Genomic DNA, 71,270 nt, shown 5'->3' on the forward strand with positions numbered 1-71,270 from the left:
AACTCAAGCCAGAAATTAATGTTACATTCAATAGGAATGGAAGCATTGTGTTTTTTTTTCTACATGCCAGTTCAGGAGCAAGTAAAGAATCGGTCATACATGATGTAATAAGTGTATTGCTTGTGAGAAGCTGAGTTTTGTCCATCACGATTTCTAAAAAGCAAAGGATGTGAGTATGCTTAAACAGTCGAGTAAAAAAATTGCTTTTCAGGCTCTGATTTGTGCATCTGTTTATGAGAAAATATATCTCTAAGCCCTGAAATTGCATAATGGGTGCAAATTCAATGCTGGTATGAAAGTTATCTTTGGTGTTAGCAAATAGGATAACTGGTGAGTTTCTTAAAAAACCATTATGGTGGGATACTGAAAATGAAGCAATATTCTATGAGACTGTGCCTACACAGTACCAAAATAATTGGTCAAAAATGTAACATGGGCCAGGTGCAGTGGCTCATGCCTGTAATCCCAGCACTTTGGGAGGCCGAGGTGGGTGGATTACCAGAGGTCAGGAGTTCAAGACCAGCCTGGCCAACATGGTGAAACCCTGTCTCTACTAAAAATACAAAAATTAGCTGGGCGTGGTGGCGCCTGTAATCGCAACTACTTGGGAGGCTGAGGCAGGAGAATCACTTGAACCTGGGAGGTAGAGGTTGCAGTGAGCTCAGATCGCACCACTGCACTCCAGCCTGGGTGACGGAGTGAAACTCTGTCTCAAAAAAAAAAAAAAGGTAACATGCATGTTGGATTGATTTTGGGGTTAATATATAGTAACAACAAATAAAAAACATGGTTGTCTGAATTCTGCTTTTCTTTTCTTGGAGTATTGAATTTGGTAAGATTGTGTGTAGACACAGCTTGAATTTCCCTGCATTTAGAATTATCACGTTTTAGATAAATAAGGCTTTCCTCCCTCCTAAATTATAAATACATTATGTAGCTGTATCCCCGGCTCCCTCCATTCCTGGAGAGAGAGAAAATGTTAATCAGTTTTTTCCGTTTTGTTTATGTCATTGACAAGATTCTATTTTTTAATAAATCTGAAGGGTGGCCATTTAAATGGTCTCTTTCAATAGCTGAACTATAATTGTGCCATATTTAGAAGGGAAATTTTTAAGCTGGAATTGTGGGTGAAATTTTTTTAAAAAGACAAAACATGTCAAGGCAAATGCAGTATTTCATCAAAAGAGAAGTCTATGTTGGTTTCCTCTTCTCATTCAGCAGCAGACATGAAGGAGACACAGATAGACGGCTTGTTCAGTTTGCTTCACCTCTCTAGTTGCCTGCCTGTTACAGACCTAGACAAGGTGCTGAGATTTGATGCTAAGGAGTTATGCTTTGTGTCAAGATGGTTCAGTTTTATTCTTTGGCATTTTTAATGAATCTCAATAAAACAACTTATCATTAGGATAACATTTAATTTTATAGTTCTAAGTAGGGGTGGTAATTAACTAAGAGTATCCAATTCTTTACCTAATGGCATAATAGGCATCCACTTACATAAGTTACAGTCCAACTGAATTCAGAGAGAATTTTTCTGGAAATCTAATGATTCACTGGGGTACCACTAATACAACTTCTTTTTTTTTTTTTTTTTTTGGCTTTGATTTCTACAGCTCTGGTTAAGTGATTTGGAAAAATAGATTTAAAATTTTGTATTTGTAAGCTCAGGTCTAGTTTTTAATCTGTCCCTGTTAGAGAGCAAAATCTATATTATAAAATTTCCAGCTTAATGCAGTAGCAAGAAAGAATGCAGAATGCTTTGGAGGGTATTCTTAGTTCAATAAATTGATTAATACCAATAGATCAAAAGTCTTGTCATCCACGAGAACACTGGCTTTTTCTTTGCAGTTCCACCAATTCCACCATTTCTGCTGTTTTATTGATGTCCAAGTGATAAAATTTCTGGGATTGGCAATAAGTTAGTTTGATTACTTTTTAGGATACTTATAAGTACTGAATAGTTCATTTGAATAATTTTTTTTTTTACTTTATTTGTATTTGTAAAGTATTTAAAAGAGGTTTTTGGTGCCAAATGCATAAAGCAAATATAAGTCAATTAATCTAAGGATAGTTCTTCATTTAGTGACCTTTTATAAAAAGCATTACTTTGGACGAATTTTCTACTTTAGTTACCTTCCCTGTTAAACTTAGTTTTCTAGTGTAAAAATGGGGTCCTACTTTGGAAAGATCCTCAGGTTTTCTCAGCTAGGAACAGATTATGGAATTATGTCTATCTCTCTACTTTAGTGACATTTATGGGTCCTGAAAAGGAGTGTGCCATCTGGATGTACACGTGTACTGCATCGACCTCTCTGCTATGATATTAATTGCTTCCCTGAAGCTACATTCTTTCTTGCCAGTTCTGAAAACTCATATTTCAAATGCTTCAAGAGTCATAAATAATAGTCATGATTCTATGTGGCATGTGTATTACAGCTAGATCAGTTCATACGTATAACTTTACATAGTATCTTGTGTAAAAATAGCTTTGGTTATTAAAATCATTGCAATAAAATACCTGCACTATAATATTAAGTGTGTTCTTTGGTACCTAGGTGATTTTTTAAATGGATGGACTCTTGTTTCATTTCTTAAAAAATATCTGAACATTCCTTAACAAACAAAGAGAATGCACTGGTTTAGGTGTCATTCAAATTTTCTTTGCTGGGTTTGAATCTGCATTTAGGTTGCGGGCCTGGCAGGTTCAAACGCTAGGCTAGATGAGCAAAATCACTAATCCAATGAACTCAGACAACCCCATACCATGTTGGTTGCACTCCTATAGCACAACCATTTCTGAAGACCAGCTCTGCCTAAGTCTCTAACCACTGGTGGTGGTGGTTGTGTGTGTGCGTGCATGTGTGTGTACATGCACGCACACACACATGCACACACACCCACACACAGTACTGAGACATCATACACCTTCGTGGCATGGTAGAACAGATGAGAAAGTTCGATCTTAAAAGATGTCCGCTCAATGGCTCAAAATCACTATGCTCCAAACCACTAAACAGCCAAGCACAGCGAGGATGGTCATGGATTGAAGGTGTGAGATCCAGTGGTGTTTTCCTGCTCATCATTTGTCTTGCCAAGTCGCCGCCCCGCTGAAGTGTGTGTCTCCAAACAAAGTCAGAATGCAGGTGAGCTAAGTCTTTGGTTTCTTTGGACTATAAATAACACTTTTTTTTCTTCAAATATTTCTAAGTATAAACCTGCTATCTTGAGGTCCTGGTCTTTTAAAAATTTTTTTTTAATTTAAAGCTTTTCCACCGAGGTTTTAGTTTGTGGTTCTTCATGCTTTGGTACAAGTGCTTGATGAAGAAGATGAGTTGCCTGAATTGGAGCTGCCCTCATCCTGCCACTTGTCCAGACTCCTCCTCCTTGCGTTCATGAAGAAGTTGCTGACAGTGCTCAACTCCAGCCCCAGCTGCTGGGAAATGGTGATTTGCAATTCTTTGGATGGACGCTTATTTTCCTTGAATATTGCATGTAGAGTTCGACGCTGGACATCTGTGAAGACCAACCTGGGCTTTTTGGGTGTGTTGCCTCTATCTTTCCCATGTTCTTGTTCTTTCCTTTTACATGCTGTGAAGAAACACAGAAGATGTTAGAACAAATGATCTAGGGGAGAATCAAGAGTAAGAAAGAGCTCATAAAAATTTGTTAGCCACTCCTCATGGCCTGCTTTCTGTTTGCTGACCTCTGCTTTAAGCACCATGGGGGGCTGGGAGGAAAGAGTAATAAGAGAATGGAGAATTGGGATATAGGTGAAGTTCTGTGAGGCCTGGGTGTGGGTTGTGGCTTTGATGAGTATTTGCTCTTTGTCCTGGGTAAGTCAGTTAACTCCATCTGGGCCTCAGATTCCTCACCTGTAGAATGTAAGTTTCTGGCTAAATGAACTTATCACTTTGAACTTTTGTTTCTTCATCTGCAAAATGCATATAAGAATACCTACCTTGCTGTGTTGTGGTATGAAATAGTGTATGTAAAAGTTTATGCTAACTTTACAAATGCAATGCCTTGTTAGTAAGAAGCAGTTGTAGCCCTCAAAGGGTTTATAGTCTGCTGCCAGTAGAATATTAAGAGCCTAATCAGAGTCTGAAAACATAGTAGAAAGGAATTGCATTTGTTTCCCTTCTGATCTTTTTTATTTTCCAGGAAAATCTGTATATAAGAAAGTTCAGTATATAGTTTTTTATCATGGCCATCAGTCTTCTACCGATTTTCTAGTGGAACCAGGAACTGTGGAGGTGTGAACCACTCTTCCTCGACATTGAGACTAAACCTGCCAAGTTAGCCATGTTCATCTTTGGGGTCTCTCTGTGCCTCCTTTTTGCAAGCCATGCTCTTGGAGTCCCCCTCATCCCTTACCTGGTCTCCCACTGAGGGGCCCATTCCCTACCCATGCATGTTTGGTCCTGTATTACGAAGCTGCTTTTTGGCTGCTGGAGCTATTCTAACATATCATCCCAATGCAGCCCTCAGGCCCCAGGGTTTGGCACCAGATCAGGGTCTCTCCTGATTTTAGATGCCATAATTCTCTTTCCATCCTAATGTGGCTCACTAGTTTCCACCTGCTAAAGGACTCTCAGGGCTGCACTGGTAACAATGCACACCGCCCCTCCACCCAATCTCCACCATCAATCAATCCCCACAACCATCCACAAATAACCATATAACCCAGGTGCTCTGATATGCGAATGCAGCCTTAAGACAAGGCTCCTATGCCCTCACTGCAATCAGATTGCTGCCTCTTAGCCCCGTATGTAGGTGTTCTAGAGCTGCCACTGCCACCTTTATATCTGGCTGACTGTACCTCTCATCCCCACCATAGTAGAAGATGGATGGCGCATGCTTCGTGGTGGAGGGAGGGATTGCCACTCTTCCATATCGCATCCCTCCCATTGCTGTCCTGCCTGTTGCTGCCTTCTGCTTCACCACATGCATCTGTGTATTCCAGGTTCTCAATTCCTTACCTGATGGTTCACCAACTCTGGCTAAATTCAGCCTCTGTGCTCTCCTCAGCCTCCCCCTCCCTTTCATTCGCAGCTGGGTAGATCCTAGACTTCAGAGTTCCTGTAAAACTTTAGGTGCCCATTGGTAGAAATTAGCTCAGCAACAGATCAGCTGCATAGCTCATAGGTGAAAGCTGGAGAGGGCTCAAGGCTTTACAGTCCAATCCAGAGGGCTCCAATTTTTTAAAACAATGTGCTACTTAGTAAAAAAAAGTTCTGAGTGTATATTCCCTTATATTATTTATTTATAAATCATATACATGTGTTAGTATACTACTGTATTGTGCACATTATAAAACATACGCAATACAAAAACATTTTTTTTTGAGACAGGATCTCACCCTGTTGCCCGGGCTGGAGTGCAGTGGTGCAATCTCAGTGCACTGCAACCTCTGCCTCCCTGGGCTCAAGCGATCCTCTCACCTCAGCCTCTGGAGTAGATGGCACTACAGGTGCGTGCTGCCATACCCAGCTATTTTTTTTGTATTTTTTATAGAGCTGGGGTTTCACCATGTTGCCCAGGCTGATCTTAAGCTCCTGGGCTCAAGCAATCTGCCCACCTCGGCCTCCCATTAGAGGTGTGAGCCACTGCCCACAGCCCACAATACTAAAATTTTTAAAGGGATAAAATAAAAATAGACATGAAATTCTCTTCTAGAGATGCATCTGCTTGCCCAGGCCCTGGGGTGTATTCACCCCACTTACGGGGCCACTGATCCAACTATTAGTAAATATAGGAGTGAGAATTTCAGAATGAACATGAAGGGAGGGCTCAGTCATGAAAGAGAGATTTGTAGGCAAGGCAGGCCTTATAGCCTTTTGTAACATGTCTTGTAGGTCACTTGCTATGCTTCTTGCCCACCATGGGGGGCGGCATCAACCTAATGGGCAGTGTTACTAACTGCCCAACTCCCTCAGAGCCTCGAGTTATATACATCCTGAGCCAGGTGAGAGTCTCCAAATAGAGTTCCTCCTCCCAGGGGCCTACAGCCCTCACTGGGCACCTAGATTAAGTCCCAGAAAAAAATGACTAAAGTCAACTCCAGTTAGTTTGAGTCAGCCCATGTAGACACAGCCTTATACAATACTGATGCAGATGGCTGATTCATTGACTTAAAAATGAATACAAGGCCAGGCGCGGTGGCTCACGCCTGTAATCCCAGCACTTTGGGAGGCCGAGGTGGGCGGATCACGAGGTCAGGAGATCGAGACCATCCTGGCTAACATGGTGAAACTCCGTCTCTACTAAAAATACAAAAAATTAGCCGGGTGTGGTGGCGGGTGCCTGTAGTCCCAGCTACTTCGGAGGCTGAGGCAGGAGAATGGTGTGAACCTGGGAGGTGGAGCTTGCAGTGAGCTGAGATCGCACCACTGTACTTCAGCCTGGGCGACAGAGCGAGACTCGTCTGAAAATAAATAAATAAATAAATAAAAATAAAATAAATAAATAAATAAACAAAAAGAATACAACGCAGGTTTTGCTCTTAAGGATGCCAGATTTAAGCAAATAACTGCATATAAGCAATTAACTACAAGAGTATAAAAAGAGTGTACAGAGTCTACTGCTTGAAGATATTCAGGAAGGCATTATAGAGAACGGGCTTCAGATGGGCCCTAAAGGATAAATGGAGGCTTGCTAGTGAGAGGAGTGGGAAGAGTGGGAAAGCTCGTTCCCTGCAGAGGGAGCAGCACTGTGAAGGATTGATAAGTATTAGTAGATTGGTATTTGTGAGGCAAGAGGGCACACAAGAAGGAAAGGCTGTGGGAGATGGCTTCGTGCTTAGACAGAGATCAGATATGAATCATCTCGTAAGTAAGGAGGAGGTATGGAGAGGTATAATAAGTAAGGGTGTAGTGTGATTACATTTGGGCTTAGAAAAACCCCTCTGGTGGTGTTGTGGAGGGAGAACTGGAAAGCAGCAAGATTAGGAACAAGAATGCTACAGTCGGTGCTGTGATCCGAGTGCCTCAGATCCCCCTTCAGGACTGAGGCACTCGTTCCTCCAGCTGCTGGAAGGGTTGGTGACAGGTGGCTCTCAGGTGAGGTCCATTCTTGGAATCGCCCTTGGCCAAAGGTTATGCCACCCTGGGGTGGGGTTGGGGTTTGCCCATATCTAGTAGAGGTGGGTGGGGGGGTGTAGGAGATGGGGTTATGGAAGGTGGTGGTCTAGGAGAGTGGAAATGAGTTGGTTTAAGGACCTTCAACCTAACCCCTTGCATCAAGTGAGACAACTCTAAAGAGTCATCTGGTTCAAGAGCACTCCATATAATTGGTTGAGGGTATTTTTGCACCTACATTGCTGTTCAACTCCTCCTTCTGCCCAATCTTACTTCCTTCACCACCCCCAGGGGAGTTATTCTCCTTAACATGCTCCAAAAACCTTTCTGCTTGCGCATCTCAGAAACTCAGAGTCTGTTTTGCAGAGAAACAGACCTAAAATAGAAGTCAGAAAACCACCGTAGGGCCAGGCACAGTTGCTCACGCCTGTAATCCCAGCACTTTGGGAGGCCGAGGCAGGCAGATTACTTGAGGTCAGGAGTTCGAGACCAACCTGGCCAACATGGTGAAACCTTGTCTCTACTAAAAATACAAAAATTAGCATGTCGTGGTCGTGGGCGCCTGTAATCCCAGCTACTCAGGAGGCTGAGGCAGGAGAATTGCTTGAACCTGGGAGGCGGAGGTTGCAGTCAGCTGATATTGCACCACTGCACCCCAGCCTGGGTGATAGAGCGAGACTCCATCTCCAAAAAAGAAAAGAAAATCACTGTAATGAGGACCCATAATTAGACAATGGCAGTTGAGAATGGAGAAGAACTTCTTGGGAGGTCAAATCAAGAAGACTTACTGAGTACTTGGCTAAGAAGGTGTAGTCTGGAACATCTGCCAGGTTTCTGGTTGGATGATAGCAATGGGGCCATTAGGAAATACAGATGGAGAATGAGTTTTATGAGGGTAGTAACCACTTCTATATGGAACAAATACTATTGGATGTGTTTGCTGGACATTCTGTTAAAGATCTCCAATAGGTGGTTGTCCAGCAGGCAGCAGGATGTATGGGATCTGGAGTTCAGGGAAGAGGTCTGGGCTAGAAATATAGACTTGGAAGTCATTAGGTCTCTAGATGGTAAATTACACAGAACACACACCCATGGAAAAGTAAATAACAGAGCACTGGGTGCAGACTTGACTTATTTATCATTCAAAAGGCAGAGCTAAGGGAAATCAGAAAGAGTTATTCATCTTCCATCTAGCCAGATTGTATGTTTGAATGACTTCAGTCTGGTCCTTGGCATTTGGCAGGACTGTCTGCTGAAGCTACCCCTGAGCCAGCATTTCCCAAATGGCATCAGGAGAATGATACTCTCTCAAACAGGGGTTCCTTGAAAAGATGGTTTGCAGATCAAGGACATTTTAAAAAATCTATTATATATTGCCTCTTCCTCAAGATTCACAATATATGTAAGCACACCTAATTCTGTTTCTCAAATTTGTTTGACCCCAGAACCCTTTTTGGTGGAGACTGTCGATTAATGTCTTATACAATATTAATGTTGGGGAAATGCAGTTTGGAAGTTCCTGCCCCAGGACCTCAAGCACCGTAGACGTTATAACACAAGAACCTGGGGAGTGAGATTCTCTTGGAGCAGGGACCCTGGCTGACTCACTCTGTATCTCCAGGACACTCTGGCCTAGGGCCTGGTTGTAAGGGCAGATCAGTATCCATGTGGGTGTGGGACAGAGGTATATCTGTGAATAAGTTGATGTGATTAGATCTGGAGGAAATGCTGCCAAAGTTGGAGGTGCTGAAAAAGAAAGCAGAGATATCAGTAAAATGGAGAGTAGACTAAAGCTTATTGAGAGTCACTGAATGACCAGAGGAGGCTAGGAGGAGCAACCTATAGAAACAAGCCATACTTCTAGAAGCTTTCACCAGACCATAGCTGTGAGAGCTGAAATTTCCACAGAGTTGATTTCAGAGTAGAGATTACCCATCATAATTCCTACCTTACCATTGTAAGGTAGGAAACTCCAAATTGGAGGTTATGAGAGTCCACGTGAGTGTGCAGGATCTTTCTCTCTCTCTATCTATATATATACAGAGAGAGAGAGAGAGAGAGAGAGAGAGAGAGAGAGAGAGAGAGAGAGAAAGATGCCCTTGGGGGTGGGCAAGCAGACAGATCTATAGGATGCACTGGCAAAGGGCAGCAGGGGCTCATATCAGACTTTGATGTTTATGGGTGAGGTCACCAGAAGTGAGTACTATGGAGGAGGTAGAAGTAGGCATGAAAGATGGTAAAAGTCAGAGCATGACTTTGTGTGCCACAGGAATAAAAGATTATAAAAAAAAAAAAAACAAAAAACAAACAAAACAACAGAGCATAAGGGTGTGGGCAAAGGACAGAGGCTTCTATTTCAGGCATGCCTGGGGACTGCTTTGACCATAGTAGGCAAGGCAGAGCCAAGTTAGTTTCAAGAAATGTAACTTTGCAGGAGGTTGAAAGGTATTTTGTGAACAATGAGTTGTGAGGTCAAGTTAGTTTGGGAAATGCTGAATTAATTAATGATTAACCAAACTTCTTTAATGCAGGACTTTTCAGAGCTTTAATATGTTACTGAGCATCAACACTTTCTAGCTTATAGGGTCTCCCAAACTTATTTGATCAAAGAACTCTTTATTCTTTTTTTTTTTTTTGAGACGGAGTCTTGCTCTGTCCCCCCGGCCAGAGTGCAGTGGTGCCATCTCAGCTCACTGCAAGCTCCACCTCCCGGGTGCACACCATTCTCCTGCCTCAGCCTCTCAAGTAGCTGGGACTACAGGCGCCCGCCACCTCACCCGGCTAATTTTTTTGTATTTTTCGTAGAGAAGGGGTTTCACGGTGTTAGCCAGGATGGTCTCGATCTTCTGACCTCATGATCCACCCGCCTTGGCCTCCCAAAGTGCTGGGATTATAGGCGTGAGCCACCGTGCCCGGCCAAGAACTCTTTATTCAGGGAATTTCTCTCAGGAATGGTGTTCCTTAGAACAGTTTCTCAGAGTGTGGCTGGCAGACCTGTGCTGGTCTGTGAACCATTAATGACCTGCAACAAGGTCAGTACAACAAATTGAGACTAAGCAATTACAAACGTTTATGGCAGTTTGACATTGCTGCAACATTCAAATGTGTGATTATTTCTCTAGTAATATATTTTTTATTGTATTATCAAAATTATTCATTCAGGACAGATGGAAGTTAGAAACAAACCAACAAACTAGTCCTTCACTACCTAGAGTTTAAGAAGCCCTGTCTTAGAACACACTTTATAAAACATAGTATATAGTAACATCTTAGGATCAGTTGTCACTCAAGCATTTGTATACCAACTTATATCCATTTTCCTGACTTAATGATACAAAGGACTTTACAACGTATAAAGTGCTGATTGAATTATGCAAAAGTCTGCCAAGAATTTGTCTGGGAATATGTGGGCACAGACATTTTGGCCTGGGAGGCATTAATAAAGCCAGATGAACTTATGATACAACTTCTTAAATGAGCCTGGACTCAGAAGATGCAAGCTCTGGCCCAGCTCCGTGGATATGCACCTGCAAATACCACCAACTTCATGAATTTGGGGATTATGTTTCCAACACAGGAAATTTGGGGGACACATTCAAACCATAAAAGATATTATCTTACTAATTCTTAGTACCATTTTGTGAGGTGAGAGAAGCCATCATATTCCATTTTGCAGCTGGGGACACTAAGCTCAAAGAAGGTGAGGGACTTGGTCAAGATCACACAACTATCAGTGGCCACAGAGCTGGGCTTGAGCTGTGTGCCGGCAGCTTATCCACTCAAACGTGGCTTGCTCTCTGTGAGTCCTTGGACTCTAGCCAAGTATTTTCTCCCTCGAAATAGCTGCCCTAGAGGATGTTGTCCTAACATCATCGCAGAGAAAGTGGGCTAGAAAGCAGTAAAGGGGAAGGGCTGAGATGTCCAGGACACCATTAAACTGCCTTGACATCTAAAGACAACTTGGCCTTTTCATAAGGGCCTGCTGGAGATGCAGCATCTTCACCCTAAAGGCTGATGTAGATGCTGAAAACTGCAAACCCTCAGCAGCCTGCAGGGCCAAGTGTTCTTGCACAGGTAAGCCTGTGATGTCTCAGTCACGCAAGGGGGCTCTGGCCTGGATTTAGAAGAGAAACGTCCAGGGGCCCTCAGCCCCTTTGCTGCTCCAGTGCCTCTGGGTCAGAAGGGGGTGCACTGGTAAGGCAAGACACATCCTGAAGTTCTCAAGAGCCAGCCCAGGGCTGCTACCCAGATTCCTGATGGGCTTGGCCATGACATCCCTGCAAACCCTGCTCAGGAGAGCTTGGGGCTTCAGGGGTAGGGAACAAAAATATCCAAAAGCATGTGGGCCAGAATGTGAAAATTCACAGGGAAAGAAAGCAGGCTGGTGGTTGCTTATGGCTGAAGGGGTGGTGGTGGGAAATGGGAGTGACTAATAGGTAAGGTGCTTCTTTTTTGGGGGCTGATGAAAATGTTCTAAAATTGACTGTGGTTGAAAAGTTCTGTGACTAACTGGATAATTTTAAATGGGTGAATTCTACGGTATGTGAGTTACATCTCTATTAAGTTGTAAGAGCAGCGACAGCCAGGCATGCACACGGGGTGAGCCCTCTGCTCTCACCCCTACCTGCCACTGAGAGAGACCGTTTTCTGGGCTGTGGCAAAGGACAAGAGGTAGTTCATGTGCATTCAGCCCCGAAGACCCTCTCTTGTCAGATGAAGCTGTTTTTCAAAGTAAACTCTTAGAGACAATGTATGTGGACAAGTGAGCACACAAATAAACAGATTTCAGTAAAATGCAATGGGGGTAGGGAGAGACACATGAAGGGGGAGCTATGCAAGTAAACGTGGCAGGACTGTTCCTGAGCCTGTATTCCAGGCCAGTACCTACACTGTGGAGATTAAAGAGCCATTGGATTGACCGAAACAGTCAGGATTAGAGCTCAGACTCCAGGAGTCCTATGTCAGAATGTTATCTGCCTTGCCTTGAGTGATCTTACTGTGCTGTGCATATTTTTATAAGCTGTGTCCCCAGTTGTTTGGGGGATAAAGGAGCTCTTAAGTGGCAAATTCAGAGGGCACAGCCCAATGTGCCATTTGCAAAGCAACACCAGTGAGCTATAACTGATATGGGCAAGGACAGCCTTTGCATGGGAAGCAAAGTCCCGCACAGATTGTCTGGAAACTGACGGCCAGCAGAGGGAAGTGGAGCCCAAACAACCCGCTGGACATGAGCTGTGTTTGCTGTCTCTGTGGGTAGCCAGAGCAACTATGGAAACTCTTTTGGTCACACACATGGAAGGCCTAATAAGAACATGCAAAGGGCAGACATTCCCAGTGGGGAATAATCACCGTAACTCACCCTTGTGTCTTGCTTTACAGTGGTTAAAACACCTCCATAAAACCTTACCATGTGATCCCCACAAAACTCAGGTTAGGTAGAAATGGGTATTCTTTCTTTTTTTGTAGGTGAAACCCTGTCAGAGAGGTTAGGCAAGTTACCTGTGGGCTGGTTAGTAGGGGACTTGGGCCTCCAGCTTCACTGGACCCTGGAAGCAGAGGGCAGCAACAGTGAACACATCATGGAAACTTTCCCCAGGATGGTGAAACGGGGGCCGAAGCTGAAGCAGCGGGTGAAGTGGAGCTCAGAGGACTTGCACCCAAGGTGAACAGAACAGCAGCAGTTGGTCAGCCAAGCAGTTGTCAGTTGTCAGCCAGACCTGTGTTGATGTGGCTGAAAGGACTGCAGTTTGGCCTTCCAGGAAAGTGGGCTGGATGGAAGTTGAGACAAAGGGAGTTCTGGCAGCATAGCAGACAGCACACCCATGCTGGCCTGGGAGAGGGACTGGAGTAGTCTCATGTCAGGGAGGGTGCAGGGGAGCATGGGATGGCTGTCTTCTTGTGTGTATCAGCTTTGAGAAGAAGCTGAAGGAAGCAGCTCACCCAGTGGAAAAGGAAAGAGCAGGAGCAGAGGGCCTTGGCAAAAGCCAGGTCAGGGAAGTGACTGTAGCCTCTCCCTGCCCCTGATCTGCTTCCCTAGCAGAGGTGTCCAGGACAGAATCCTGTCATCCCATAGTCTGCTGCCTGGAGTCCTTCCTGAGTCAGTGAATAAAATGTGGTGATGGACCTGTCTTCTCCAGGTGAAGCTCCACAGCTGCATCCCAGGAGAGATGGGAACCCTGGACAAGGTTGCCTGGGCCTGGGAGGGGTGGACAGCAACTCCTGAGCTAAGCCCCATTCATGAATCACCTTACCAGACCTCACAATAAGGGCACGAGGGAGATACTGTTATTCTCGCTAGTCGACGAATGAGCAGCCTGAAGCTCGGCGAGGTTAAGGGACTGGCCCACGTCACCCCAACAGCAAAATGGTACAGCTGGGATTTCAGCCAGCGCAGGGCCCCATGACAGCACTGGAGGACATCGGGAGGTGCGCCCCCGCTCCTCCTCAGGAACAGACTGCGGGGAAACAGAACCATACCAGCTTTCGCTTTCTCTGACCCTGCAAACAGCTATTTTGGTGTGATTCTAGACTATCTCAGTTCTTCTCTCCACAAGCTTTGTCTTCCATCCCTTGTTCTGTTTTCCCTGTGATAGAGGCTAAACCTGAATTAGAATAGTAGCTGAGAATTCTTGTCGAAAGAATGCATTTAGTACCCAATGACACTGGCATCGTCCTCTTGCTGGCCATCCACGCTCACGTGCACACATTTTCCTAAGCACAGGCTCATCAGTTTTCATACTCACAGGAAGAGACACCCATCAACCTGACCCTTCCCTCCATGAAGCTCTCCCCCTGTACTGCAGCTTCAAAGGAACTGGTGGGGAGTGAGAAGCTGCAGCCTTGCACCTGCTAGTTTGGTCAGTAGCAAAGGGCAATATGGCTCTTTTCTGCAAGTTTGGCTCAAGAATTTTGATTTCTATCCATATATTGAAGGGATATCTGCACTGCCATGTTTATTGCAGCACTATTCACAATAGGCAAGATGTGGCATCAATCTAAGTGTCCATCAACAGGTGAATGGATAAAGAAAATGTGGTACATATACATATATACATATAATTCAGCCATAAAAAGAATGAAATCTTGTCATTTGCAGCAACACGGATGGAACTGGAGGGTATTACGTTCAGTGAAATAAGCCAGGCACAGAAAGGTAAATATTGCATGTTCTCACTCACAGGTAGGAGCTAAAAAAAAAAAACTGAACTCATGGAGATGGAGAGTAGAATGAGGCTGGGAAGGGTAGTGGGGAGGGGGGACAAAGAGGGGACGCTTAATGGGTTCAAATATACAGTTAGATAGAATGCATAAGATCTAGTGTTAGGTGGCGCTATAGGGCAACTACAGTTAATTATAATTTATTGTGTATTTCAAAATCGCTAAAAGAGTTGAATTGGAATGTTCTGAACATGAAAAAATGATAAATGCTTGAAGTGATGGATAACCTAGTTACCCTGATTTTATCATTACAGATTGTATGCTTGTATCAAAATATCACATGTACCCCATAAATATATACAACTATTATGTATCCATAATTAAAAATTAAAACTAAAAAAGGATTTTTCTAAATTCTTTAAGAATTCTAAATTCCTAAAGTTCTGGTAATGGCTGATCAGTTGGAGTTTTATTACATCAGTATCCCTCACTTAAAAAAGACTCTCAATAGTTTGCCTCCAATAATTGGAAATCTGTGATATGGATGCTCTAGTTATAATGGTAATTCCACAAAACAGTCAAAACAAAAAGCATACCTGATGAATTACCTGCTTATTTTTACCTCATCTATGCCTATTGTGAATTGTAAGTCTTAGCTTATCGACCTAATTTTTCTAATTAATAGATGTATATGTTATAGTATTTACAGTAATTGAGAGTTATAAAACAGAATTTCTTTTAAAAACCTACAATCTTGAGTTTTCACTAAGTCATCAGACATTTTCTCTAATTAATTTCCAATTAGTGAAGTTTTCCTAGTTTGCTTTTCTGGAAAGTTGTCCGTAGAATCAAACTGTAAATGCTATTCTTCCCATGACACGCATTTTGTACAATTCGTTTCACAGGGATCTCCCAAAAGCCCAAGATGAAAGCCCTTGGCGGCTGCTCTCCCACGATATTCAAGGACCTTGACACTCTGACCTCAACCACGTTTCCCATGTCACCTCCTACTACTGCCCACTCAATATCAATCGCTCCTGCCACACTGCTCAGAAGTCATTCCTAGGTATGAACCTCCACACCACCACTGCTTTGCCCAAGATGTTTCCTGCACCCAGAATGTCCTTCCTTTTCTCTTTTTCATACAAAAACTCCCTATGCAATGAAGGCCAACCTCAAGCATCTTCTTTTCTGCTAAGCCTTCTCCCTCCCCTCTCCCTTCCAGGGAGAGTTGTTGTCTTTTGTGCCCACAGAGCACCCTCCCACAATATAATTAGTTACCTACCCATCTCTCTCACACAGTCGGTAACACTAGACCATGTATTATTTCCTCAGCATACTCAGCACCCTTGTTGGAAAAGCAAGTTGGATGCGGCTCCATAGAAAATAGAGATGCAAAAGACACAAGTCTTTTAAGTTTTGAAAATGTGTACATAGAATGAAGTTCCATGAGATAGCCTTAATACCTTTACTGGATAGTGATATTTGCAGTAGTTTAATGGCACCATGGGGATATTTCTGAAATGTTATATCAGAAATATATGGGGATATATATGGGGAATATATGGGGATATATCTGATATGTCACTGACTGGGAAGTCAGTGAAGGTTGGCTGAGTCCTTGGTATTGCCACCACTCCTATGACTGGGTCTGAAGGGAGCTCAGGGACAGGTAAGGAGCAGGCTGGAGCAACAGAGCTGGAGGAGCAGAAGGCGCAGAGGAAATTAATTTGGAGTGGGACATTGAAATTAGTTAGGAGTAGGTAATCAGCCCCTCTTGCTCAAGGTTAGGTGCTCAGGTGGGGCCACTGAGTACCAGAGGGCAGAGGTGTACTGTCTGTGTCCGTCTTTGCTAAGTTTGGGTGGTGACTGGTCCATATCTGCCTTAAATAGAGAGGAGATAAGGATCAGATTTATGGATAATGTCAGCAAATATCCAGAGAGTCTGTGTGGTAGAAACCTTAACAATAAATTTATGAGATGACTCCAGCAGAATAGTCTTGAAGAAATTCAAATTCAAGGGATGAAAGACTCAAAGAATGCTTTGTAAATAAGGTGAAATGCTATCCCATTTTGTTTCTTTTTCTTCTGGCAAGCCGCTGGGCTTTGTGAGTAGGACCTCTGGCCATTATAGAGCCCTGGATCCATGGGTTAGGGCATCATTTCTTTCTCCTGGGCTTCAGGGCTGGCCTGCATTCTGCAATGGGAGAGACTGGAAGGACCCTCAGAAGTTTTTAGTCTTCTCTGTAAATGGGAACCACTGAGAAACTTTAAAAGCACTTGTGCCTGGGATCCTTCTCCAGAGATACTGATTTATTCAGTCTCGCAGAGGCCTAAGCCTGGGATTTTTGAAAGCTCCCTAGGTGATTCTAATACTTAGCCAAGGCTGAGAACCACTCCTCTAAATCGGTCTTCTCAAACTTAAATCACCTGGACATCTTGTTAAGACGAAGATTCTGATTCGGCAGGCCAGGGTAGGCCCTGAGATTCTGACCATCTAACAAGCTCCCAGGTGATGTCTAGCTGCTGGTCCAGGACCACACTCTGAGTAACAAGGGCTGAGAGTCCCGAGCGTGAACTCCATTAAAGGTGTGGCCCAAATATATCACCATCGCCTGGGAGCACAAAGGGGCGGCTTGTTCACAATGCACATTTTGGAACCTCATCCTATACCTACTGTCTCTGAGAGTGAGGTTTGCAAGCAGATATTTTGTTTTCTAATTAATTTTTTTAACGTGGAAAAAAATGAACTTTAATGTGGCTTAAAATACCACAAACCAAATCCAAAGACAAAATTGAGAAGCAGTTGTAAAATACACAATAATTTCTTTATGCAAATCACTCAGAAATAAAAACATCCACGGCAAAGGATATGAACTCTCTGTCAGTTTATGAGAGAGAGAGAACATTTATTTTGATTTTTTGTCTATCAGATTGGCAAAGATTTAAAACCTTACTAATCCTCAGTGCTGACAAGAATAAGGAGCAATAGGCACTTTTGATGGGAACATTAGTTGGAACAACTGTTCTGAAAGATGATCTACATTTACATCAATATTAAAATATATTTACTTTTGATCAAGTAATTAACAATTCTAGGAATTTATTCTAAGGCTATCTTCAGGCAAGTGCTCAAAAATATACGTACACATTCATCATAGATCCTTTTATAGTAGTGAAAACTATAGGGAGTTAATTAAGGAATTATGGTAAATTTGTGTTTGCAAAGACTTGCTTACCTATGACTACATCCCCAGAATCTAGCTCAGTGCTTGGTCTATATATGAACGTTTATTGAATAAATGAACAAATAAATATAGTAGAAAATTCTATAGCCATTAAGAATAATGATGTAGATATATATTTATTGCAGTGGAAAACTATTCATCCTGTCTTACAAAAAGGACAAGCAGACGACAAAACTGCATACATAGAATCATCTCATTTTGCATAAAAGCAAGTGTGTGTGTGTGTGTGTGTGTGTATCTATGGAAAAAAGTTGAGAAGAATGTACACCAAAATATAAATTGTGATTCTTCCTAAATGGTGAGATTATAGATGTTGTTTGCATTCTTATTTATGTTGTTAAGTAATGTCTGGATTTTTTTTACACTGAGCATGTATTAATAGATGTAATTTTGATAATCACAATTTTTTTTTTTCATTTTTGTTCCATAGGTTATTGAGGTACAGGTGGTGTTTGGTTACATGAGTAAGTTCTTTAGTGGTGATTTGTGAGATTTTGGTGCATCCATCACAAGCAGATATTTTAAACAAGCTTCCCAGTAATTTGAATGCCCAATAAACTGGAGAGCCACTTGCTCCTAGGACAGTATTTTAGACCTTTCCAAGATCAAAAGAATTACTCCATACTTTGGCAAAAACACAGGCTGACTACATCAGAATTTTAGGAGTGGCCTGGGAATCTGTGCTTTGAGAAGTATACCAGGTAATTCCTGTGATTTTGGGTCCAGGAAAGCTTGCTTTGTGGGGTCTTTCTGTGGGACTGGGCAAGGCCCAGGTAACCATCCTCTCCCTGCAGTGAAATTGTACTTGTCAAACCCAGCTGCATTGATTGTCATAGACAGTCTGGCAGAGGAAAAAAAAAGCGAGATGTGTGTGAAGTGTCCACGGAGTTCATTGCTGGAGGCAGAGGGTTTTGTTCTGTGATTATGATGAAAGAGGAAGTTGGGTGAGAATGGAGGAAAAGATCACAGTAATGACTGTGAGTTTTTAGCACTAATTGACAGGGCCTCCTTCATCTTGACTTGTCCAAATTTACTGCCAAGTGCCTAACATGGGAGGGAGGGAGCTGTGGGACTGAAGGGCATCCCTGTGGGCAAGTAAGGGTATCTCATGCCCAGAAAGAGGAAGAACAAGGTTTCTGTGCCACCCCTTATTATCCACCGGGCTGGCACCAAGAGATGAACTAAAGAACTGGAGGGTTTTTGTTGTTTTTGTTGTATTTCTGCACCTCCACACCCATGCTGTGACAGGACCCCTATTAGTTTGTACTGGGCTTGTTTTAGAGTTGTTACATTTAGAGCATGCTTAAAGTGTTATTTTACATAATAACACGTGGCATGAGTGCACACACACATACACATAACACAAACCCAAACTGCATATTTTGGGGTGTGCTTATCAAACTGTAACATGCATTAGAATCACTTCCAGGGCTTGTTAAAATGTAACAAACCAGAGTTTCCAGCCAGTTTCTGATTCCATAGGATTTCTAACAAGCTCCCAAGTGATGCTGGGGTGTGGATATGGTGGATGGGGTGGGGAGAGAGAACTGCAAAAGAATCTTAACCAAAGCATTCTTAAACAGGTTTGTTTATTTTATGGGTATGGGCAAAGCAATTTTGAAATGATTTTAGATGTATTACAGGATTGCGCAAATGAGTAAATGTGTGTGAGAGAGAGACAGAGAGAAAGAAAGAGAGAGGGAGAGAGGTAGGTTACTGGGTACCAGAGTTCTCACTGTGCAGGAAAAGACATGTAAATAGGGAATGGGGGAAGGCAGGAAAACATCCTCTGAGGATATATTGCAATTGGAGGTGGAGGTACTAGTATGAACTAATGAGTTTAGAAGTACGTACATGAGCATGTATATAAGCATGTTTATGTGTACATGGATATTATGTATGTATGAATGTGTATATGAGTATTTGTATGTGTGTGTAAATAAATGTATATGTATCTGTTTCCTGGCTTTGTCTGAGAGGGCAGAAAACCAAAGTCATGGTTTTCACCCTAATAGCCATGAGCACACTTAGTGCCCAGGCCATCTTGGACTCTAACATTGTTCCCTACCAGGATGAACCAGGGCTCATCAAAGAAGTGGCACATTCTAGGATTGGGGCAGAATATGTACCAAATGAGCTTGGAACATCTTATGATGCCAGAAAGTTAAAAAAAAAATGTGAGCATGTCACAGGGACACAGGAGTCAGAATGAAAGGACTCTCATCAGTCAAATCTGGGACAATTTAGCACCAAAAGAATTAAGTACAGTAATGAATTGTAAGCCACTGGAAAAAAAAGGAACGCCTGAGTCCACTCCAATAATAAATGGATAGTGAGAGAGAAGGAAGGCTGTTGTTTACTGTAGAAAGCTAAAGGCTGACCGTTAAACATGGCAGGAGTGCTAGAGAGGGAAAATCATTTTAAAACCATGATGACAAAGATTAGATCAGGCAAGAATCAATAGAAGCTAAATCTATGGGGGAATTTTGATGAAGGGTAGGATATTTGCATGATCTTAACGCATTTCCCCATAGCCTGCTTATAAGTTGTAAGGAAGGAAATAAAACAGTGATTATACAGTAGAGAAATCAGACAACACCTTGATCACCTTGACTGAGCGATCAAAATTAACTCACCTATTAAGTGAGGGACAGACAGACACTGTGCGCTTTCAGATGTGATCCCTTGAAAAAACGACACTGTCACCTATGCAGCTTTCTGGGTAAGAAAGCTCAACCTCGAACTAATCATGAGGAAACATCAGGTAAACATGAAAGGAGAATAATCTTATTTTAAAAGAGAGCATGTCAATATTGTAAAAGGCAAAGATTGTGGAAATGTTTCATATTAAAAGCAGCAAAAGAGATGTGACTACTAACCTCAAGACTGAATCCTGCATTGGAGGAAAACAATGCTAGAAGGGACATGACTGGGTTAATTCACAAAACTGAACTGTGGCTATCTAAGAGAATATCCCTATTCTTAAGAAATACATTCAAGTATTTAGGGGTAAGGGGCCATGACATATGCAACTTACCCTCAAATGTCTCAGTGAAGAAAGGCTGTGCATGAGAGAATGAAGGCAAGAGCACACATGCCAATGATAAAGCAAATGGGATAAAATGTTAATTGGCCAATTGCTCAATGTTAATGGGGTAAAGAGTATACCGATGTTTTCTGTAGGATTTTAATTTTGCAACTATTTATAAATTTGAAATAATTTCCAAATAAAAATGTTAAATATCATGTTTTTGAACATTTAATGACATTGAGTTAGATTTAACTGTAAATTCAGTTTTTTCAATTTTGTGAAAATAAAAGTTTTAGATGTATTTTGTATGTGTACTTTTAAAAAACTAGAAGGAAACAAACCAATATATAAGTAGCTATTATCTCTGGGTTGTGGGATTATGGGTGTTTTGATTCTGTTTTATTGTTTATAATGTTTCATATTTTCCAAAGCTTCTACATGGAGAATGTATTCCTTAAATAATGTGAGAAATAATTTCTCAAATAATAGCTTAAGAAAAATTATTTTTGAAAGAAGAAAAAAACTATTCGATAGAGTTTCATGTATACTTTTGCTGACTGCTGTGCCATTAGTTAATAATGGCAAAAACAAAACAAAATGAAAAACCCTGGAAAACACCTGAAATATCCAATGATAGGAAAGGTTGTTGGAAAGACTATGTAAATGAAGATATTTCTAAAATATTATGAAATCAAAAAAATTTGATTCCCAACCAATTTATGGACCAAGTTAAGTGCCTAAAAATAGGGGAATGGTTAAATAAATTATAGCATAGCATAGCTCTGAAATAGAAGATTTGTAGAATATTTTCTAATATAGAGTGCTCCAGGAACAAAGGGATAGCTTTTGCCTCTTCCTCTGCTACCTTGCAAATATCCTCTCACTATACCTATATGTTGAATAAATGAATGCTATTCATGATGTATTTGGGAAAGGACAGGGATGATGGAATTACCAGAGTTTTTTTTATTGCCTCCATTATTCTTTTATGTATTTTCAAATACTCCACCATAAATTTAATAACAGGATTTTTTAATTTAAAAAGTTGCAAAATAGTAGTATATACCATCCCATAGGGAAAAGATTGGAAGGACACACACACACACACACACACACACACACACACACACGGTTATCTGTATGGGGTGCTGTGGGTGATTCTTGTATTTTTTCTTCTTTATTAGTATTTTACCCTGCAGCTCCAGCTCAAAGGATGTATATAATACTAATACTTTTACAACAAGAAATGAAGTTACTTATTTTATTTTTTTATTTTTTTGAGACAGAGTTTCGCTCTTGTTGCCCAGGCTGGAATGCAATGGCACGATCTTGGCTCATTGCAACCTCCCCCTCCAGGGTTCAAATGATTCTCCTGCCTCAGCCTCCCAAATAGCTTGGACTATAGGCAAGCGCCACCATGCCCAGCTAATTTTGTATTTTTAGTAGGGATGGGGTTTCACCATGTTGCTCAGGCTGGTCTTGAAATCCTGACCTCAGGTGATCCACCCACCTGGGCCTCCCAAAGTGCTGGGATTACAGGCGTGAGCCACCCGCACCTGGCCAGAAGTTACTTTTTAAAAAAGCATTGGAATTAAAAAATAAATTAAGAAATAAGATACAAGGTGCTTGAACATGGTAAGTATCAAACAAATGTTAAAAAAATTTACTAAGGCTATGTCATGACAAAAGCAGACTTCAAAGAAATATATATAAATGGTACAATAATTAACTTTTTGGAAAAAATCTCCACCCTTGTGTTGAAGGTAGTGCTCTAAAATGATATTGTAGTTGTGTCTGAGTGTAGTTATTACTTTAAAAGAGGAAACTGTATGGTAGATTGAATGTTTTATAAGCTTGCATTTTGAACATCTTTCACACATTGAATTGTCTTTCGTAAAAGAGCTAGAATAAGAGGTTGAGGTGGGCAGATCACCTGAGGTCAGGAGTTCCAGACCAGGCTGGCCAACATGGCGAAACCCTGTCTCTACTAAAAATACAAAACATGGCCGGGTGCACTGGTATGCACCTGTAATTCCCAGTTACTCTGGAGACTGAGGCAGGAGAATCACTTGAACACAGGAGGCGGAGGTTGTAGTGAGCCGGGATTGCGCCACTGTACTCCAGCCTGGGTGACAGAGTGAGACTGTCTCAAAAAGAAAAATAGAGCTAGAATAAGGGGACCACCATTGAAGCACTTGGGAGCATTTTCAACCTACCTAGAGGGGTAGTCACCCTGTGCTACTTCTCTTTTAATTTCATTACTCAGATAATTGCACTGGGCAACATATTCTAGGGAGGCAATTTTCTGGCAAAATAATTAAAAGAAGTAAGAGCCATTTAGTACTTTCCCTAGAAAGTTATCTTTTGGGAGATGGGAGAGGCCCTTGATTATTTTTAAAGAGGAACACACACACACAAACACATACACACACTTAAAAAGCCATAGACTATCTCTTAAGAATATATAAGAAACTAGTAACAGGGGTTTCTTCTAAGGGAGGGGGACTTGGGGACCTAGGGAATACGGTTGGGAGGAAAACTTGTTTTTTTCCGTATACATTTTCATGCTGTCCAACTTAAAAAAAGTGATATGCATATAGTATATGTTCAAAATATTTATTAATTAAAAACAATTCTTTTAAAAAATCTGTTGCTCATGGAACAGCTGTGAAAATAACTAGATTGGAGGAAAGCAAAATGTGTTTTCATATGAAAATATGCTTGCCTTTAAACTGATTAGTTTCCATCACAGTCTGATTTGTAAGTGACTCAAACCAGGACTTTCCAACATTTGTCTGCCCCACCCACATGTCTATGCTTCTGTCTACTCTGCTTTGTTCTTTGTTTATAGATAGACAGCTCTTGTGTTACCATTACTGGGGAGTTACTTTTGTTTCTCTAACAGCAGGGATGGATTTGGGCTAACTCCTTCCACTGGTTCTTCAGGGCTCCTTGTACCCAGGGAGGTGGCTGGCTGGAATGTGAATAACTACCATTGCCCTCCTACAGCAGGAAGTGAAAACTGGACCCAAAAGACCCACAGTCTTCACCTCATTAGCATCATGCTCACGTCGTGTCTCTCCCAGTAAGTAACAAGTTCCGGTGAGACAGAAACAATCTAACTGGATACCTCAAATCTGTACAGAAGCCAGACAGCCCACCTGTTGTAGGAATGTGTTTGAGAGGGTGGGCTATTCTGAAACATTCCATCTTTATATTGACATCCACATAGCCACTCTGCAGTTAAAGGTATATCCAAGCACCCAGCTTCCCATGCCAGAAGCAAGGAGCCTGTTCCATTTCCATTTTCACTCTCCACCATGTCTACTTGACTTTAGAAATAGCTGTCAAATTTTGCCACCCAGTTTCTCCACCTTTGCTGACAATGACATATAATCAGACCCTCAGAATCTATTGCCACTTCTAGTTAGTCCCCTGCGACTTTTCTTCCCATTATCTCCATCTCCAGCATGCTTTCAAAAGCACAAATCTGATCATTTCACTCCACGACAGGTCACAACTTCCTTTGGGCTGCACAAACACACCAGGTCCTTTGTCATCTCCTTTCAGTCTTCTTTCCAGTTTTCCTGCCTGCTCCCATAGAACTTTATTCCTACCCAGATCAGAGACGTTGTCAGTATTTATTTTCCTGCGTGCTTCCTCCCTGTGAGCTCCTCCAGGATACAATAGACACCTCATTCCTCTTTTGTGCCCCTGTACTCAGCCTAGTGCCTGGCACATAGGAGGCACCTGATCAGTGTTTGGGCGAATGAAGGAAAACAGACCTTTTGAGTGACGTAACATGGCCATGAGTGGTGCTTCTCAGACTTTAATGGACACAAGAATTTCCTGGGGGTCTTGTTGAAATACAGATTCAGGTTCAGTAGGTCTAGGGTGGAACCTGAGGGTCTACAGTTCTTACAAGTTCCCAGGTGAGGTCGATGCTGCTGTTCAGGGAGCCACACTTTGAGTAGTGAGGACCTATAGAACATTAATAACTTTTTTAGATGGAGGAGCAGGTTGAATCAATTATTCCTCTAAGGATCTTGAGGTTTGAGTGAACTTTTGATTTCAAAAAGATCAAAAGAAGTAAAAGATTTTATAAACACACACAAACACACAGTTATACACAGAGTAAGCTACGAAGCTATAGGTTATTCCAGAAATAAATAAGGGAGTAAGAGTCGTCTGCCCTTAAATTCTCAATACCATTATTCTAATTCACCACTTGAATTTATATTAGAATCACCTGGGAAACTTTTTAAGCCGCACATATTCTCCCCCTTTCTCCCCCTCCAATCTGATTTGCTCTTCTAGAGGAATGTGAAACCCTCAGTCCATGGCTCCCCACCACTGAAAACCACAGCTTTGGAGAATGCTTTTGTAATTGATGGCAATGTTTTGTGTCACTCAGCTGTGCTGGGGAAGAAACAAGCTTTTAGCTTCATAGTAATTCCAACCTAAGAGCTCTTCTGCAAAAGGAGTTGAGCCAGGGCCCCCACGCATGCTGTTGTTCCCTCTGCCTGGAAACCTCTTCCTCCATTTCTGTCCCAAGTCCTACTCATCCTCCAGATCTTCAAAACTGTCCCTTCATCACACCTTAAACTTGTCCTTCCTGGAAAACACACACACACACACACACACACACACACACACACACACACACATGAAACATGTAAACAGCTATTTGTTCTCTTCCCTGCTAGACTGTGAGTTCCAAAGAAAAAGCGTGTTACACATTCCATTCCCAGTCCTCAGCACGGAACTTGCTACAGCAGGAGTACAAATGAGTGAAAGAATTAACTCTTCTTTCCATATTTAACGAAATTCTCTCCTTTACTTATTTTATCCTCCTGTCCAAAATTGGCTGAATATAATTCCTATGAGAGCTGACATTTAGCATGGAGCTAGAACCTGCTTAAATGACAATAGAGTATGTCTTGAGGTTTGCTTGGTCCAAATTGCTTGGGTTGGGGAATCAGACAAAAACAATGTTTTTACCTCCCCAACGTTAAAAATAAATAATAATCACTGCCTACCAAACAATATGTATCATATATGTAAGATATGAAGCACAGTAACAAAATGAGCAGCTATGAGCCCACCACTCAACAAAAGAACTAGAACATTAGTTGCCTTGTGAAGCTACTTGGTGTTCTTGCCTCTTATCTTCCTGCCTTCCCCTATCAGAGGTAACTACTCCTTTAAATTTATGTTTCTCATTTTTTAAAAAAAATAGTTTTTATATATCATGATTTATTTACGCATTCCTTGTCAGTGAACGTTTAGACTTTTTCTGTTTTTCTGCTCTTAGGAACAATGCTGATATGAACAGTCTTTGCATGTCTCTAAGAGCATTTATGAATTTACCTATAAAATATGCCAAAGGGTAGAATTGCTAGATATATGTAGGTGCAGGTGGAGAAGATGATGCCAAGTTATTGACACTATTTTTTTTTTTGTAGTCAAGGTGCCAATTTACTTTCCTTTCCACCAGCAGTGGTTAAGAGTTCCTAATGACCCATATCCTTGCCAACACGTTTGTGCTACTAGAACACAAGCAATGGAATCTCAAGCCGCAGCACTTTGGAGCTCGAAGGCAGAGCTCCTACCTGGATAGGTTATTTACTCCTGACCACCTGACAAGGGACTGCTCCCCTGAGCCTTACACATTGTTGAGTCCTGAAACTGCAGACATGGCACTAAACTTAGAAGAGACTAGGGTCCCAACTAAGCTTCCCCCATGGATAGATACACAGTCATCATAGAAGGCAATCAACCATAGAATGTGACACCTGGAAGGGACCCTAAAGCCAAATCCTTAATTCCACATTTATTGAGACTGAGGCCCAGAAAGGTTAAATTACTTGACAATATCTAAGAGCTAATTACTACAGGAAACTTTCTCTGGGGCACTTGATTCTTAATCCAGAGAGGGAATTTTATTTTATTTTTTGTAACTGAAGATGGTATAATACGATCCATTACATTAATAATGACTCTGTAAATATTCAAATAACTGACCAGTTTATTTTGCGATGGAGTCTCACTCTGTCGCCTAGGCTGGAGTGCAGTGGTGCGATCTCGGCTCACTACAACCTCTGCCTCCCAGGTTCAAGTGATTCCCCTGCCTCAGCCTCCTGAGTAGCTGGGACTACAGGCGCAGGCCACCATACCTGGGTTACTTTTTTTTTTTTTCTTGTATTTTAGTACAGACAGGGCTTCACCCTGTTGACCAGGATGGTCTCAATCTCATGACCTCGTGATCTGCCTGCCTCAGCCTCCCAAAGTGCTGGGATTACAGGCATGAGCCACTGTGCCCGGCCGACCAGTTTATTTAAAAAGAAAATACTGCTTTTCGCAACGGGTTTGCCGCCAGAACAGAGGTGTGGTGAAAACTACCCCTAAAAGCCAAAATGGGAAAGGAAAAGACTCATATCAACATTGTCGTCATTGGACACGTAGATTCGGGCAAGTCCACCACTACTGGCCATCTGATCTACAAATGCGGTGGCATCGACAAAAGAACCATTGAAAAATTTGAGAAGGAGGCTGCTGAGATGGGAACGGGCTCCTTCAAGTATGCCTGGGTCTTGGATAAACTGAAAGCTGAGCGGGAACGTGGTATCACCATTGATATCTCCTTGTGGAAATTTGAGACCAGCAAGTATTATGTGACTATCATTGACGCCCCAGGACACAGAGACTTCATCAAAAACATGATTACAGGGACATCTCAGGCTGACTGTGCTGTCCTAATTGTTGCTGCTGGTGTTGGTGAATTTGAAGCTGGTATCTCCAAGAATGGGCAGACCCGAGAGCATGCTCTTCTGGCTTACACACTGGGTGTGAAACAACTAATTGTTGGTGTTAACAAAATGGATTCCACTGAGCCACCCTACAGCCAGAAGAGATATGAGGAAATTGTTAAGGAAGTCAGCACTTACATTAAGAAAATTGGCTACAACCCCGACACAGTAGCATTTGTGCCAATTTCTGGTTGGAATGGTGACAACATGCTGGAGCCAAGTGCTAACATGCCTTGGTTCAAGGGATGGAAGGTCACCCGTAAGGATGGCAATGCCAGTGGAACCACGCTGCTTGAGGCTCTGGACTGCATCCTACCACCAACTCGTCCAACTGACAAGCCCTTGCGCCTGCCTCTCCAGGATGTCTACAAAATTGGTGGTATTGGTACTGTTCCTGTTGGCCGAGTGGAGACTGGTGTTCTCAAACCCGGTATGGTGGTCACCTTTGCTCCAGTCAACGTAACGACTGAAGTAAAATCTGTCGAAATGCACCATGAAGCTTTGAGTGAAGCTCTTCCTGGGGACAACGTGGGCTTTAATGTCAAGAATGTGTCTGTCAAGGATGTTCGTCGTGGCAACGTTGCTGGTGACAGCAAAAACGACCCACCAATGGAAGCAGCTGGCTTCACTGCTCAGGTGATTATCCTGAACCATCCAGGCCAAATAAGTGCTGGCTATGCCCCTGTGTTGGATTGCCACACGGCTCACATTGCATGCAAGTTTGCTGAGCTGAAGGAAAAGATTGATCGCCGTTCTGGTAAAAAACTGGAAGATGGCCCTAAATTCTTGAAGTCTGGTGATGCTGCCATTGTTGATATGGTTCCTGGCAAGCCTATGTGTGTTGAGAGCTTCTCAGACTATCCACCTTTGGGTCGCTTTGCTGTTCGTGATATGAGGCAGACAGTTGCGGTGGGTGTCATCAAAGCAGTGGACAAGAAGGCTGCTGGAGCTGGCAAGGTCACCAAGTCTGCCCAGAAAGCTCAGAAGGCTAAATGAATATTATCCCTAATACCTGCCACCCCACTCTTAATCAGTGGTGGAAGAACGGTCTCAGAACTGTTTGTTTCAATTGGCCATTTAAGTTTAGTAGTAAAAGACTGGTTAATGATAACAATGCATCGTAAAACCTTCAGAAGGAAAGGAGAATGTTTTGTGGACCACTTTGGTTTTCTTTTTTGCGTGTGGCAGTTTTAAGTTATTAGTTTTTAAAATCAGTACTTTTTAATGGAAACAACTTGACCAAAAATTTGTCACAGAATTTTGAGACCCATTAAAAAAGTTTAATGAGAAAAAAAAAGAAAATACTTGTTTAACTTAAGTGACATAAATTTGATAACTTTCATTTCTTTGGTTATAAACAGGGGTGATATTATTTGATGGGATAAATAAATCACAATTACAGTTTCCATATGCAAATTTAACTATACTAAGAGATACTGGTCTCCTGGGGGAAAAACAGTCCCCAATTATCTGATTGATCATTCTTGTCCTTGGATCATTCCCCATAACCACCAGCCAGAGACTAGGCACTTCCTTAAAAAGCCATTTTTGTGAGTAAGGAAAACTTTAAATTCATTTCGTTTAAAATCATCTTCCCTTTAGGAGCACTCATAATTAGGCTATACTAAGATTCTGGGAACGACCTATGGAGATTATTGCAAAATAGCCTCAGTGACTTGATGGTTTCTAATCCACATGTGAATGTGGGAAAATGCCGAAAAGAGAGCAATCTGCAGCAAAGGTACTTAGCGCTCTTCGGAGTGTGCATAATAACCGCGTGTGGTATAAGTCCAGGGCAGAGGCATCTGTCTCCATCCATCTGACAGTGAATGTGGAGCTGGGGAGGTGAAGGAGACCTTCCTAACAGGATGGGTGTTGGTGTGAACAAAGGGGGCTTTCGAAGCCTGTAGTGGAAATTTTTCTTCTGGAGCTGTGTCCTTCAGGAATTCTCTTCCTCCCTACCCCTTCCCATCTGCCTGGTTCTCTCTACACCAAGTCGCCTTTTACCATTTAAACATATGTTTTGGTTTAACAACGTCTGCAGGCAGATGCTAAAAGCTTTCTGTGAGGCAGCCCTTTTTTAATGTCAGGATGAAACTCAGGAGCTGTTTATTACTCTGGGGTAGGGGCTTGGAGGGAAAGAACACCAAGCAATTTTGTGCAGGAATATGCTGACCAAACAGTACTGAGGTACTTCTGGTTCCAGTTTTCCTCCGAGCAGTCATTTTAATCAGCACTTCCCCTTTTAATGAGCTGGTAGTGCCATTACATAATCACCCAGCTCACTGGATTAATGATGAAAAGAGGAACTGATTTTTCCAGTTGCATCATTTGAAGTAAATGTTAACTTTCTTTCTGAGTCCTTAGTTAACCGCATTAGTGTGACAAATATGTCTTTGTCTAGCATAAGTAATTAGAATTTAATCACTTTAACTGCATCTTAATTACCCCAAATGAATTGAAAAGACATTTAATAGCAAAGATTAAATTGCCTTAATGAACGATTTTTGTGACTCCATCAATACTGGAATCGCGTTAGCCACTCCTCTCACGCACTTCAGTCGTAGAAGCTGCAGCGAACACAGAGGTCACTAGGTGGCGCGCTTCGCTCGTTTGTTTATTTAATTTTCCCCATTGATCTGTTTTAGAAGACAACAGGAAAGAAAGCAAAAAGCATATAGTTTATTGCGTTCCTTCGATAACCTCTCTTTGGGACTATGAGATCATCACCAGATGTGAAAACGAAAGCAGTGATTTCAGAAACCGTCGATTCTGAGTATCCCACGGCGGCATATGCAAAGGAAGATGAGAAACACATGGAGACTGGAAACACGCAGTGTTTGACAGAAATTGCAAGATGCCCTCTAGACAACTGCCAGCCTGTATACTGAGTTTTGGTCAATTTATTACTTTTTAGTGCAGAGCCCTAAAATATGAGTTACGGACAAGCTTTGAAATAGCAAGGCAGGCACTGACGTGGAGCCAAGAAGTGTAATTGCTGTCCAAGTGCAGATCAGAATGCCAACGCCTGAAGGTATGGGGAGATCTGGGCCCTTGGGCCCCCTTCCAAGGCAAGGGACAAAATGGACCAGTTCCACCTACAGGCACATCTAATGAGATAGGTCTTGTCCATCAATAATTGTTTAAGTGAACAAATGGATGGGGAGACTGGGATTCCACATCTACCTCTGGCACTTCCTTGCATTTTCTGGCTGCTTCTTCAAAACCGAATAATAAAAAATCTCTTTTAAAAGTCTTGAGTATAAAAGAAACAAGTTCTCATAAGTGACTCTCTTTGAGAGTCCGAAATGAAAGACACACTTTCTCTATTTTCAAGAGCTTTATTATGTAGATACTTTCGAATCAGTTATTGCCACATTCTTGCTCCACTAACCTGGTGCACCTGTCCTGGCAACAGAAGCATGGGATGGAGGATAAAAGGTTCTGGGCTTTGAAATGGGAAATCCGAGCTCAGGGCATTACTGTTTTTCAGAGGTGTTATCACAAGTAAATTATTTAGCTTCACTGAAGAGAGCAACAGGGAAAGAAGCAGTAACCACCACATAGACTAATGTTTCCCAAACTTGGCTGCACATCAAAATTGCCTGGGGGTTTATAAAAATCCCAATGCCCATGTCACGTCCTGTACCAATTACATACAAATATCTGAAGCTGCAGCTAGGCATCAGTTTTTTAAAGGTCTGTAAGTGATTCCAATGTATAGTAAGATGTGGGAACCACTGGTATAAATGGTGAGTCTTCAATGAGAACATCTATGTTCCTATCGCAGTACCCAACAAATAGAATGTGCACAAAAAACTTAAGCTTCTTCCTTATCAGTTACTATGACAAATGAGATGGGTTGTACTTTAGGGTCTAGTTCTGTCCAGCTGTTGTCTTATTAAATTGCCTCATCTAAAAGAACATTTATTTGTTTTCTTCAACTTTTATTTTGAGTTCCAAGGTACATGTGCAGGATGTGCAGGTTTGTTACATAGGTAAACATGTGCCATGGTGGTTTGCTGCACAGATCAACCCATCATCTTGGTACTAAGCCCAGCATCCATTAGCTATTAAAAGAAGAAAATTTCTAGAAGTTAATTTGTTCCAATTTTATGATACTGTAACATCTCTTGGAAGAGACAAATGTGGATGCTTCTATAGCAAGACCCTGTGATAAATAATTTTTACATTTGTATCAAAATAATCAGATTGTCTTGTGATTGGTCTAGTTGCCTAGCCCAATCTTATTATCTCAGGAGGAAATTAAGCTTCATTAGTATTAACATACTTGTGCTAAAATAAGAACCTATACAAACCTATTGATAGAAGGTAGGAATTTATGATTGTGCACTAAATCCATTCACATAAGAAATACTTTTTTTCTTTTACTGGACTCTATGAGACTGACATTTTTCATGTAGAAATAATGTGGCTTTCTTCTCCCAAAGATGCTTATCCATCTTATTTAAATAGAGACACAATGAGAATATTATTTAATAAATATTTGTTAAATGTTTTCTCCAGCATTATAAGAAATGCACCCTCTAACAACCACAACTTCAGTAACGCCTTCCTTCTGTTGCTACCTTAGGTTGGGGGCCATTCAATTTTACCAAGAGTGTGGAAATTCTGCTGTTTTAATGGGCACTGAAATGAAACTAGTCATTTTTTATTCAACCCATCAAGACTCCTAGACTGATTTAAAATATTAAGTCCGTGTTTAAATATTCCAATATATGGACTTTACAAAGAGCACGAGCAATGTCATTTGAGGAACAAGGCCTCAAGCTGAGGAGCAGGATACTGGAGAGCCTCCTTCTTAATTACCCGCCTTTATTAGACTTGAGGATTTTCTGTCTTACAAGAAAATCAGAAATAAATTTTATTGGTATGCTCTGTAAGAACGATTTCTTCTGATAACTTGGGGTAGCAGCATTTGTTTGATTAGCTGAATTTGCCATGAATGTGGAAATAATGACATCAAACCAGCTCGTGTAACAACCTCCTTAAAGACCTCGTAGATTAGAGATGACTATAGATTTTCCCCAGCGCGGATCAAAGGGACCGAATTGAACGTTTTAGCTTAATGATCCAACCCCTGTCACACCCACAGGGACGCGAATTCCGATTTTATAAGCAGGTGTGCACGTGCCCTCAGATACACAAAGCCGCGTGGAGGGACAAAAAGATCAACCACCCGATCGACGAGGATAGGTTTGATCTTTTCGATTACCTCACTGTGCCAGTGTATATTCCTGACTGGGCCATTATAAACTTCGGAACTTTAGCTGTTAATTTTTGTTTTCTTACTATGACTTCCGAAAGACATTCTATCCGCCTATCAGGGGCAAAGAGAAATGGGATCAGGCGACAGGGCGGTGGGACCCTGTCCAGGGTCCTGACGCCACGCCAGGGCTCCAGGCCAGTCGGCCTCCGAAGGCCCTTTCACGCACCCCACACGAGAGGAAACAAAGACTTCCCAGCTCAAGGCCTCAAGGCTGCCTCCTGACTCGGGCCAGTTTGCAGGAAGAGGAAACAACAAAACAAAGGAACCGCCAATCTGCCGGGTATTATATCCCTCAGCTCCAACCTCTGACTTCAGACCGCCAGGGTCACCTTCTCTACTCTGACCCCGCTTTTCTTAAATGAAAACATGCCAACAAAAGCATACTTTGGATGCAAAATCCAAGTACGCATCTTGTTTGGGGAGGTTAGAGCTGGGGTGTACTTCGGGGGATGAGAATTTTGTTTTCATGAATTGGGTAACATCCAGGCATTGTTGGGGACCTCGACATACCCACTATATAGCCTTCTCTTCCTCCTTCACACTTTCTTCCTATCAAAATAGTTATTGTTTTGAAATTCACTAGGACAACGACGTTCTAAAAACAAAGACGCAGCAAGCATCCCTTTTCTCTCCGCAGCGGGCTGAACCACTGACGCTCGCGGGGCGCCCGGCCCCGACGGCCCGCAGGGGGCGCGCGCCGCTCCCCTAGCACAGCCCGGCTACCCCAAGAAAGAGAGCCGAATGGAGGGAAGCAGGGAGCGCGGAGGGCTCGACGTTTGCAGATAAGGAGAGGCGCATCCTGGGATTTGAGTCCTCTGCTGCTACAACACAACCGTGCTATTGGTGGCACTGTCCCACTCAAGTGTCGGTTGTAAGCGGAGATGTCGGGACTGGGTCTCTAGCAACCCCTGTGCCCTGGGTCAGGTGGGTCGCCCAACTACCGGGATCCCTCGCCGGATGCTTCCAAGGCTATAGGGGCTGCACCCCCAGACGGGATAGCCACATACCTCCGAACAGGTAGTGGAGTTTGTCTCTGGCAGGCATCCTAGCTGCGCTGACACCAAGGTCGCCACACAACAGCCATCAGCCCCCCTCAAGCCCCAGAAGTAGGTTTTGCCTGCTTCAGTCGTTGCCACGAGCCCACTTCTTATCTCCAAGGGCACCCCCCTCTCCTCAGCCCGGTTTATACCCGTTACCCTGAGAGAATTACATAGAGGGAACTATGGTCCTACACCCTCGAGGGGACAGACACCGGCCGCGAGACAGGCACCACACAGAGCCTTCTGGTGACTGTCTGCAACAGCGAGACCTTTTGGTTTTACAATCTGCTGGTGTGTGTGTGTGTGAGGGTCCCCAGCCGACTACCGGGACGCACTGCCACTTTTCGGCCTGGTAGGCTCTGAGACTCCTTGGTCTCCGCAGCAGGCCATCCCAGGCCTTCGGAGGAGGCGCTCCCCGCTGGCGGCGCCCCTCGCCCCGGGCTCCTAGGCGGACACGGTCGGTCGCGCCCTGCCGGCCCTTTGTTCGCGCCGCAGCGGGCTGGGAGCAGCTGCGCGGCACCAGATCCGCAGGGCCAAGACGCGAAGCGTGAGGAAATCGCTGCGCTTGACGCCTTCTCCCCCAACTCTTGGGCCCAGAAACCCTGTTCCAGCTCCTGCGTCCCACACGCCCAGTCCTGGCTTCTCTCCCGGCCCAGTAGTCTTCAAGGATTGAAGGGCGCTGCCTAGGGCCCCGCACTCCTGCCTGGCTCCCATGGCCCAGAAAAGCGGGGGGACATTTGAAATGTCATCCCTGGGATAAATATTAACAAAAAAGCAAATGGACTTGTGCGGGAGCCAGTTATCAATCAACCAGGCCGCAAGGCCACTCAGGGCAAACACAGCCCAGGTTGGGCTGGGCGAGACTTTCTCATGGCCGCCTCCCGACCGAACCCCTCCCCTCTGGCTCAGGTCCTCTTTCAGGTCTTTCTGGGGCAAACACTGGACGGGAAGGGGGCGCAGTCCGGGTGCTGGAGGCCCCGCCAACCCCCCCGCGGGGTTTGGAGGTTTCCTCCCCTCCAAGTCGGGCAGGGTCGGAGTGCCCAACACCCACCCCCGCCCGAACCTCGGGCCTGCGCGCAGCCTTCTACTGGGTCCGCGGTGCTGAGCTTGCTGGTGGTTGTGTGTTGTAGTCTCTTTCTGAGCCGGCAGCCCCCGCCGTGTGGCCGAAGCTCTCTGGAATCTTTAATTGGAAACTAATCTTGCGTCTTGATAGGCGCCCACGTCAGAAGCGCGCCACCCACCCACCCGCCCGCCTCATCCGGGAGGAGATGCGGCGAGAACCCTGTCGCTCTGCTCTTTAATGGAGCAGCAGCAATAGTACATGGAGGGAACATATATTGATTTTTAAGAGGTAGCTAATTTGGTGGGAATTTTCTCCTGTCGCCCTTTTTCCACCAGCCGCTGTTACTTCGTGACCGGAAGGCGCCTCCCCAAACAGCGCCACGAGCAGAGGGTTTTGACCCTCTGCAACAGGCGGCCGGCACCTGGAGGACAGAGGGGCGTGGAGAAGCCACCACTCTCCCGCTGCGGAGCGAAGGAACCGGGCTCAGTGAGCCCTGACCTCGCAAGGTGGTTGGAACGAGACTGGGGGGAGGGGTCTCTGAGCAAAACAGCCAAGGAAAGCTGGCCAGCGGGCTCCTCCTCACCATGGGACGGGGGGGTTGGAGTGGTTTTTTTTTGGGGGGGGGGTGGGGGGTGGGGGGTTGCAGGGCACTAATGTCCTGTAGGCAACGGCCAAGGCGCTCTGGCCAATTTTTTAAGGTTCTTGCACTTGGCCCGCTAGAGATCATTTGGAAAGTTCAGAAAATAACCCCACTCTTTTTACAATATGAAAATGTTAATGAGAAGGCTCGTTCTTCAGTAACTTAAAAATAGGTTGTGAAGAGACTGTTCCTGGTTCCTTGCAGGAGGCCCTCCTGGACCAACACAGCGCCCTCAATCCTAGCCCTTTCCACCATCACTTTTAAGTTAAGGAAACAAAAATGTAATAGACATGCTTCCTCAGGGTCTCAGGACACAGCCGGCTGGGTGTTTGGTGCCAAATGTCTGCCCTGCTGGAGTCTCCAATGTTTCACTTTTTCGAGGAAAAGGCCATGGGTCTGGGGCCGAGGGCTGCATGGCTCTCCACAGGTTGCTGGGTGCCCAGGCAGGCGCTCCTTCGATAGCCTCCTGGGTGCCACGAACACCTGACAGGCACCAGGTTTGCGCCTCCAGCTTGCGGGTCCCAGCCCTCAGGCTCCCTCCCCCTCCACAGTGCCGTCCCCCGAGCTCGGCTCTGTAGCTCTCCACGCTTGGAGGTCAGAGGGCGCTCCTGTGGCCAGGTTTCCATGGCTCAGAGGTCGTCTCTGAACAGAACGTGTCCGTCTGTCCTTCCAGGGGGCGACAGCAGGCAGTGGGGGGAGGAGGGACATTGAAGTCCAGAGCAAGAGCCTCCAGGGGCGGGGTGGGGATGGGGACCGAGTTTTCCTGGAGGGGTGGCCTTCTCCATTTCTATCTTCTTCCCACATTCCCTTGCCCCACTCGTTGGCTTCAGCAGGCACTGCCTGGGTAAGAGGCCCTGAAGCCCGGCTCTGGGGTGGTGTGAGTGTGTGAAAAGGCACTACCTTGGGCTCTGGAGAGACGAAGCTCTTAAGGCGAGGAGCAGCCCCTTCGCCCACTCCCTCCGGAACCTCAGCTGCTTGCGGGCAGCCCACGGGTGGATATATGGAGATATTTCACTCTCTAGCACAAGGACTAGAGAGTGGAAACCCGGGAGCCTGCGATTCGCGGGGGCGCCCAGCAGGAACCTGCATGAGGACTTTGCCTGGGGCGAACGAAGGCAGGGCTGGGCTGGAAAACCTGGCAGGGCAGAGTCTCAGCCAGCGCGGCGCTTCGGGACGGGAGGCCTGGAGCGCCCAAACCCAAAGAACGCTTTGGGTGGCTTCGGGGCATGAATCACAAGCTGGTCGGCACCTGCCACCCCCTAGCTTCTCATTGGCAGGCACGAGTTGGGGGAGGGGGCTTTGGCCTCACGCTTTGATTTTAGACTGTGAAACGGCTCAGTGCCCCCGGCTCAGAGCGGATTGACTGTCTCTCGTTCTCCAGGGACGAATTAATGGAGAACGATCAGTTAATTAACAAACCCTCATTCCGGCTTTTACCTTTTCTCTTGGCCAAGGCTCAGGCCCGGGCGCCGGGCTGAGACGGAGGTGGGGGTTAGGGAGTTTGGGCGGGGGGAAGGGGGCATGAACCAAGAGTCAATCAACTTGGCAACCGCTGCCCGGATCTCATCAAACCCAGGCCACCCTCCGCTGTCCTTAGCTCTACCTCCCCTCATGTTCTCCACCCTCAAGGGTCGCCGAATCCTCCTGAAATCCCCGGTGGGGTTCGGGCTGGGCTCAGCTGTCTTCTCCGCCTATCCGTGGTCTAGGGGAGCCAGGCGCGGTGTCTGCACCCTGCCGAGGAGACCTTCCCGCTGAACTCAGAAACACCTGGGGTTTGGGGTTTTGGGCAGGAGACCTCTGCTCGCAGACTTGGGGGTCATTTACACACTCCCACCCCCAAATCCCCCTCCCGCACGGGGATTCAGGCTAAAATCGCGAAGAAGAATCATAAAACAAAATGCAAAGTCCTCAGGGAGTCGGCAGCGAAGGCGGTCCCCAGACTTGGCTATTGCTTTGCAGCTCTCACTGGGACCTTGGGACGGCCAGTCTCCCTCTCCTTTCCACAGCCAATTCCATTCGCAGAGAGCGTCCTAACCCTTACACCTTGTCTGTGCTACAAACCCATTGCCCAGTGGCTTTGAAACTTTTTGCCCATACTCTTAGATTGAGATCACTCCAGCCAGCGCCAAAAGAATGAGCGCGGGAGGGGATCACAGCAGCCAGTTCAGCTAAACCTCAACGCAGCTCCGGCACGCTCCAGCCCAGCGCCTGGGATGTGTCAGAGTTACCTGCGAGGAACATTTGCGTGCGATTCCACGCTCGCGTTGTCCTCCCTCTTCCCAAACCCGGATCGCTGAACTGAGAGGTGGCGCAGAGTGTCTCACCAGGTGCGGGGATTTCTCTCCGCCTCAGGCCGTACGAGCTTCCCTCGCTGTCCCTGAGCGCAAATGCGCCTCTTCAGTCGCCGAGGCCCCGCCGCTTAGCTCTCGGAGCCTTCCACAGCCCAACACACTGAGCCCTAGAGTAGGAAATTTGCTCCCACAGCCCTGTGCTGGCCCTTCCAGGCACAGGGAGTCCCCCTTCTGGGGGTAGGGGTGGGCGGAATGAAGCGCACCCAGCCCTCTCTCCTACCCTCCCTCCTTTGGTCCCTTCGGCTTTCGTGTACCTTATCTCCCGCGCGCCCAGCTCCTTGGCCGGCTCACCTGCTAAGCGGAGCGCGGACATGCGCTGGAACTCTGGCTCCTGCAGCCACTTCCACATCCTCCGGAAGGTCTCCCGGCCGGATTTGAGTTTGCTCCAGGGTTTGGGGTTGCGCAGCAGGTCCGAGAGGGTCCCCTGGGAGCGGCAGAGCACCCTCTGCGCGAAGATGGCCTGTGGGATGCTGTAGCGCTTGAGCTCGGTGGTGATACGCTGCGCCACCTCTTTGGTATTGATCTCTTCCATCTGCCCTGAATTACTTCCATTGCTGACCTGCGCGCCGGTCACCGAAGGGTTGGGCTCCCGGGCTGTGCCCAGGAGCTGCCCGTGGCCCTGGGCGTTCAGGTGGGCGTGGGGATGGTGCGGAGGAAGGCCGTTGATGGGCACCATGCCGGCAGAGGTGGGCGTGAGGTGCTGCTCCCCGTGGCGGCCGAGCATGGCCGGGTGGTGGGCTTCGAAGCCGTTGGGGGTGAGCATCTTGTCGGTGGGCATGGCGGCCCCCGGGTGGGCGTAGTGGGGGAGCCCTTGCTGGGAGTTGTGGATGCTGCCCAGACTGGAGCTGGAGAGGGGCGAGAGGCTCTGGCCCATGCCGGCCACGTCCTTGTGGTAGGGGGTATAGAGGTTATTCATGGAGGCCAGCCCGCGCTCATCCCGCATGAGCGTGAAGCTACCGCTCACGTTGCCCGCCAGGCGCTGGTGGTGGTGCGGGTGGTGGTGGTGATGGTGGTGGTGGTGATGGTGGGGGAACTTGTCCGAGACTGTGGAGATGGGCGGCAGCGGCTGCAGAGGGGTCAAGGTGGTGTAGGTGGTGGGCATGCTCATACCTGGGGGAGTCTCGCAGGCCATGGTCATGGTGGGGTGCAGGGGACCGGCCAGGCTGTGCTCGGGGGCCCGGTGGTGGTGGTGGTAATCGCTGCCGCCGCTGCCGCCGTCCAGCAGGGACGCCATGCCCATGGAGCGCGGGTGCGCAGGGGGCAGGTGGCTGCCGCGGTGCGCCACGGAGCTGCGCGCGTGGGGGCTGCCGCCCAGCAGGTCGGCAGGGGCGGGCACCGGCTCATGGCTCACCCCGTGCAGCTCGCCGATCGCTTCCATGGTCAGCTGCGCGTTCATCGTGATCCGGGCGAGCAGGCGGCGGACACAACATCGATGTGGCCAGGCAGAGGCGGCGAGGGGCGCACGGAGTCCGGTCTTCACATCAGCTGCTGGCGACTGTTGCCTTCCTTCCTCTCACTGTGGGGCTCTGTCTCTGTCTCTCTCTCTCCGTGTGTGTGTCTGTGTGTGCGCGCGCGTGTGTGTGTGTGTCTCCTTCCCTCTTACCCCCCACCTTCCCCTCTGCGTCCTCGGCTTTTTTTTTTTTTTAATATTAATTTCCAAAATGGATCCGCGCCGTTGGGAGAGCGCAGTGCTCCAGCCCGCCCGCCCCGGCCACCTCTCGCCCCTCTCTTTCTTAAAATTCTGAGGCCCCCGGTTCCCCTGCCGCGGCCCGCGCGCCTGCCGCGGCTGCTGCCTGCCAGCGCCGCTGGTCAGCTTGAGCCATGGCTCTGTTACTGTTGCAGACTCTGTGGCCGCGGTTCGGTAGCAGCCGCTGCCGCCGCTGCCGCGGCCCGCCCTCACGCCCGCCGGGGGCAGCGCGCATGCGCGAGGCCAGGCCCCGCCCCCTCAATCCCCGTAAGCCCGGCCCTTGACGTCCCGGTACAAACGAAGGAGGGGGCCCAGCGCCTTCCCAGCGGCGCCGGATAGCCAGGGAGCTGCGCGCACGTGCGAAAGATTGGCGCAGAGCGCGACCTGGGGCCGCCGCTGCAACCCCAGGAGACTCGCGCCTGGCTGGCTCGCCTCCCTTGCTTGGGTGGGCTCTCTCCTCCCAGCCCCGGGACGCTCCTGTCCGGCTCCTAGTGGCTGGCGTGCTATGCTTGGAGAGACATCGCCCCTCTCTTTCCAGTTGCTGCTTCCCGGTGCAGGTTGCCCTGGGAGCTGGGGACTGTGTTATCACCCCGTCGGCTCTAAGCTTTATTTCCCGGGGGGCTGCTGGGAGTGCGCTTCCCACCCCTGAATACACGACCTATTGGGGGGTGGGGGTTGGGGTGGGGTGGTATGCAAATTGCTTAAAGGGCTGCGTCCGTTTGGCGGCCGTTGACCCGGCACCCTTCGTTCTCCCAGATACATATTTGCCCACCCTTTCTCATCCATGCCCTAGGGAGAAGAGCACTCAGTGCCTGGAGTCCTAGTTAGGACCATGCCTCACTGTCCCCCGCCGCCTGGCTCCTTCTCCCGCTCAGCTCATAATTAAGGTTGTGCGTCCGCTTCGTCAATGACTCGGCCTGTGGAGGGGGGCTAGGGAGAGCGGAGCGAGTGCCCTGGTGGGTACCCGTGTTAACTTCCGGGTGCTGGTGGGGCCGTGGAGGCTCAGACGGTTCCTCCGGTTACTCCCAAGGCCCTCCTGCTAAGGCACCCAGAGGCGGTTGCTTTCCAGAAGTACTGACGCAGGCAGGGTGGACGCCGGCGCGCGGGTCTCCGCTTGGCTCGTAGGGACGCCCTTTTCCCGGCGTCCCCGAGAGAAGCCTCCAGATTTGAAAATCAATTCAGCTTCGGGAGTAATTTCGCCCTTCCCACAGGCACACTCCAATCCGGAATCGAACCTGGTCTTTGGGCCTGGTGGGGACGCCTGCGTAGGCCCCCAGTTTGAGACTTACACCCGGCCGCCACATGCCGCGGCTTTCTTTCATTTACAAAAGAAAGAAAAAAAAATCCGCAACAAAAGGCAGAGCCGTGTCCGCTTAGGTGCTTTCATCCCTCGGAGAAAGGACAGATGTGCCCATTGTCCAGCCCGTGGCAGTTATGGCCGGGTCAGCGCCGAGCCTCAGCCCCAGGCAAGCGGTGGTTACAATGAGAATAGCCTCTCAGAGCCGGGGTATCTGGACTCAGATACGGAATAAAGTGTGTGTAGCCTTTGCTGGGCCAGACTCAGACTGCAGGTTTGCTTGCTGGGGCACCAAACTGCAGCCCACCCGTGGTGTTTCCACTGCAAATGGAAGTGGAAGCCAAGGCCTCCATTCAGAGAGGCCAGGGCTGTGGCAGTGATGGTAGTTGGGTCCCCAAGGCAAAAGTTTGGACTGGCCAACCCTTTGGGAAAAGTCTCCACCGGCCCAGGAATGAGTAGGCCTATCTCTTTGCCCAGGTCCTTGCTACCATTAGGGCAACATCCTAATCCAGGTAGGTCAAGTTCAGTGGATACAGTCAACATGACTTCCTTGAAAGTGCCATGTCTTGGGACTGGTTAATCTGGCTAGTTTTATCACCAGAGACACTCCCATCCTGTCCAAACAGTGCATATGGAGGCCCTGCAAATAATTCATCTCAATGGATTTCATGTCTACTTGCATAAAGAACATTTTGGAATTTAGGAACTCCCACAGAAGAAAATATATTTTGGGTAAAATACACTGATGTAAAGAAACTCAGAAAACACAATTATCTCTTCAAACTTGTATCTATATCTACCTATTCATACATGCATACACACAAGCACAAAACATATATTTCCTGCCTAGTAGATTACATTATGTTGGTGGAAAGCTGCATCTTTGGTTTTTAATTGTTTCTGTTCTCATTTCCCACAGCATAAGAGACCAAACAATGGGTTAAAGTAGCAGGCAGTCTTTCACCTAAACAGTTGTCCCCCGCCCCCCAATATTTTAATCCTGCTGAAATGATTGATTTGTCCTTATGACAACTCTCTTCCCAAAAGGCAGTTTGTTAAAAGAAAGAAAGAAGTAAATACCACCAAGTGCACAAATTGTTCATGGTTTTCTCTTTGCGTAGCTAATTAGGAACTTGATCTTGAAAACCCTCCTTTACGTGAGGCGCTCAGCTGAGCCTCTGGAGTCCACCTGAAGAAGGCTGGCATCAGGTGAGCTCAACTTTCCCCCTCCCCCAAGGGCATTTATGAAAGGGGGGCTGGCTCTGTGTTGGTCCCTAAAGAAGGAGCCAAGGAAAAGACCTGAAGAAGCACCATATGTGTTGGGCTTGCTCAGTAATTTTTGATTTTTTCTAAAACATTAAAAAAATTGTATGTGCAGGATTTGCTTTGGTTTGCAAATCTCCCTAATCTTTCTTGGCTATTCATACCGTTTATCTAACCATTGTTCTTCCCTAATTGACTGAGTTACAGTGGTTTCTCAGTCAGAAACAACACATTACTGTATTCTTATTTGACCTCTCAAAAGTTTTCTTCTTACTAAGAATGTGATGGGTAGGAAGAATGCTCTTCTTAGGCCTAGTTAAGGTGAGTTTGTATGTATGGAGGGAGGAGGGGCACCAGAGAGATTATTAACTGCTGGAAGGCTGGGACTTCTTTTTGTCATTTTGTCCCTTTCCTTCTTTCCCCCTTCCAGTGACCAGAACAAAGCCTGGCACCCATTAGGTACACTACGGGGATTGAAGGAATTAGAGCCCACAGAGGAGTCCCTGGAAACTTGGTAGGTGTAGGTCAATGTGTGTGATTGAGGGGGAGAACTTATTTTTAGCTGCTTAGATTTTGTGTAGCTGCAGGAAATTTAAAGAAAAAATAGTGTCAACCACTAGCAGAAAATTACATACATGTATATATGTAAGAAAAAAGGAAATAAGACTATGACTGGATGCTTGTTGCTGACAATATTTTCAGCATGAAAACAAGGAATTGAAGATGTTTATTTTGTAAACGTCAGGAGGAGAACCTGGGATATGGGATGGACAGGAGCAATCCTTCTTATGCTGGGTAGGCTAGAGCTTACCAGGCAGCCCTACCAGGTTCAGCAAAGAAAAAGTGCAAAGAGAATAAAACCATTCCCCCACATGCTGGCCACATGAGCTTCTCTGAAAACCTTCCACCGGTTTCAGAAATTAATGCTTTAATTATTTTTGTGAGTAGTAGAGATGTAACATATGGCCCAGTCCTAGTTCTCAGGACCATTCCAAAGAAATGTTTCTAGCTCCTCCAAACCATGAAATGTCTACTTCCCATTTTTTTGGACTCACAAAGAGCCAGATCCTGGGTGTCAGGACAAATTCTTCTACCCAGGGATCCAGGGGGAGACTTACTCCTTGGCTAGAACCCCAGGACATGCTCACTAGCATTTCTGATGCCTGTAGCTAGTGTAACATTAAACTCTTGGGGAGGAACCATTTCTTTGGTGTCTGGCTACGGTAGAGCACTAGATAACTGGAAAGTGAAGGATTTGGTCCTGGGTGCTTCCTGGCAAGCTCTCCTGTTCCACTTCTACAGAAATTTTATTCAGAAAATTGCTGTAGGCTTAGAGTAGAACACCAAGAAATTCAGAATGGGGTGGCCTGGCGATTCACTATTGAAAACTATTTTTAAAAATCACTCAATGATTTCTCTCCACTCTCTGGGGACCACGGAAGTGGTAACTAATTATGCTGGCCCTTTGCTTCAATCTTTGATACTCTGTTTAGCTTATTTTATTCATACGTTCGGTACCATTTTTCCTTCTCAAGTTACAGTTTTTGTCCGAGAAAATATTTTAAATTGGGCATTTTTTTTTGCACTTTACTCTGTTTTATCTACTTCTTGTCCTTCCATATCCCAAAGAGAAGATGCTCTGTCAAAGGGCTGTCAGCTCATGCCATCCGCAACTGACTCCAGGTTCTGGAAGTTGCCGAGGGCTGCCTGGGCGGCCATCCAAGGACACCAGACCACTCCGCTCGTATCTCTGCTTACTTCCTGCGCTGAGGGAAAAAACACTTGCTCTCCTGGGTGCTCGGGTAAACTAGAGGCGGCTTCTTCTGGGTTGGAATCCGTTTTGGCGGTCGCCTGCTTCCGCGAGGGCTTTTTCACTGCTTCAAGCCAAGAGCGCTGAAGGGAGAAAGGGTATACTGATGCCGTAGGGCTCAGGGAGGGGTTCCAGGCTCCTGGGGTGTTCTCCCGCGCTGGCCGCAGCCAGCCCAGTTCCGGAGGAGCTGGCCTCGTCCAGCCAACAGTTCAGTATGTTTTCTTTCATGGTCATAACTTCATATAATTGAAATAGTCTACAAAGGACACCAGCTCAGGCCACGAGGGCGTTGAATTGTCCGGATTTGGGGTGGCGGCTAATGCTCCTCTTCTGGTGCCTCCCCCGCTGGTGCTCTGAGTTCCATTAGCCACGCGCTAGGGTAGAGAGTGCCAAGTTTAGGGGCTGGAGAGGACAAGGGGAAGGATGAGAGAACTCTTGCACTGACTGATGCAGTTCCAAGCGACCCGAAAATGGGGGGGACGAAGGACAAAGTCGGCCCAGGACGATCTTCAGGCGCAGCATTCTCTAGCCCTGGAGCTGGCTCCAGGGAAGGGCGGAAGCCGAGGGTCGCTGTCCATCCGGGAGCCTCGGATCCACGGGACTTGGACCAGCCACCCCACCCTATGGCGACTGAGGACTGGGCGGCCGAACTTGCGGCCCACTTAGCTAATGCTGGGTAATGCCGGCCCCGGCCCAAGAGCAGCAGCTGCACTTGGGAAGGAAAACTCTTTAAACAAATCATTTTGGTGTCTAATCAATTAGTGTTTGCGCAGTCAAGTACCGTAGATTTAACAGAATAATCGTTACTGCCCTTGTCTTTATTTGACCCGCAGACACCTAGAAGATTTAAAAATGAAACGCCGGTGTTCCGGGCTCCCAACCCCTTGCCTTAGACTCCCTCCCGGGCCTGCTAGGCCGGGTCGGGGCTCTTGCTTTCTCCAGGCCTAACCTCTTCTTTGTCTCCCTCTTCAGTCCTCCTTCCCCTTCATACTTTTCCACACTTTACCTTGTTTTCTTGCCCTTCTGGCCCTGTCGGCCTTCCAAGTCTCGGTCTCCTCATCCCCCAGTTCTTTATCCCGGTGGCTGGCACGAGAACCGGCTTCTGATTGTCGGACACCCAGGACTCTGGGCCAGCGCACCTGCCTTTTGGACTAAGAGCCATCTGGGCGTAGAATTAGGGAGTCGCCAAGCGCCCAGTTGTCTTTTCTCTGGACCCTCACTCTCTTACCCCTTCCTGAACCAGCCCAAGACCCGAGGGGATCCTATGCGAGCTCTTTAGCTTCTGTGGAGCTTGGAAAATACCTTTACCTGCGGGCGGGGTCTGCCTGAGTCCCTCCCGGTAAATGCAGTGACCCAGGGTGCAGGACGGGGATTAAGAGGAAAAGCTGAGAGTATAGCCTTGGTCCCCAAAACCCGTTTGTGGGGCGCGGGGGAATTGGGTCTAAGGGCGGGAGGGAGGACGTTGTGGGGGGGAATTCGTGGGGGGCTTCCCAGTTGACTGTTTTGTGGTGACTGCACTCTCTGATGCATGCTTCTCTGGGCCAGGTTAGCTTCCAAGGTCCAGGGGTTGCAGCTAGGAGGTTCTCCAGGTGCTTCTGAATAGCTGCTCCTGCGCCTCCCTCCTCACCCGGTGTCTTTTTCAGGCCTAACAGGTGTGGACGCCTGTGTATGTGTAGACAGTCTGGTTGTGCGCCATGCCTGGTCCTCAGGCCACCACGACTGGGCTGCAGGAGCGCCCCAGCCCTGAATCGAGGCTCCACAGGGTTGGAAGGATGCTTACCAGGGCCAAGAGACCTGGAGGTGGGATTGCAGAAGTTTGGGCCAACCGAGTGGCCAAGAACATCTCCACTCCTTAATTCTGATAATCATTTAGCTCAGCAGGGAGAACGAGGTTGAAGGCTGATGCACCCGGGTAGTGCCTGTACCTGTAGAGGCTGTAATTCTAAAAGGGGGCGAGGGGGAGTGTGCTGGAGGTAAAACTGCGTCTTCCTTTCCACATTTGGGGCTCTGGTTGCCCCAAATTGAGCCTGGAATGTTTATACGCCCCCAGAACTGCCTAGCAGTCCCTGGTCTCCATCACCCACCTGAGAAACTTTGCTCTCAACAATAGATGATTATAATGTATTTGACTGTTTAACATACATTTGACCTGTATTTTCCTGTTTAACATACATTAATCTGAGTAACAAAAAAAATCAATATTGCTAACAACATTGCAAACAAATCCTCACACAAAAACCTCCTCCGATTTTCAGTCACTCCTACCCCCTTGAATTTTGTTATTCACCTTTAGTCTACTGGTAGCCCCTGGCTAGTCTGGAATCCAATCCTGGCTGGCTGTCAACAGCCCTTCTCTAAAACTCCCGATTTTTTTTTTTCTTTTTCTTTCTTTCATTTTATTTTTTTTCAGCCATGAGTGGAATCTGGGACATTCAAAATGCCATCCTCCTTTCTCTTGGGCCATTTGAAGACCTCGAGTTTACCTCAAACTTCGTCCCTTCCAGCACCAGCAAATGCCCAAAGTCACTGGCCAATGACTTATGCTTTTTTGTTTTCCTTCCCTAACAATCTCCCCTGTGTGACAGCCACCAGCACCTCCCTAGGGCAGGAGACCCCACACTCTGCTCTCACATAGCTGCCACCTGCAGCTAATCTCAGCTGGCAGTTATTGTTGAAAGTTTATGATTCTGATTTTGATTATTTTTAAAAATTGGTGTTTTCCACCTGGAAGGAACAGACTGGAAGGGCTGGCTAATGAAGGAACTTAGGTTTGCAAAACACTGTGAATAATTTAGTATTGTATTTCAAGGAAAAAAATATAGCTTTCTTAAATCATCCCCACAATGTAAATTGCAGACTTATAGTATGGTCCTGGTAAGTCTAAATTTTTAAAGGAGCAATATTCAAAGAGACATAGATGTCTGTATTAATTATTTATTCGCTGGTGCCTTCCTTCGTTTCTAACTTATTATTAATTAGGCGCCTCTAGTCTTTCGCAGAGCGCTCCACTGAGCCGGTTGCAGCTTTAAATATGAATTAAAAGCAAATCCAAGCTACTGTAATGCGAAAATTATTCCGTGTCTTGCATGGCAGAGATGAATAGCTGCGTGGATCAATACGGTGAAACTCGGCTCCCAACGACAGGGTTATTGATAGCTTATATTAATGATGTTAATGATGGAAAAAGGAAAACAACGGCCTACCCGACTTAGAAACTTTTTAGCCGCTGAAACCCCGCAATAAAAACGGGAAGGGGGCAGGAATCAGGCTTAAGTGTAATAAGAAAATTATTTATGAAACCGGATAAATGACTTCAGAGCCTTGATGCATTTGAACCTAACGCTCTCGGCTCCTGGCGGCCCCGGCTCCAGCTGGGGAGACCGCGAAAACCCCAAGCCACGGAGAGCTGGGGGGCGGGGGGCGCTCCGCTTGCCTATGCAGCCTCCGGCTTGCCGCCCCTCTTCCTCCGTCCCCGCCGGAAGAGCCCTCTGGGGCGCTGGTCGCAGAAGCTTTGGGAAGTTGGTGGAATGGGGTAGGGACAGGGCTGGTCCCTGCTGTCCAGGCGGGGACAGAAAGCCTGGTTAGTGGTGACCAGCGGTCTGGGATTTGGTTCGTTTTCTTCACGGGTTCTCTTGGCACCTGCTCAAATGCTGTGGCCTTGTGTGGCCCAGGTCGGACTCTGCACTGTGGCCTCCTGCCCATCTGGCCAAGGCTTTTGGGATCCCCCAAATGCAAACGGTGCCTGGTGCCTGAGCAGGAGAGGGAAGGCTTTATATGAAGAGAAGCCGTTCTAAGCAGGGTAGGAAAACTGGAAAAGGCGCTCACCCTCCTCCCCCGTCCCCCGTGCCGCCGTGGGTTCTTTACCAGGCCCAGGGTTTAATTGGGCCTTGGCATAAGGCTCCCAGCAAGCGCAAGACATTCCAGGCTAGCTGTTCTGGGCTAGAGGAGAGTGAGCGCTCAGGTCTGGGCCCAGTTCTCCTGTAATTCGGCACAGGCGCCGCCCCCACTTACCCGCTGGCCCCAAATATCGACCCACTCTCCGTTTTCCCCTAGTTGAGGGCCACTGAGAGGGAGGAGGAGAAACGGAGGGGGTGGGGGAGAGAAAGGTTAAATCCGGAGGACCGCGGGAAAGGTCGAGCCCAAGGGTCAATCTCAGGCCCGAGGTCCCATCCCCCACTGCTGGGGTAGAGCCGCCAGGTCCCCTCCCCCGAGCTAGGGTCCTGGGTCCTTGGAAGCGAAGCTGGGTGAGGGAGTGGGGCGACCCCTGGCCGCGGTGGGATGGGAGCGGTGCTGCAATGCTAGGGTAGCCGGTGGTGTCCCGGCCTGGCGATATGGCCCGGGGTGCCCTGAGTTCAGTCTTTCGGATTGGTGTGGGAAGTTGAGGGGCTTTTAATTTACGCCCGGACTGTCATTTGTTCTGTGCCTCAGAAGGGAGGAGAGGCCGTCTGGTACTGCACGCAAAGGCCCAGGTGGTCCACCAGGGCAATTACAATTTCCTAGAAAAGACCGGGTAATTTTGTGTGTTTTTTTTTTATTAGATCTTTTAAGATCTGTTTTTCTTCCTTCTCTCCCTCCTGTCTTCCTTTCTCTCTCTTCCTTTCCTACCTCCCTTCCTTTCTCTCTCCTTGGTTCCCTCCCTCCATTCCTTTCTTCCTTCTCTACCACTCATTTCTTATTTTCTTCTCCCTTTCCCCTCTCCCTCCTTTTTTCTTTCTTTTTCTCCACCCCTATCTTATTCTTTCCTTCTCCCTAGCTTTCTTCTCTCATCCCCTCCCTCCTTCTCTACAGGGGAGCCTCATGCAGGTCTCTACACCTCCAGACTTTCATATAAAACATGCCAGTCCATTTGACACAACAAACTAATCCTGTTTCTGAAAAAAAGGAGAAAGAAAGGAAAGCGCCAGGTAAGCCTCAGGATGCAGAGGCGGTACCTAAGCTCCTGGGACCTTTTCGCAGTAACTGGCCTTTCCTAATGTTTCTCAGCTAGGCTTCAGTCCTTACCCCGTGCAGGGTCCTGCCCCTTTCCTGAGCCTGGTACATTTCTGACATCCGTGGAGGATGCATTCCTTTTGCTAAGTAATATTCCCGTGGTGCCATCTGCGCCCCTGACATCAGCAAGATTTGGGGGTTGTTTTTATTTTTATTTATTTGATTTTATTTTGAGAAAAACTTAAACCTGTCAATCTCCAATGCTGTAACCCCTAAAAGCACCGTCAAAGCCTTACATCTAGTCTAGGGCACCGGGGCGGCCCATTCAAATCACTGTCTCAGACAAAATCCAAACTTCCTGCCACTCAGGAAGAATCCCTTGTCAGCTATCGGGCTTCAAAGTCCACAACGTGTTTCAGATAAGCACCAGCCTGCATAGACGCAGCCCCATTGCCACACTGTCTACAAGAAAACAGCCGTTCTTCAGAAAGGAAACACAACAGCCACTACAAAAAATCACTGGATTCTGGAAAATAATCAATATCAAAATCAGATTTATTGTCTGCTTATGTGATTAAAAATGACAAAGTGTTGCCTTTTATTTTCATAAAAAGAGAGAAGGCTGAACAAAATAATTTACTATCGAGTTCTGCTCGTTTCATTTGCCTAGCAAAACCTGGAGGAGGCCTGTAGGGCGGTTGTGGAGAGCAGTGGCAGAGCCAGAAGCCCACTGCCCAGGAGTGAGCTCGCTGTCAGAGGATGTGTGTGCTACTGTGTCTGAGAATAATTTCCTAATCCAAACCAAGCTGGTTCAGCTGGGCAGGTCTCATTTCTGTCTCGCTCCAAAGAAATACTGGGTAATCTGTTCCTTGCTCATAATTTTTTGATTCAAACCCAGACTCCAGGTCCTGTTCTTCCAAATAACTTTCAAGACGACACTGCTGTATTGGTTTCCCTCACAGTCTTCCTGGTTCACTTAGCCACAGCCTCCCAGATCCACATCCAGCCTTCCATCCTGCGAAGAGCTACGCCATCCGTGTGTGTGTGTGTGTGTGTGTGTGTGTGTGTGTGTGGGTGTGTGTCCGACTGCTTGGCCCGGGCCGGGCTCTCTTTCCTGGGAGGTTTGTAGGGTTTCAGTCTAGGCTGGAATCACTCAAACTGGGTTTCCGAAACCTCTGTGGGCTGGATTCCTCAAGTGTGGCAGGCAGAGAGTGCATTCGAGGAACACGACTTCATTGGGAACGGGCTGATTACACGGACGATGGGGTTATTTATCTACGTTAAAAACAAAAAAGGAAAAACTAAAAAAATCCAGTGTGTATCTCATTTTACACTCCCCTTCCCCTCCCCAGGCCGGATCAGACTACCCGCGTCTTTCCGATGCTGCTGCTGCTGCTCTTGGATTACGGTACAGGGTGCGCAGCCAGGGCTCCTATTCATCCGCTGCCTTCCTCCGGAACAAAGTGGCTCCCCATCGCGCCAGGGGTCTCGGAGCAAGGCCCGCGAGAGTACAAATAGCTTCACTCACACTTAACAGCACCACTGGAAAAATAACTACCAAGCCGGGTCCCTGAGAGCCCCTAAATGAGCCTTCCGATTTGGAACTGGCGTTGTTCGGCGGGTTGCACACGCCAGGGACTAATTTGTACAGGCGTTAATTGGTCCTCCGTTTGTTCTGAAACCAAACCGAGAGGGTTCATCTCCTGGTATTGGTGCAAATGAAACCCAACCAAACCATCTCCTCCATAGAATCCCCAGGGGGCATGGCTCCTGCAAGGTTATCCTGGCCTCCTCTTGGGGTCCAGGGCTTAAGGAGAAGCGGACATGGTCCCTTGTTACTTGTAAATGTGACAGGCCCCGCTGGACGCCAACGCTGGACTAGCAGTGGCCTAAGACCCGCCAGCTCAGCCGCCACCTGCTGTTGGGTTCGACTTTTGTCTCTCTTCGCCCCTGTCGTGCGGTGCCAGAACGCCCTTGAGTCAGGGCGCCTTTTCCCCAGATGCTGGAAGGGAGGCGGCAAGGGAGCCTGGGTTCCAACAGACAGGCCTGACCTGGCTGCCTCTGGGATGGTGAAGGCAGCCCGAGGGTCGGGCGTCGGGTGGCCCCTGCTGTGGGGCAGCTCTAGCTCCTTTCTGCGTCAAGGTAGAGTCCTCCACTAGCTTCCCGGGGAAGAAACCCAGCCTTTCCTATTGCCCTGCGGGGCCCTCTCTAGCCTTGTCTCCCAACCCGCCTCCCTCTGCAGACTCTAGCGCCCCGGAGCTGTTGGGCCAAGGGTCAAAGGTCAGGCCTTCTCTAGGCCCAGAGTTCCTTTCCGCTTGGGCTGGTGTGAGTGCACGAGTCGCCCAGGCCTGTTATTCCCGCTGGACGCCCATTTCCAGAGAGAACAGGCGCATATCTCAGAGCTTAACCTTCACTTCCCAAGTTAGCTCTCTGATTATGTGGGGTCTTGATGGGGGTGGAGCAGTTTAATTTAGGAAATTATATCCAGACCATAAAGTCACTTATCTGGACATTTTAGGAGGGTTTTTTTTTTTTTTAATGATTTCTGTAGGCTTAAGCAAGTCGAGGTGGCTTTGACCACAGGACTGAGGAGGAGTCTCCCATTGCTTAATTTCATTGCCCCAACCTGGCCAGAACTGGAAAGAAGTTGCCAGAGGGATACAGGAAAAGCAAACGAATGCCCAGTCCTTCAAATAGACAGTTCTGTTCCAAAGGGGCTGACCTATTGCCTGAGTGGGGGCAAGGCTGGGAGAGTAAAAAGCAGATTTCTATGCATGTTCATGTGGCCCAATGTAATGAACACATCTCTATCAATTTCTGGAGGCAGAAGGCTCAATTTATTTTGGTTTTAGTCGTGGAAAGTCCTCAGCCTTAGCTCTGACTGATGACAGAGCAACCGAGTAGTTAGAATTCTTTCTCCAACGAAAGCGATGGTCAATAGAATTCTCAGTATCAAATGAGCAATAATTTGCTGTGGCTACATGCTGGATAATGAAAGATGTTAGCGGGATCAATAAAAAATGAAAACACTTTTACTTACATCTTGAGTTACTGTTTTAAGAGAGCGAGAGATGTAACAAACCCAAAGCCAGGTTCAGAGCCACCCAATACCCCTCAAAACCCCAAGGCAGAGAGTTTTGTCACCACTTGACTGGCCCTTCCAGAATGCCAGGCCTCCACCTTCTCCCTCAGGAGAGTAGATTATTTACATCAAATTAACCCTGTAGAGACCAGTAATAATTTAACTGCCAGGGTTTAAAATTTTTCTTTTGTTTCCTAAAGCCGGGAATACATTTTAAATTGTTTTCCACCAGGATTAAAGGTCACGTAACTGGTTGCAGTTTACCAAAAAAGTATGCAAGTGTCCCAGAGCTGACTTGTCCTTTGAAATGCCTCAAAATGTGCATCTGACCCAGATGCTTAAGAGGGTAAAAGAATACATTTAATTCCTTTGAATTTGTTCTGTGTTGCCATTTAATCTGTAAAGTTCAGACCCTAAACTCGATTTTCCACACAAGTTAATTCCCCATCTTCTTTCATAATCATTTCATGTTTAATTTGTTTTCAGTTTGGATTGGGTTTATTTGCACTTTCCAGTCTGCTTTTCTCACCACTCAATCCCAAACGTTTTCTTACATATCTGATTGTTAAGGAACATACTGTGAAACAAACAGAGACACATTCTACGTTTTTAAAAGATACCAAGACGTAAAAGATGAGAAAAACATTCCGGGTGCTCTGCATAAACCACACGCAACGAAAAGCTCACCGCCAGACAGCTTCCAGCAATCGAACCGATACAAGTAAAGCACGTTTGAAAATGTGTTTGGCTGTTTTTGTAGGTTTAAGAAGACTACATTTTTCTGACCACTTCAAAAAAACAAACACGAATTCAACCGCTGCTTTAATGCCCTCTGACCAGAGGAGCTGATTTTGGCACCGAGTTACCGGTCAGTGCTACAAAGTCAGTGGCCTGTGTTTATAGCAGGTTTGGCTTGGATTTGGCGAGACAGCCAGCAAACCTGGGAGATTATGAAACCATGAACCAGCCCAGGGAAATGTAGTCAAGTTTCAGTTTGGGGATTTCTCCGGGTGAGGGAATCCGGCGAGCTCCATTTCTACAAGGCTAACAAACGCAGATGCAGTTTGGCGGCCGCACGCTGCCTGGCAGGAGAAACGCACAAACCGCAGACGCGTGCTCGCGTAGTGGCCACTAGCTCGGGGCACGCCCGTGTTATTTACACCCTGCTCGGGGGCCCCCCTCTCATTTGTTACTTTAAACTCGCTGGGAGGAACTGTTAGCTGCCATGGCGGGACTGGCAGGCTGGGAGGGGGGCGCCCCCGTTCGGCTCCCGGGGCCGTGACGCGGCCGCTGCCCTCCGCCCCTGGCTTCCACCCTGTTTGCCTGGCCACAAGCGCGGCGGTGGACCAGCGTGGCCAGGCCCCCGGAGCCCTTGCCCCGGCCCACCGCCCCCTACTTCTTCCCCCCCGCCCCCGCTCCTCCATAAGCCTGTGAGACTGGCTTACCCTGGTGGGCGAGTCGCGGCGCATTAGCGGATTTCATGGCAAGTTGCTTCTGTGACATGAGATCAGGTTCGCGTTCGAGGATTTGCCCCCTAGGAGGGAAGGAAAGGAGAGTCAATCTGCATAATTTCAAATGAGAAATAAATAGGGAAACAGGGAACTGAATTTCAAGCCCCCTAATTCCTCCCTCCCCTCGAACCTATAAGTCACCCCGCACCCCCACAACACGCCCCGTGCACAGGAAAAAAAGTAATCCGCACACTTCGCAGGTGATACCTTTTATTGTGCTCATTTTAAAGACAGGGACAGGATGGTCTCCTGCCCGAAGACTTTCTCTGCAGCCGGGGCCTGGGGCAGGAGGGTCAGACGGGCAGCATCCGGGCCCGCGGATTTCTGCAAGGTCGCGGGGTGAGAGGTGCGGGGAGGATAGACGTCAGGCTCGGCGCCCAACGGCCCCCCTAGGCGCGCAGGGTCTGGGCCAGACGCACAAGCCCAAATTCCCTCCAGCTCCTTCGGCTCCATCTTTAAGTCCAGGCAAAGATCAATTCCCTCTCTCTCTTGCACACACACATTTGCAGCCATAAATAAACAGCTCCCAGCTAAATCAGGAACCGGAGAGGAGAAAGGGAAAAAGAAAGGAGAAAAGAGAAGGATTGAGATCCCGAGCGCGAGTCTCGCCTCTCCCGGGCGCCGTGTGGCTCTTTTTGGTCAGGCCAGCCTCGCATTTGGGGATGCAACTTGCATTTGAATAGCTGCCTGGGCTTGTTATGGACCGGGGAAAGCTCTGAAAGGGAATCACTATGCAAATTGTCCCAGTTACAATCGAAAGGTTCGATCTCCAGGAGCTGCCTGACGGAAGTTGATGTCAGCTATCTATGCATTAGGGTTGCATTACCGCCTTCGTCTGCCTCCTCGCCACCCCCGCTCGCGCCTGCAGGGGCGGCTTTTTTTTTTTTTTTTTTGCTTATGTGTATATTTTCAACCTTAGTAATTTTTTTTAAAAAAAAAAAAAAAGAAAAGAAAAAAGAAAATAAACGACTGAGGTGGTGGCGTGCTCGGGCTAGGGCCTGGGAGCCCCGGCGGGAGAGGGGAGGAGTGTGCGGACGGGAAGGGTGTGTGTGTGTTGGGGGGGGGTCGTTTTTTGCAGCAGTGTTGGATGGTGCGTTTGAAATAAACATTTTAGATTTTTTTTTTTTTTTTTTCACTGTGCCGGACGAGGCGGAGGCGTTGGCGGCGGGGGGTTGAGGCGGCGATGTATGCCTCCGCCCGCCCGCTTGATCCTACAATGCTGGCTGCGGATCAATACCCGCTCACTGTAATCCCAGTAATTGTAGGGCTCGCAGCTTTTATTTTAAAGAAATAGGACACTAGGGCGCCGGCAGGCGGCCGAGGCAGAACGGTTGGGCTGTGGTGCCTCCGGGGGCCTTTTGGGGCGCCCATCTTTTACCCCAGAGCTCAGAAAGCTCCGGGCAGCGAGGTGGTGGCGGAATGGCCAGTAGCCAGGGCCCACCTGGCGGCCCGCCGGGATGTGGAGGCCCACGTGAGTTCCGGCCGGGCATGGCGCTGACGAGAAGCCGCTGCTGGGCGCGTAGGGTAGGCAGCACGCGGAATCTGGCCTTTTCCCGACCTGCGCGCGGGTCCTGGCGGGAGGCCCAGGTCCAGAATGGGCGTCTTGGGCTTGGGCGCCGACTGTGGGCGGTCTTGGCCCCAGACCACGACGCGTGGGGACCCAGGATGCTGGAACTCATGCCTTCGGCCTAGAAAGACAGAGGTTTTGTCCCCTTTCTGCCGCCTTCCAGGGCCGGAGGCCGGGCCAGGCTCCTGGGTGGCCTAGCTCTGGCCTAGTCTGCGTCTGGTCCTCGGTCTGGGAATTGGCAGGGACGCTAGGACCCAGTGATCTATCGCCCGCGCGGCCTCTTAGGCCGGGGTTTCCTCCAGGTGTTCTTGCCGCGCGTTCGCCCGACGTCCGCAGACCCCGTCGCGCCCGCAGGCCGGGCCAGCTTCGCATGGCGCCTGCTACCTCTGCCGCCCGCCCCTTGCTGGCAGAGCCCGGGCGGGACTGCCGGGGCCTGGGGCCGCAGCCCCCGCGCCGCTGGCCGCCCGCAGCTTCTGGCGCCCCCGAAAATGACCATCTGTCATTCAATTAAGGTTTCAGGGCAGCTGATGGGGGAGCCAGGGTCAGCGACCCCAGGACAAAACGGCCTGCTGCCTCGGATAGGAGAAGTTCAAATGTTAAATGCAGAACATTGTGCCCTCTCCCAGTCCGGGGCCCCACCCGGTCGCAGGTCCGGCCGGTGGACAGCAGCGGGGTGAAGGGCAGCGGTCATTAGCACTTAGATTTCAGCTCTGGGCCCAGCTCCTTCTGTTGGGCTATTTTGACCAGAGAACCTTTAACCCTTTCACGCCAGCCCTCCCTCTAGAGAAGGCCAGATTGTCCAAAGGGGGAAAGTAAGAGAGGGAACTTAGATGCACCCTAATGAAGAGGGTTCAAAATTTCTTTTTGTGCTCATTTCTTCATAGGAATAGCAGACAAAACACCTACAAGATAGAAAAACGTTCATTATAGCCAAAACAAACGAAAAGTCCTCAGAAAGTTTTACTTTTACATTTTTAGTTTTGGGGAAAGGAGTGCATTTATTAAATATGACCGTGAAACTGCTGGGCCAGTGTGGAGAGAATCTGTAAAATATTCCAGACTTTTCTCCCATAACTATGTTTACCCAAATGTGTGTGAATGGTGATGAGACTCTGCTAGCTACAGACAACTCCATTTATGTGTTGGTGATGAAGTCTCCATGCAGCCAGTCTCATTTACAGTTGAAAATAAGTTAGACAGTTGGCTTTTCCCTTTTGAGACATTCCTATAATAAAATGAGGTAAAAGTAATTGTAACTAATGGAATTCATAAAGTACATTCATTAAGCATGTATATAATGCCCACACGCTGTGGGCATTTAGGTATTAATATGCTTGGCTTTTCCGCACTAATCTGAGGAGAAGCAGCCACACACCTAGCAGTTTTCAGTGGAAGATCCAGCTAGTCCTCTTAATTATTAACCAGGAAGCCTGAAAACAGCTATATTAGCAAGATATCATTTCCAGGCTTCGAAATCTAAGTCCTTCAGCAGGCTAGTTAGCAATAGAGGAAGAACTCAGAGCTTCTAGCTTCCAGCGCCTGGTTCTAAACATTAAATCTAGTCCTTACTTTTTGGAAGTAACTATCAAGCAATCAATTAATCAATCAGGCATTCAGCATTGAAGCACCTTAGAAAAATTTTCATTGGATAACAATGAATAATGCATGGCCCTCCAGTATATTGACTGTGGTAAATGGTCTTTAAGGTAAGGTGCTGCAACAAGTACCTTTAAATAAAATCAAATAAAAAGTTTACCACAATCATAATAAATTGTTCAGTCATCTTCTTATTGACCCATGTAGTGTCTTTCTTCAGGGGCATTTGGAGTTATTTTTTTCCCCCTTACAAACAGACCAGAACAAATTGATGAATAGAGCTTTCACTATGCTAATTTAGACATTATAAATATTTAATTAACATCCCTAATAGCCAGCCATAAAGCCCCCCTCCCTTCTGCTTTACACTCTTCTTAATCTAAAGTAAATGCTTTTCCCATTAATAGACTGATGCCATATTAGCGCTTCCTCGGTAAAAGAGCCCCATTTAGTCCAAAAGGAGGGAGCACTGAGTAGTCTGCATTAGGCAGGGGTTTATTCCTGTTTGTAAAGGATCCTGGGAGCTGTTACACATCTCTACAAATTCTACCTTTCTTGGTTCTTGCTTAAGTGAGACCATTCTAAGAAGGGGGGAGCCTCTCAATTTCATTTTTTGAGACACTTTCAAGGTTGTAGTAGAATAGAACTATTTATTTTAGTAAGCCCTAGAAGTGGGTCATAGATAATGGATAGCAAATTTCTAACCAGGGACCGTGCTAGTCTTTTCAGCAAAAGTTATGCAGTGAAAAGAATTTTGAACCAGGAGTCAAAGGACCTAAGTTCAAATCCTATGGCACCCACTAGCAGTGGGACTCTTGGGCAAGGGATTTAGCCCTTCAGAACTGCAGTTTTCTCTTTTAAAATGGAGGTAATGTCTATGCCATAGAGTAAAAGATTGAATGCGAGAATGTATGTGAAATTGCTTGGCATATAGTAGACAATAAACATTAGGTTAATTCCTAAATGACTGCCCCAAATTCATGAATCCTTCTCTCCCCTTATATTTATTCTTGTCATCCTTAAAATACCCTGTTATCATAATCTAACATTGCAATAACACTTTATATTTGCAAGCATTGTTTGTCTTATTAATCCTTTGATTTGGTTTCTATAATGTAAAATAGGGAGAAACTAGAAGACCTAAACTCTGAGCAAGAGACAGTTTAAAAACAGATACTGGAACTTAGATGCTCAAAAGCTCTGAGTCATAAACTCTGATGACTGAAATGTCCTTCCACAACAGTCCTTGTGTGGTTTAGAAAGATTCCAGAAGCTACATTATATTTCCCTGGGGGCAGGAATCAGGTCAGAACTGAGAGTTCAAGAAATTAGAAGCTCTCCAGGCTGATCTAACTCTGGAACTAGAATCTGCAGATGCTGAACATTAAATAGCTGAAAAAAGGAAAAGAGGCTTCGGACAATTTAAATGTAAAACACTGGAATGATAAGCCATTTTATTCTGAGAATATTTCTCCATCTGAGAAAAACAGACTTAACTTGTGGGATGTTGCTGGTTACAGAGAGAGTAGAAACTCTGAGTTATTCTTTTTGTTTGCCAGCACAAAATAAATACCACTTAATGTAATATACTCATTAATACTGAGAAGAGATATATTTATCTGGATAGAGTAAATATCCTAGTAAAATCACATAGTTTTGATTTTTGGTGGAAATCAAATTTTTCTTTTCCTTTTGGTTAGCAGTGGAAAGGCCCAGATAGAAAAAATAATGGGAAAAGCGCAAGAAATTGGCTGGAACTACTTCCTACGTAACAGGGAGTGGCAGGAGGTGTGAGCTCACAGACAGCAGAGACTGTCCTTGGATAGCTCCCCCTCTCTTTCATGCTCTGCTCTTCCACTCTTCTGCTCTCTCTTACTCTCTCATTTTTTCGTTCTAAGCTGTGCAGATCCATTGAATAGAAAGGGAAACATTTTTGCACCCTCCCTCAACATTTTGCTTGAGATACCTATGGGGAAAATTTTTGACAAGTGTTTCCTAGGGGTGTGTCCCACAGTGTTACTCTCCAAGAACACCATCAATTCATTCTACAGGAACGATTGGTGTGGGCCCAGAGAACTCTCATCTACTTCTTGGGCTTTCCATGTGAAGACAAGTGACCTCTTGGAGTTAGGCTATGGAAAACTGCTCTGAAGCTCTTAGAAACAAGGTAGAAAGTGATTTGCAGAGTGGAAAACATTATGTTTCTTAGCTATTCACTGCCCACTATTGCCAGGCTCCTTGCTAGGTGTACAGGTGTTCAGAGAAAGTAAGAAATAGGACCTGTTCTTTATCTGAGGGAAGTGACAGACATTTAGATGGTATTTCAGAGATCCAAAGAAAGCTGGGAGAGAGGTTGGGGAACTGCCTGGGGACAGGGAGTTTGTCACCAAAGGCTTTATCTAGGAGGATGAGATGGAGTTGGGCAGGTGAGGATGAAAGGAGAGGAAGAACATAGAGACAAACAGAATGAACGAAGTGTCCAGCCTGGCAGACATGAGTGTAACAGCTCCAAGAGAAAGTCAGCTGGGGCCTGGGAAGGGCCTGTTGCCAAGTTGGGTTTGGATTTTCTCATTTACCCAGCAGGGAACCAATAGAAGTTTTTAAGCAGGTAAATGAGGTAATACAATTTATTGCTTAGCAAAAGAACTGGTTTAAGAGTGAGGAGAGTGGGGACAGGGAGGTCAGTATAAACACAACAGCAACACACACAAACAAAGCTGGTGTTCCTGTTGTTGGTATATAAAGCCCTAGTCCATTAAATAATTTTCCAAATCTCCATTTTTTCTTAAGTACAAAAATCAAAGTATCAAATTTATCTGAGGAGAATAAGTGTGATGTTTTTCTATTTACTATTATTGTTTGATTTTCCCTTCTATTACTATAAGCACCCCATCATTTTGCATCTGAACTTTGTTGTTCTCTGTTGAACTTGATTGGCTTGTTTTGAGTGGACAACCATTGTCTCAGAACTGAGGTTCTGCCTGTGTCTGAAGCTTGCTCTCAGTGGCTATGTGCGCTGGTCACATTCGAACAAAACATACGGCAACTCAAAAAGCCTTGAAGAACAATGCGAATCTTCACTCTGTCTTCCTTTTTTTTCTATGTTTATTTTTAGAGATGAGTTTTCATTTTGTCCCAGGCTGGAGTGCAGTGATGTGATTACAGCTCACTGCCACCTCGAATTCCTGGGCTCAAGGAATCATGCTTCAGCCTTCCAAGTAGCTGGGACTACAGGCACACTCTACCATGCCTGGTTAATTTTTTTTTTTTTTCCACAACATTTCGGTTGTGAGAACTCACCACCTTGCCCAGGCTGGTCTTTAACTGGGCTCAAGTGATTCTTCCGCTTCGGGCTCCTAAAGCGCTGGGATTACAGGTGTGAGCCACTGTACCTGGCCTACTTTGTCTTCTTGAAAGTGTTTATATGACACTCTACACAATAAACTTCCCAAAGTTCATCTTTAGATGTCTCTTCTTCCTTGCAAGTTTCCCTATGTTGCTAAACAAGCTCTTCTCACCTCTCTGAGAGTCCCTTTTCAGCCATGCTGCTCTTCTGTTGGCTTTCTTCTTCTTTGCTCCCTTGCTGTTCACGTACCACCAGGTGTGTAGAAGCCCATTTCCCCAAGGCAGTCCTGTGGGAGTGTCTCCTCCACCAGCTGGATTTCTTAAGAGAAGCATCCCTGCTGGAATTTTAGGGGAAAAGCCTCTTTGTTCTTATGCTTGGGGAATATAATACTCACATCCACAAAACGGCAGAGAACATTGAACTGCTAACAGGTTTGATAGACTCTGTGTGGTGAGAATTCAGAAAGGAGAAGATAAACTGGACTAGAGTAATCAGAGAAGGCTTGAACCGAGATTGGTAGGATTTGGGGAAGTGAGAGGGAGGCCACAGAACATTTTGGTTGTGAGAACTAGCCCACAAAATGAGCAAACGTACAGGCCTAGGAACTGAAGATTTTCTTTGTGCTTTACACTAGAAAATGAAGTACACAGTCAAGCAAAACTATAGAGCAGAGATGGGAGACCCTCAGAAGATCATCTGGTCTGTCTGTCCTTGAAACAGAGAGCTCAAATAGACAATGATTAATCATTATTTTCAATACCTGTTGATAGCTTATTTCTCCCATCCTTCGGGGAACCTGTAATTTCTTTTTTTTTTTTTTGAGACGGAGTCTCGGTTTGTCGCCCAGGCTGGAGTGCAGTGGCTGGATCTCAGCTCACTGCAAGCTCCGCCTCCCAGGTTTATGCCATTCTCCTGCCTCAGCCTCCCGAGTAACTGGGACTACAGGCGCCTGTCACCTTGCCTGGCTAGTTGTTTGTATTTTTTAGTAGAAACGGGGTTTCACCATGTTAGGCAGGATGGTCTATATCTTCTGACCTCGTGATCCGCCCGTCTCAGCCTCCCAAAGTGCTGGGATTACAGGCTTGAGCCACGGCGCCTGGCAGGAATCTGTAATTTCTTTTTTTTGTTTTTTTGAGACGGAGTCTCGCTCTGTCGCCCAGGCTGGAGTGCAGTGGCCGGATCCCAGCTCACTGCAAGCTCTGCCTCCCGGGTTTACGCCATTCTCCTGCCTCAGCCTCCCAAGTAGCTGGGACTACAGGCGCCCGCCACCTCGCCCGGCTAAGGAATCTGTAATTTCTGAGTAATGAGCAAATGAACTGCCAAGTCAACATCCATATTCCTATTCTTCTGTATTAACAAAACTCCTGTATTGTTGGATGTAGCCATGTGCCCAGATATGCAACTGTTATCTCCTAGTCTCTCTTGCAGAAAGATGTTGTGGTCCAGGTGTCTTGTGAGAATTCCAGAAAAGTACTTTAAAGGAGTATGAATCAGCTAGAATGTATGACTTGGTCCTTGCCCCTTTCTTCATCCTGATATCTGAATCATGGGTTTGATGACTGGAGCCTCAGTGACCATCTTACAAGTAAGAGATGATTTTCAGGGTAAAAGCTATGTGCTAAAGATGGCCCAGCAGAAATATAGAAAGAGCCTCATTCCTGATGACTATGGAGCCATCATTTCAGCCCTTGGTGTATATCTCTGGATTTTTTTCATGAGAGAGATATAGGCCTCTATCTAGGTCTTTTTTCAATGTGTTACTGGAAGTTGAATATATTTCTAAGTGATACATCCCCTACAAACTTTGAAAGTAGATTCTAAATTCTGGAAATCCCAGAAGGAGTGTGTTTATATTATTAATAACTCAATCAAAAGAATGTATTTCCTCTGCTTCATTAGGTATTTTAATATAGTTTTGTGCTTTAAAAAAACTTAGGTCAGGCCCGTTGGCTAACGCCTGTAATCTCAGCACTTTGGGAGGCCGAGGCAGGTGGATCACCTGAGGTCCGGAGTTCAAGACTAGCCTGGCCAACGTGGTGAAACCCTGTCTCTACTAAAAATGCAAAAGTTAGCTTGATGTGGTGGCACGTGCTTGTAATCCCAGTTACTCGGGAGGCAGAGGTAGGAGAATCACTTGAACCTGGAAGGCAGAGGTTGCTGTGATCTGAGATCACGCCACTGCACTCCAGCCTGAGAGACAGAGTGAGACTCCATCAAAAAAAAAAAAAAAAAAAAAAAAAATTGTAGGGCTAGGGTTTCACTCTGTCCCCCAGGCTGGACTGCAGTGGCATGATCATAGCTTACTGTAGCCCCAAAGTCGCGGGCTCAAGCCATCCTCCCACCACAACCTCCCACATAGCTGAGACTACAGGCATACACCACCATGTCCAGCTAATTTTTAAATTTTTGTCTGTACAGACAAAGTCTCCCTACGTTGCCCAGCTGGTTTTGAACTCCTAGCCTCAAGTGATCCTCCCACCTTGGCCTCACAAAGCGCTGGGTTTATAGGCATGAGCCACTGTGGTTTGAATATGTTCGCTAAAGTTCATGTGTTGGAAACTTAATTCCCAATGCAACAGCGTTGTAGGGAAGGTCTGCTGAAAAGTGTTAGATAACAAGCGCTCTGCCCTCATAAATGGATTAATGTTGTTATCATGAGAATAAGTTTGTTATAAAATTACGTTTGTCCCCCCACCTCTTGCTCCTGCTCTTGCCCTTCTGCCTTTTGCCAGGAGATGATGCAGCAAGAAGGCTCTTACTAGATGCCAATGCCATGCTCTTGGAATTCCCAGTCTCCAGGACTATGAGCAAAATAAATTTCTGTTCTTTAAAAATTACCCAGTCTCCGTTTTCCGATATAGCAGTACAAAAGGACTAAGACATCATGTCTGAGCATTTATATTTTCAAGTATATATTCTTAAAATATAAATTGCTTTTTATTTCTTCCTTACATCTCTGTTAGAGCCTTATAAAATATGTGCATCAGAGGGTTATATTATCAATGAATTTTACTTTAGGATAGCAAAGGAGACATAAGAAAATTTCTCTTAATAAAGGGGGTATTGGGTGTAATTGGGCTGAGCAATGCTCTTTAGACCTATGCTACACAAAACGTCTGCTGACCCAGACTGACCCATGCTGCTCACTGCATTCAGGTGGGGGTCAAGGTGATGAAGACTGTTATGTATCCACTGAAAAGAATGGAACAGTGCTTAGTGGAGAGGGTGCTCTAAATGATCTTGTCCACAAGGCATGCAATTAAGGTTTTCTTTCTTTTCTTTTTTTTTGAGATGGAGTCTCGCTCTGTTGCCCAGGCTGGAGTGTAATGGCATGATCTTGGCTCACTGCAACCTCCGCCTCCTGGGTTCAAGTGATTCTCCTGCCTCAGCCTCCTAAGTGGCTAGGATTACAGGCACGTGCCACCATGCCCAGCTAAGTTTTTTTTGTACTTTTGGTAGAGACAGGGTTTTACCATGTTGGCCAGCCTGGTCTCAAACTCCTGACCTTGTGATCTGCCTGCCTTGGCCTCCTAAAGTGCTGAGATTACAGGCGTGAGCCACCGCACCTGGCAAGGTTTTCTCTTGTGCTTGAATTTGATTTATCTATTTCTATGTTCCTTTGAAACTTACAGCATTATTTTTTCTGTTGTGATATATGCTCTTCCATTTTAGATTTATTGATATAAAATAGTGAAATCCCCAAATCTGTAGAAAGCTGTAGGAAGCTGTGTTCACATGCCTTTTTCTGTTATTGTTGTTCTTATTTCAGTACCAGGGAGTTTGGCCTCAAACCATTGACTTTTATTGTCATTACCAAGTGTAGTGTCTAGTCGTATATTACAGTGGGTAGTGTCTTATGGCTCATTTGATTAAAAACAAAGTCATCCTCCTAAAAACAATATTGAATACGTAAAAATACTGAATCTATCCCTTGAAATACACATTCTTTCTCCTTTGTGTTTTAGGAATTCGAAACTCATTGTCACTGCAATTGTAGTGCCTGGAAGCAGATTAAAAGCAGAGTAAATAGTATAAGGAGATAGAGAGAAAGATAGTCACATTGAAATAGTAATAGAAATAGAACTAATACTGTAAGTCAAAAACAAAATTAAACATCTGATGCTTCTTAAACTTGTGTTATAAAATCTGTCATTTTAAACAGGATCCAAAGTAAAATTCCAGCAACTTTTGCGGATTATAAAGAGTGAATCTTATAAGCCTTAGATTTTCTTAGAAAACTGGTGCGAGGAGATGGCTCAGCAGGTGGAGCTCTGGATTTTACCCCATTCAAACCAGAGTACTTCTATTTTACAAAATATTTTGGATATGAATTTATTTGGGTATATACTTTTCCCCCAAAGCAATAGGAAATCAGTTTAGTACTATTTTGGTTGAACTGAAATGGTCGTAAGTCATCAGTATTTTCTGCATGTCTGGGTAATTCAGTTCTCTCAAGTTTTTGGAAAGTCTGTGGTTACTAGCAAATGACAAAGTACAATGACATTCTCTTTTACAAAGTAATTTTAGCATCCATGCAAAAATAAATCTTGACCCATATTGGTAAAATATCCCACTTGATTTTCTGAATTTCTATTTTTGTTTTGAATTGTTAAAGATTCCTAATTAGACATTTGACACTAGGAAAAACTAGTGATAGTTTCTTATTGACCCAGGTGGTTTATGTATTTCAAGACCTTCTTTGCCATAATGACAATGCAAATAAAATTTTTCTCAGTGGAGATAATCCTGAATGGGAATAATATCACAATTTTCAGGGATATTAGAGGATGACACAGACATTTAAAGCACGGTTTAAAAATGAATTTAAGAGATGTAACATTCTAGGTTCTTAAGAGTTTTTGCAAAATGGGGCATATATTTGATGCTGACTTAATATAACTCTGTAGGATGAATTGTACCCTGAAATTCCATTAATGCTTAATTCACACTTAAGTTGAGGTAGACATGGCCATTTTATGCATTATGACCTCTCTGCATATTTCAGTTTTCCAATTGTCAGAAAAGAACAAAGGTATCTGCCAGTTTCCTATTTTATCTATGAGGCAAAAATAAAGAAATATAAATGTTAGATTTAAATAAAAGGACAGAGATGGAAGGTATTAGGATAATCATTTCTTTTGGATGTAGGCAGTATACCACCCTCCTTCTGCTGATTCCAGCAAAGTTGAAATATATTTGCTCAAAATCAATAAACGTGTCTGTTAATTCGATGGTTAAAGCATATTAGTTGAGGGCTACAGTGGCACAAGACAGGAATGGAGAGTTGGCAGAGGCTGGACCAGATGGCATCATGTGGGCCATGATAAAAACATTGGTGTTGTAGTCCAAATGCAATAGAAGCCCTTGAAGCCTTTTTTTTTTTTTTAAACTCTTGGTTTATTCACTGAATTATATTTTTCATTGAAAATATTAGATAAATATGTAACACCTTAAAAAATCTGAAATTTACTGTATGTTACAATCATCAAAGGTTCTAAGATTTTCTTTCTTTCTTTTTTTAAATTATATTTTAAGTTCTGGGATACATGTGCAGAACGTGTAGGTTTGTTACATAGGTATACACGTGCCATGATGGTTTGCTGCACCCATCAATGCATCATCTACATTAGGTATTTCTCCTAATGGTATCCCTCCCCTAGTCCCCTACCCCCTGACAGGCCCTGCTGTGTGATGTTCCCCTCCCTGTGTCCATGTATTTTCATTGTTCAACTCCCACTTATGAGTGAGAACATGCAGTATTTATGGTTTTTCTGTTCCATCTGTGTTAGGTTTACTGAGAATTGGATATGGGTTTAGCCAGACTTCATCCATGTTTCCTGCAAAGCGTGAAACTTCATCTTTTTTATTGGCAGCTATAGTATTCCATATCGTGGCCTGTACTATTGTGCCGCATTTCTTTATTCGAGTCTATCACTGATGCGGCATTTGGGTTGGTTCCAAGTCCATTAGCTATTAGTGAAAGTACTGCTGCGGATAAACATAGTGTGTGCATGTGATCATTGGTCCCTATTAGACGAGGAATGATTTATAACCTTTGGGTGATGGTGATACCAAAGTGAATGGAATTGCGTGGGTCAAATGGGGCGTGGATGTTCTGCGTTCTAGATGTCCTTAGAGTATTGCACACTGTCCTTCCACCCATATGGTTGAAACTAAGTTGGGTACTACTCCTACGCAACAATGTAAAAGCATTCCTCCCGAATGTGGCACCCGGGTGGCTCATGCCGTGTAATCCTCACTTTGGCGAGGCCCCGAGGGGCGGGCTAGAGGTTGGTTGAGTTCGAGCCAGCGCTGACACACAAGGAGAAAGCCATTGTCTCTACTAAAAATTCAAAATTAGGCAGGCGGTTTGGTGCAGTCCTGTTAGTCCCAGAGCTAGACGCTCGAAGGAAGGCTGAGCAGGTAGAATCACCTTGAACCCATGTGAAGGTGGTAGGTTGCAGCGCAGCTTGAGATTGTGCATATACATCCAGCCTTGGCAACAAGAGTGAAAATCCATGCCGAACACACAAACAACAACACAACACAACAACAACAAAAAAGTGGTTACCTATTTCTCCTTATCATTGGCCTCTCCAGCTATCTGGTGTTTCCTGACTTTTCTCATGATCACCATTCAACTGGCATTAGGATGGCGTTCATTGTCGGTTTGATTGCATTTCTCTTAACCAAATGGACCAGTGATGATTGAGCTATCTTGTGATATGTTAGTTGACTGCAGCAAATGTCTTTCTTTTAAGAAGGTCTGTTTCATATCCTTTGCCCCATTTTTGATGGAGGTAGGTTATTTGTTTTTTCTATGACAAATTTGTTAAGTTTTTGTAGGAATTGCAGAGATATGGTAGCCCTTTTGTCCACGTGGATGAGATGCAACACTTTTCTCCCATTCTGTAAGCTTGGCCCTGTCACACTTCTGCATGATAGTTTCTTTTGCTCGTGGCAGCAAGCTCTTTAGTTTCGCAAATTAGGTCCCCATTGTCAGTTTTTGGCCTTTTGTTGCCTTTGGTTTCTGTTTTTCTCAGTAATGAAGCTTGCACATTGCCTATGTCCCCTGCGAATGGTATTGGCCATATAGGTTTTCTCTCTAGGGTTTTTTTGTATGGTTTTAGGTCAGTTAACATTTCTATAGTCTGATTGCACTCGCATCTTGAGTTAGTCTTTATGAGTAAGGTGTACAGGAAGGCCGGTCCAGTTGTCAGTTTTCTCCTATATGCGCTAGCCCAGTTTTTCCCAGGCACCATCTTATGTAAATATAGGGAATGCCTTTCCTGTTTGCCTTGTGTTGTGTTCAAGTTCTTCAGCAGACTTACGATGGTCGCCTTGTATGATGTGGTGTCGGTGGTAGGTTCTGTGAGCGAATCTCTAGTCCTGTTCCCATTAGAGGGTCTTAATGTATCGTGGTATTTGAACGGGGAGTACCCAGTGCCATGCTGTTTTGGGTTGACTGTAGCGTTGGTAGTCATAGTTGAAGTCACGTAGCGGATACTCCAGGCTTTCTTTTTTCTAGTGAGGGGATTTTCTTGGGCTATACTGCGGGCTCTGTTTCTTGGTTCCATATGAAATTTAAAGTAGCTGTGGATGTTTTCTAATTGCTGGTGAAGAAACAGTCAATGGTTATCTCTGATGGGGATAGCATTGAATCGTATACAATTACTTTGGCCAAGTATGGGCCATTTAGTGCGGACGATGATTGCATTCTGCCCGCCCTATCCATGGAAGCCATGGAATGTTTTTCCCATTTGTATTGTAGTCCCTCTACTTATTTCCTTTGAAGCAGTGGTGTTTGCTAAGTTCTGTCCTTGAAGAGGATCCTGTCACATTCCTATGTACAGTTGATAGTTACCTGCCGGATTCTTATTCTTTCAGGTGTGGAGCAGAATTGTGACAGATGGGAGGTTCACCTCAGTTATTTAGGCTCTGGTCTAATTCATTGCGAGGTGAACTAGAAATTGCTGTGATTTTTGTCACATTGAATTTTGTAATTGCTTGTGAGACTTTGCTAGAATGTTCCTTTATCATGCTGAAGGACAGTTGTAGGCCGGGTGATGATGGCGTTTTCTAAATTGATGGACAATCATGTCATCTGCAAACAGAGACATTTTGAGCTTTTCTCTGTCTTAATTGGGAATACCGTGTATTGTTCTTTCTCTTGCGCGCCTGATTGCCACATGGCCAGAACTTCCAAACTACTATTGCTTAGACATATAGGAGTGGAACGTAATTTGTTTAATGATGAGAGGGCATCCTGTCCTTCGTGGCCGGTAATTTCAGAGGGAAACGAAATGCTTACAGCTTTTTGCACCAGTTTCAGTATGATATTGACTGGTGCCTAGGTTATTGGTCATTAAATAGCTCTACTATTTTGACACTTGATACTTATTTCCCTATCTCGAATACCATTGAGAGTTTTTAGCATAAAGGGGTGAATTTTATTGAAGGCCTTTCTGCATCTATTGAGATAATCATGTGGTGTCATTGGTTCTGTTTATGTGATGCATTATGTTTATTGATTTGGGTATGTTGAACCAACCTTGCATCCTAGGGATGAAGCCAACTTGATCGTGGTGGATAAGCTTTTTGATGTGCTGCTGGATTCGGTTTGCCAGTATTTTATTGAGGATTTGGCATTGATGTTTATCGGGGAAATGTTCTTTTTTTGTTGTGTCTCTGCCAGGTTTTGGTATCAGGATGATGCTGGCCTCATAAAATGAGCTAGGGAGGATTCCCTCTTTTTCTATTGATTGGAATAGTTTCAGAAGGAATGGTACCAGCTCCTCTTTGTACCTCTGGTAGAACTAGGCTTTGTACCTCTGAATCCGTCTGGTCCTGGGCTTTTTAATTGCTTGATAGGCTATTAATTACTGCTTCAATTTCAGAACTTGTTTTTGGTCTATTCAGGGATTCAACTTCTTCTTGGTTTAGTCTTGGAAGGGTGTATGTGTCCAGGAATTTATCCATTCCTTCTAGATTTTCTAGTTTATTTGTGTTTATAGTATTCTCTGATGGTAGTTTGTATTTGTGTTTAAAAAGACTTTTGGGCTGTTTCCTGCGGAATGAATGTGGAGGTTCAAGGGTGGGAAGCTTTCAGGGGGTGACTGCAGCTTTAGGTGAGGAAGGATGGTTCGGACTGAGGTAATGGTAGTGGAGAGCCAGAAAATGGAGATTTTGGAATATGATTCAGAAGTGGAGCTGATAGCAATTGTTGATGAATTGGAAATGTGGCAGTGAGGGGAAACAATTTAAAAGATAGCTATTAGATAGTTGACTGAAACCACCAGACGGATGGTGGTGCCATTTTACAGAGATGAGGAGACTGGGGGAGGAGCAGGGTATTCTTTTGAGAAGGGGAGAGAGGAGGAAGTAGTCCCCATTTCACATTTTACATTTGAGGAGCATTTTATATGTCCTCATTTCTTCCTTTGAGAGATGATAAAAGACAGTGAAGCCATCATGGGTCAGTTTACTGCTGTGAAACCAGTGAAATGGATATAGTGAATTATGAAATCACTGTGTGGTATACTGTATCTAATTTGTTTTTCTGAGGATCCTACATTGAAAAGTATTTGTTTATTGTTTTTAGGAATTTCGTTGAAATGCTGTAATGTGTCAGTTTGATCAGACTCTGACAGGGAAGAGAGTGGCCTGTACTCAGAAAACCCTAAGAGCACACTCATGTGAGAGGAAATTGCTGCTGGAACATAACTATAGATTTACTCTTCCCGTGGTGACTGTGAAGGAGGCAATACCAATGCACAGTGGCAAAGAAATGGTTTCCCAAAGTCATTTGCTTTCTGTTAAAGATCTTTTATCAGTCAGGTAGATCATCTGTTGTAACAAACTAACCTCAAAATTACAATAGCTTACCCCAATAGAAGTTTACTTTTTTTGTTCAAGCAAAGCCTAACATGGTTAGTTTTGGTTGCTGGGTAGCCTTCACTGTGGTCACTCAGGGACACAGGCACTTTCCAGCCTGGTGTCCTCTGATGGAGCTTCTACACTGACTTGGAAGATAGGGAAGAGAATGAATGGGAGGTTTTATGGGCCAGGTCCAGGAATACCACATAACACTTCCATTAGACAGCCACATCGAACTGCAAGGGAGGAGAGGGAAAGGAGTTTAGCTTTGTTTCCAGGAGGAAAAGGGAAAATGGTGAGCATTAGATACAGGTCTTTTTTTTTTTCTTGAGACAGGTTCTTGCTCTGTTGCCCGGGTTGGAGTGCAGTGGCGTGATTATGGCTCAGTGCAACCTTGACCTCCTAGGTTCAAGTGATCCTCTCACCTCAGCCTCCTGAGTAGCTGGGACCACAGATGCACACCATCATGCCAAGCTAATTTTACAATTTTTTGTAGAAGCAGGGTCTCACTATTTGCCCAGGCTGGTGTGGAAACTCCTGGACTCAAATGATCCTTCCACCTTGGCCTCCCAAAGTGTTGGGATTACAGACATGAGCCACTGCCCCAGGCGGATACACATCCTTTGCTTCTGAAAGACCCTACTCTTGAGTTCTTAGTTCATCTTGTAACCTTTTCTGAAGCCATCTTGGATTTAAAAGAAAGGCAGTAGAGAATACTCACACTTGCCAAAGTTTCTCTCTAAGCTTGCCTTTTGAAAATTGGAAATTAACACTTCAATTCTTTTGTCTAATAAAATCACATCTTAACTCCTAAACAAGTTGTTCCACTTGTTTACTGTATCTTGCTTAATAGAATTACTATTTGCTGAATCTCCTATTTGAAACATTTTAAGATGACAAAGTTCAATAATTTTGACTTGCAAAAGGACAAGTTTATATTGCTCGCCCTAATTGAAGTTTCAGATATAGCCTAAATACCTTCCCTTTCTTCTGACCATTAATTGGTCTCCAAGTGTGGGTCATTCTTCTGAAACAAACAGGCAAAGGACTTGAATAGACATTTTCCAAAGAAGATATTAAAGTGGCCAACAAACACATGAAAAGGTGCTCAACATAATTTGTCATTAGGAAAATGTAAACCGAAATTGCAATGAGATGCTACTTCACCCACTAGGAAGGCTATAAGGAAAAGATGGACAATAATAAGTGTTGGAGAGGATGTGGAGAAACTGGAACCTCACGCATTGCTGGTGGGAATGCAAAATGGTGCAGCTGCTTTGGAAAACAGTTGGGCATTTCCTTAAAAGTCAATTACCATATGACCCACCAAATCTACTTCTCGGCGTATGTCCTAGAGAACTGAAAACACATGTTTACACAAAATCTGTACATGAATGTTGTCAGCAGTAATATTCATAAAAGCCTGGTGTACGCCTGTAGCCCAGCTACTCGGGAGGCTGAGGCAGGAGAATCGCTTGAACCCAGGAGGTGGAGGTTGCAGACAGCTGAGATCCCGCCACTGCACTCCAGCCTGGCGACAGAGTGAGACTCTGTCTCAAAAAATAAAATAAAAAAAACAAGCCCAAAAGTAGAAACAACC

At 45.7% G+C, this 71,270-nt stretch overlaps 1 protein-coding gene, 1 long non-coding RNA gene and 1 pseudogene across 5 annotated transcripts; 1 reads left to right on the top strand and 2 right to left on the bottom strand.

The window, feature by feature from the left end:
* Nucleotides 1-749: 749 nt before the first annotated feature.
* On the bottom strand, nucleotides 750-39,524 carry ONECUT1 (one cut homeobox 1). 3 transcript variants are annotated; one of them, XM_017885968.1, is made up of 3 exons: nucleotides 37,998-39,524; nucleotides 37,680-37,813; nucleotides 3,545-3,588 (listed from the first exon to the last, which is right to left on the bottom strand). In XM_017885968.1, exons 1-2 carry the CDS (start codon nucleotides 39,100-39,102, stop codon nucleotides 37,704-37,706), a joined length of 1,215 nt encoding a protein of 404 aa, XP_017741457.1. In that variant the 5' UTR covers nucleotides 39,103-39,524; the 3' UTR covers nucleotides 3,545-3,588; nucleotides 37,680-37,703. The 3 variants fall into 3 exon arrangements, with proteins under 3 accessions (XP_017741455.1, XP_017741457.1, XP_017741456.1); XM_017885967.1 differs by lacking the exon at nucleotides 3,545-3,588 and adding an exon at nucleotides 35,590-37,122; XM_017885966.1 differs by lacking the exon at nucleotides 37,680-37,813 and having other exon boundaries at nucleotides 750-3,588; nucleotides 37,998-39,230.
* Nucleotides 26,859-28,619, top strand: LOC108538121 (elongation factor 1-alpha 1 pseudogene; annotated as a pseudogene). The gene has a single exon (XR_001888004.1). The product of XR_001888004.1 is annotated as an elongation factor 1-alpha 1 pseudogene (transcript).
* A 9,705-nt stretch (nucleotides 39,525-49,229) lies between the features above and the next one.
* Nucleotides 49,230-53,972, bottom strand: LOC108538124 (uncharacterized). The gene is made up of 3 exons (XR_001888005.1): nucleotides 53,493-53,972; nucleotides 53,220-53,308; nucleotides 49,230-49,967 (listed from the first exon to the last, which is right to left on the bottom strand). It is a non-coding gene; the product is annotated as an uncharacterized LOC108538124 (long non-coding RNA).
* Nucleotides 53,973-71,270: the final 17,298 nt, after the last annotated feature.

The sequence above is a fragment of the Rhinopithecus bieti genome, unplaced genomic scaffold, assembly GCF_001698545.2.
Source record: "Rhinopithecus bieti isolate Rb0 unplaced genomic scaffold, ASM169854v2 scaffold_14454, whole genome shotgun sequence".
NCBI lineage: Eukaryota > Metazoa > Chordata > Mammalia > Primates > Cercopithecidae > Rhinopithecus > Rhinopithecus bieti.

Coding starts and splice junctions, on each gene's coding strand:
- ONECUT1 (XM_017885966.1), bottom strand. CDS start 39,102: ATGAACGCGCAGCTGACCATGGAAGCGATCGGCGAGCTGCACGGGGTG. Junction 3,589..37,997: donor GTCCGCGCTCCGCTTAGCAG/GTGAGCCGGCCA, acceptor GTTTCTTCACAG/CATGTAAAAGGAAAGAACAA.